At 33.8% G+C, this 72,089-nt stretch overlaps 1 long non-coding RNA gene across 1 annotated transcript; it reads right to left on the bottom strand.

Moving 5' to 3' along the window:
- Positions 1-34,143: 34,143 nt before the first annotated feature.
- LOC140608325 (uncharacterized) lies at positions 34,144-69,001 on the bottom strand. The gene is made up of 2 exons (XR_012010341.1): positions 68,823-69,001; positions 34,144-36,487 (listed from the first exon to the last, which is right to left on the bottom strand). It is a non-coding gene; the product is annotated as an uncharacterized lncRNA (long non-coding RNA).
- Between the last annotated feature and the right edge of the window lie 3,088 nt (positions 69,002-72,089).

Raw genomic sequence — 72,089 nt, 5'->3', positions numbered from 1 at the left:
AAATAAAAGATGTTCACTTAGATCTATACAAAGTGATGTTTAAGGCAGCTTTATTCATAAAAGCAAAAAAAAAATTACTTGAATATCCATTAGGAACAGCTAAAAATACATATGGTAAAAACTTGTAAAAACATCGTGCTTAAAGTACATATTTTAGGAGACTTTACTGAAATGGCAAATGAAGAAAAGATTGAAAATTACACTTCAAAATATGCATTAAAAAAAAAAATATGCATTAAATTTCAAGTTTGGGTGCTTTTGAATCAATGTACTATAAGAAAAAAATGCAATATCACTGACTTTCAGATGCATATCCAATTTCAGAAAATTTTAAATGTGAACAATTTACTTTTAGAGTAGAGGACCAACAATTTATATATAGATATAAAGAGAAAAATATGCAAAACCCAGGGTGAAAAATATGGGCAAAATTTCTCCCGTGACTTATATTTTTTGCCAAAAATAATAGAATTATGATAACTTTTGCTCTAACTATGCTAATTCTCTACTACCTATATCACTTGTACAACTTCCACTATTGTTGCTACTTTGTTCACTATTAATATGAATACAGTTTTTTCAATTTTATCTTCTCTCCATTAAATCCTATTCATTTTATTCCTACAATAACCCTATGGTGTTGATACTGACTCTTTAATAGATGATGAATTTAAGGATTTTTCTAGAAGCTTTAAGTAAATTACCAATCTTGCCCAGTCATTAAATAGCAAACCAGGATTAAAAATCAGATTTGGAGACACCTGGGTTTCTCAGTAGTTGAGCATCTGCCTTCCGCTCAAGGCGTTGTCCCAGAGTCCTGAGATCGAGTCCCACATCCATCTCCCTGTATGGAGCCTGCTTCTCCCTCAGCCCATGTCTCTGCCTTTCTCTGTGTGTGTCTCTCATGAATAAAAGAACAAAATATTTTTTAAAAATTATAAAAAATTATAATCAGATTTGTCTTTTTGTAAAGAATACAGTATGATAAAAAGTATACAATAAATATGCATAGAATATTCAAAACATAATATTATGGTTGTTATTTTTAAAATACTTTGGATGAGTTTCTTTTTTCATTAATAAAATAGTTTTGATTTAACATTATTATCTAAAAATTAATTATTCAAATTTTATTGTTCCACTTCAGTCAAATGGTGGAAAACATATGTGATTTTATTTCTTAAAAAGTTTCAAATTTGATTACATGTAAATATTATCATCTAGTCGAAGTGAATAAATGAATGTGTATTTTCATATAGGTATTTTTTTGGTCTTAACTCTAAGCACATGGCTGACTTTTCTAGTACTGTTGTCCACATGTTTGATGCAAAGTCATCCAAATATTGTAAGAAAGGAACATAGAGGGTTGGCAAATATAGGAATGATTCTGTACCTCTCATTTTGGGGAATTCTTAATTTAGTGGGGGTAGGTGATTCTTATTCCAATAGAGTTTTAAAGATGTACAAAAATAAATTTACTTATTTTCTTTTTCTTCCATGTATAGTGAATCTCTAATTGATTTTACAAAGATTCCAAACATATGCTTAAATTTCATAGAGGATGACCATAGATTGTATAATTCAAAATTCTCAGAAATTCTTTTGTATTGATTGGTGTAGCAGTTATTATTTTTCAAGTGTAATCGTTGAAACATATAAATAAGGAGATGCTTAATACCTATAGAACATACTGTTGAGTGTCAACTTTTTTTTTCCACTAATGAACTCCATTGAGAGATGAAGGAATAATCATGAAGCAAGGAGCTCCTTCCGTCTCTACACTTACGAGTTCTGTGTTCTTCGGTATGATGCTCATTTTCTTCTCTCAAAGAAAAATGCTCATTTCATTTCTCTCAAAGAAATGAATGGTTGAGCAAAACAATAGCTTATAACTATGAGTGACAAGTAGTGGGTGGGCAATAAATGCTAGTTGTTATTAGTCATGTTATAGTAATAGTAGTGGTAGTAGTAGTATTAGCAGCTGCAGTAGTATTTGTCCTTGCATATGATACAAATATTTCTGGAGCCTTACAGAATCCATAAACTCCTATTTGTAAGGCTATTTCCAAATGATGAGAATGGTAATAGAAAGATGGTTTACACAGAATATTTTTCTAGTTCCAATATTACCTATTCAATAAATATTCCAGATATTCTTAAAATCTTCCCAAATCATTCTAATTAATCATAATGGATGTTCTGTTAACACATTTTTCAAAGTATTTCACTGTATCATAAAACCTCTGATTTTCAAAATTTATCTTTTCTGCTCTTATCAACTCCTGATATCCCATAATTGCCTAATGGTTGTTAAAAAAAAAAAAAAAAAAGATTTTCACCAAAATAGTGGTGACGTCTGTTCCAAGGAAAGCCCGGCTTTCCATATTTGACTAAAGGGATAGTGACCCCATGTTCTTAAGTACGACAGAGATGGTTGCAGCAATGTGAATATGTAAATTCAATAAATAAAACCTACATAGATAAAAGCTTCTGGGTCCTCAAAAATTTTTAAAAATTGTAAAGAGGTCCTGAAAGAAGTGAATTTTAGTGAACATGTTCCTATATAGAGCAGAAGTTATGGAATATCCACTGAAAGAGTAAACCCTAGCCATAGGCCATGATCACTTATGTGACTGCTACTGTGGGGATTGACTAGTTGATGAGCTTCACCTTTAAAATAATGAATTTTCATATCCAGCATCAGTTAAGTCAATATCCAAGGGATAGCCTTCTGTTTCCCGCCACCAGTCACTTTTATCATGTAGGACAAAGCCTTATGTGAAACTTTTACCAATAAGGAGGAATTGGGAGGAAGATTTGTTTGATGCCACTGCATCCATTTTTCTAAAACCCTCACTTTAAAACATTGTATTTGAACTCTTTGTGGGATGATGACCATCCTCATACTTCAGTCCTGTTGTGCCTGCTTTACATATCTAATTAGTTCATGTTATAAACATATGAGACTAGAAGAATGTTTAGTTTCCAATTGCTTTAATTCACAGTTTCCTTCCTGTATAAAAACTCAAATTCTGGGACTTTTTGAGTCGAATTGTTAGAAGGGAATATGGTGCCTTGTATTGATGATTGTTCTTAGCTCTGTCTAACCTTTTTATATACTCTGTGCTTACCATGGAATCTAGGATTCGCTCTGCATACAGTAAATAGACACTGAGAGCATAAACTATCACCTTTAAAAAAATCCTGACTATGTACATTCCTTAAACTATAAGGCACAACCAAATTATACCAGTCAGGAATCCATTTTACCTTTCTTCATTTCCTCAGTTAAAAAAAAAATATCCCAAACATCTTTAATATTGCTCTTGAACAACAAATTTTGAATTTGCTTAGCTACAAAAGAGTTAAGTATTAATAGTTAAGGGAACTTTTGTTTTGGCATTGTGATATTGAGCTGTATATCTTTGTCTATCCACCTGTCTTTGTAATAGCATCACTATTTTTCTACCCACCAGAATAACCCTTGTTTTATGCAAACTTAGTTTTATCTTTAAAGGCCATAGGGACTTCCATCAATCATTCTTGCTCCCTAATTTCCCAAACAGTAAAACCTGGTGATTTCTCCTCCTCTAGTTTGTTATCACAATACACTCCTGAAATCTTTAATGAGTTTTTTTTTTCAAAATCTGAACTTGCTTCATGAAACAAAATATTTTATGTTGCAACTGAGTAGCAACTCTCCTTATTAAATAAAATTAGTAATATTTTGCAATAAATAATAATTTCAGCAAATTTTCATATAAATAGATGTAATAGTATAGGGGCAGGCTATTCATTCAGAAAGTTGTTCTTAGAAAAGTAGTCAATATTTTTATACTACACATCTACCCTAAAAGCAGTTTTAATAATCTTATTGGTAGAAACAAAGCTTTTACTCTTTCTACAAAATATATGGCTTTCATTTTTAAAAGGATAATATCTAGATTTAGAAAAAAAATTTAAAAAGTACTTTGAGGTCCATGGTTCTGTTGCATAACAAGCAAGACCCTCCTATATATTTCCATTTATTTATTTATTTATTTATTTATTTATTTATTTATTTATTTATTATTTATACTTTTCCAATGGCAATAGAGTCCACACTTCAGGGAGGGTGTTTTCTATTTCCACAGACAGATCAATTTGAGTTTAAGCTGGCCCAAGATACGGGTTATATTCTCTTGTCTGCAAAATATTTTTAGTCTCCCAAAGCTCTTGAAGCTCACCTAAATATACTTCCTTGGAAGCAATAGCACTAAGCAAAAGACTTCCCATGTGATATTTGTTTTTATATTTCAGCAACCAATTTAATGTAAAATTTAAGCATTCCTCTTACTATTTTTATTTATACTCAGGATAATAAGAGCTTGCATAACCATCTTATTGATATGCATTGAAAAATATATATACCAATTATGATTAAAACCCATAATTCCTCCCTTAAGTAGACTACTCATTCCCATTATTAGACATTGCAATGCTTATACAAAGGTCTTCTCCTTTTATTTGTATTTTCATCAACAGATGGCTCAGATCAGCAACTACCGCATGATCCTCTCTACTGTTACTTCCTTACATCTTTACAAAAGTTATTGACTGACACTCCAGCCTTTCTCCCTAGCATTTAGAAAAAATCCTCACATTCTGTTATATCTCCCTCCCAGAATCACAAATTTCCTTTTGATGACTTCCATCCTCACCCACAACCTCTAAATAAATTCTCTATCAGTAACATTACCACAAACAAACAAAAGAAAAAAGAGGATAGCCTTGGGAAGCTTTTCAAAAATCTCCAAACTTTTTCTGAGACATTGCTCTTCCAATATAGTCTTTTGAACAAAGAGCTGGTCATTTAAGTTGATCACCTAGAATTGTTTATTATAAGAAAAATTGGGGATCCTTGGGAGGCGCAGAGGGGTAGCGCCTGCCTTTGGCCCAGGGCGCGATCCTAGAGACCCAGGATCGAATCCCACATCGGGCTCCCGGTGCATGGAGCCTGCTTCTCCCTCTGCCTGTGTCTCTGCCTCTCTCTCTCTCTCTCTCTCTCTCTCTCTCTCTCTGTGACTATCATAAATAAATAAAAATTTTAAAAAAAGAAAAAAAAAGAAAAATCGTAAAGCAGTGGAATAAGAATTGCCAGATAATCTCCAGAGCTGAATTTGCAGGAATAAATGAGGCTTATTTATTGCAAGTACTGTGTGGAATTGGTTTTAAAGGGCTGGAATCGGCAAAAATGGAAATTTTGAGTTAAAATAGGCTTGTTTCAGATGATAATAGATGATAAAACACATGTATACGGAAACATTTATATATGGGTAAATTCTATTATTTTAATAACATTTTTCAAAAGAAACGGTTTAAGACAAATACCAAAATCAAGTCTAAAATAGTTGAATATAAAGCTCTGCAAGCCATCTCATCTTCTAGGTATAAGCTATAATGGTGAAGGCACATGGATAGATAATGACTCAGCTTAGACTCAGCTTAGACCTACCAGCTGTTCCATGGAGTTCTACTTCCTGAGATTCAAGAGAAGGAAACAAGAGGGTGTAAAGGATCATGATAGCTCACAGAATTTTTTTATTCTCTCTCCTTCCCAACCTTATCAGTCTTTCAGAATATATTTATGGTGTCCAGTAAAGACAACTTCAACCTATAGCCACCCTAACCCCTCAGGATATGAATGTTTATTCCTCTCTAGGGTCCTTTTATGTCTCTATCACTTATACCATCTACCTTCCATTTATACATGCCAAAAGAATGTCTTTCCTTTCTTCTCCCTTCATTGTGGCATACTAGATAAAATTTTTCTGTTCCTAAATTATCTGCAAAACTTTATTTTATTTTTTATATCACCTATCTGTCCCCTAAATCTCCGTAAATTGCAGCTTTTGAAGGCATAAACACAAGTCTTATCCTTTTCTTGTAAAAATTCTTCAATTAGACCCTACAAAAACAAAAAGGCATGAAAACAAATTTTAAAAAAAATGAAAGAGACAAAGCTAAATATTCAAGGGACTCAGTGATCAATTCTTCAAAATGGGGCTTAGAAGACTAAAAAGAAACATAATTTGGAAAGGCTCCTACCATGAAAATTGTCAGTTTTTAAGCTTAATCATGACCACATTTCAGATATACTAAAAAGTTTCCCACTGCTTATATGGAATCATTCAGTTTGTTCAGAGTCCAGAACACTGAAAAAGCATTTAAGGCAGTATTGACCATTTGAGATCTAGCTCTCATTCAGCCAACACACCAAGTAACATCCTCCTTCCAACCTAATACTTGCAGTACTTAGAAGGTCTTGATACTCATCCAAAAAGTCTTTGGAGGCAATAGCACTGAGCAAGCAGTCTTTTACCTCCTGTCAGATACTTACTTTGGCTCAGCTGTTAGTGGAAAATTGTTTTTACAAACAAAAGAGATGCAAACTAAAAAGTTGGAGAAGATTGTTATAAATGAGCTTTCTGAAGATTTTTAAAGATCTTTTCAATAAGACCTTATTTTTCAACCAAGTCATTTTAGGGTACATGCCAGTCCTTGTGTTTAACTATATTCTAACTCTCAGTATCAAGTCTATATCACCCATAGTGTGTTAAATTTTTTTGAGGTCTTTTTTAATGTACTGGTGGTTGCCAAGAACAAAAGCATGAGATAAGAACTAACATATGGAAAAGTCAGCCACACAGCCTGATATATCATTTAGCAATACCTATTTCTCTGGTTTAATATCTACTTTACTCACACTCTTTCTTGATATTTCCAGAATAGCAAGGATGTAATTTTCAGCTAGTTCCCTTAAGCAGTGGTCAATTACAGAGTCCCCTGACTTATTCACTGATCCCATTCTCTGCTCAGTTTCCAGAAATTGAATGCACAGACCTGTGATTTTTACTTTTGGACACAATTCTAGAAAGATAAGCAAGAAGAAAAGAAAGAAGAGATGGAAGGAAGGAAGATGGGAATGACGGAAGGAAGCAAGGAAGGAAGGAAAGAAGAAATAAAGAACATTAAAATTAAAATGCAAGATAAATACATACATTTTTAAGTGTGCTAACACCTTTATACAAATAATTTTGAAGGCTAATAGAAGGGATGTCTGGGTGGCTCAGTGGTTGAGCATCTGCCTTTGGCTCAGGTCCTGATCCCAGAGTCCTGGGATCGAGACCTGCATCAGGCTCACCACAGGGAGCCCACTTCTCCCACTGCCTATGTCTCTGCCTCTCTCTGTGTTTCTCATGAATGAATAAATAAAATCTTAAAAAAGAAGAAAGCTAACAGGAACATGAAATATAGGACAATTTATTTGAATAATAACTCAAGAAAACATAAAATTAAGGTATTGTTGATACTTCCTTCCACTGCTGATATGAAACACACACATACACACACACAATATAAAATCTGGGGAAATTTTACCAAAATGTTTATAGCTTATACAAATTGTTTCTGTAAATAGAAAAAGAGGAAAGAAGATCCAAACTATTTTATAGTTTTTCAACAGAATACTGAAATAATAAAATAAAATCCAAAAGTATATACTAAGTTAAAAATATACCACCTTGAGATAGTTGAAAAGTTATAAATAATATATTAGCCAGTAAATTAGTAATATTTATGGAATATATTTTATCTACATATGGAATCTATAAAAAGAGGAATAAAGAAAGAAGACAAAAGAAAGGAAAGAAAAAGAAGAAAGAAAAGAAGAAAGAAAGAAAAGAAAGAAAAAGAAGAAAGAAAAGAAGAAAGAAAGAAAGAGAAAGAGAGAAGAAAGAAAGAAGAAAGAGAAAGAAAGAAAGAAAGAAAGAAAGAAAGAAAGAAAGAAAGAAAGAAAAAAGAAAGAAGAAAGAAAGAAAGAAAGAAAGAAAGAAAGAAAGAAGAAAGAAAGAAAGAAAGAAAGAAAGAAAGAAAGAAAGAAAGAAAGAAAGAAAGAAAAGAAAGAAAGAAAGAAAGAAGAAGAAAGAAAGAAAGAAAGAAAGAAAGAAGAAAGAAAGAAAGAAAGAAAGAAAGAAAGAAAGAAAGGAAACATCAATCATTCTGGATAACAGAACCAACACAGACAAATCAAAAGCATCCATCAAACCAAAAATAATAATTTAGAAAACATGATGTAGGGATTCCTGGGTGGCGCAGCGGTTTAGCGCCTGCCTTTGGCCCAGGGCGCGATCCTGGAGACCCGGGATCGAATCCCACGTCGGGCTCCCGGTGCATGGAGCCTGCTTCTCCCTCTGCCTGTGTCTCTGCCTCTCTCTCTCTCTGTGACTATCATAAATAAATAAATAAAATTAATTAATTAATTAATTAAAAAAAAAAAGAAAACATGATGTAGGGGCAGCTGGCTCAGTGGTTTAGCACCACTTTAAGCCGAGGGCATGATCCTGGAGACCGGGGATCAAGTCCCACGTCAGGCTCCCTGCATCGAACCTGCTTCTCCCTCTACCTATGTCTCTGCCTCTCTCTCTCTCCCTCTCTCTCTCTCCCTTTTTCTCTCTCTCTCCCTCTGTGTGTCTCATGAATAAACAAATAAAATCTTAAAAATAAAAAAAAGAAAACATTATGTATAATTTGAAAAGAAACCCCCTTACATTATCAAGAAAAATAAAGCACAGGTTACTTTGGAAGAATATTTTTTTTGAAAAATATATTTTTAAATTATAATTAGTGAGAAAAATTTATAAGTCTGCAGGCATAGATTACCAAGATAATTTGAAAGTAAAATTGATATAAATATTTTTAATGAAAGCTAAAGAAACCCTCCAAATAAATAATGACCAAAAAATATTCACAAAGTTAACCACAAACGAAAACCTGGAAAAAGATATCAACCATATGTGTCCATTCAATTCCCGAATGTTGGCTTTGAGCCACTCACAAACTATGGGCAGTCATTCTCTACTGTATAACCCTAAGTGTCAGTCATTCCTCTCTGGAAAATAAGAGGTACAGTTCGAGCAGACATGGAATCCAGAGCTATTTTAATCCCATATCCATCTGTTGTTTTCTGACATCTTTAACTGAGATTTACTTTCTGAAAAAATTGACTAGGGGGTCTCTCATGATCGATACACATTATTCAAATATTTTACTTCTTCATAATGATTTTAATTACAGTTCAAGTCTTTTAAATTAAGTATAGGAATCACTTACATCTTGTGTACTTTACTGTGATTTACATATTTTTATGATAGGGGCACCTGGGTGGCTCAGTTGGCTAAGCGTCCAACTCTTGAGTTTGGCTCAGGTCACAATCTCAGGATTATGAGATCATGAGATCAGGCTCCACACTAGGTGGAATCTGCTAAAGATTTTCTCCCTTCCTCCTTCCTCATCTGCCATTCTCCCCCTGACAAAAAAATAAATAATTTATGATAATACCACTCTTTTTCTTCAAAATATCCAAATAAATTGACCTTTTTATTATGATGAAGTATATTTTTATTTCCCCTGTATCACTCCTTTAGACATATACTTTGTCTGATTTCTTTGCACCAGATTTCTTAATTGGTATCTGGACAGTATGTGTACTATCATTCAAGTTGTAAAAGACCAAAAACAAAAACAAAAACAAAAACAAAAACCCTCCTTTCTTCTTTTCTCATATTAGAAAGCAATTGGTAGATAGACTAGGCTGATAGAGAAACCAAAGAGTTTGAATACTATTAAAGATCAAAGATTTAGGCTGCTGGCAAGTCATGCCTTGATAGAAAAGCTTATTGCTTGTATGACTAGATGGGAATGAATGCTATATGAAGGAGGTCCAAAAAAAAAATGAGAGAGGGGATCCCTGGGTGGCGCAATGGTTTGGCGCCTGCCTTTGGCCCAGGATGCGATCCTGGAGACCTGGGATCGAGTCCCACGTCGGGCTCCCGGTGCATGGAGCCTGCTTCTCCCTCTGCCTATGTCTCTGCCTCTCTTTCTCTCTCTCTTTGTGTGACTATCATAAATAAATAAAAATTTAAAAAAAATGAGAGAAAAACAAAAAGTACAAGAAAGGGGAAAGAGAAAGTCTATCAATATCATGCCTATTCTTTCCCATCCTAGGGAAAGAAGTCATTTCCTTCCATCTAGGTAAACATGGAAAGTGAGAATGTGTTCTGACCCTACAAATGCCACCATGTAAGATGATATCCTACCCATGGTACAGATAGGAAATCAGAACCTTACAGAGTCATATTAATTGCTTCAGTTATAGAACTTTTAATGAAAGAAGCTAGAGTTAGAAACCAAGATCACCTGGACAAATGATATGCTTCATTCAGAAAGGCCACACTTCATGTATATATTAACATACATATTCAAGAAATATTTTATGGGAGGTTACTAATTAAATAACTCAGAATTAACAGAAGAAAATATGATAAAAATAATAGAAACCATGTGTTTCTTTATAAAACATATGATGTAGTAGAAAATTCTATTAAAATGCTGTGTGATAAAGTGTTTTGGTAATCGAGTTTGGCATGTTATACATGGGAGTGTGCATAATCTTCACCTGGGTACATCATATAAAGTTGGTGAACGGCTGTGAAACCCGCACAATGAGTAAAAATTGGCAAGATGAATGAATCGTGGATGGAAGTAGGAGTACCAGTAAAAAAGAACATTCTGTGCAAAACATGGGATAAAGAGAAATAGAGTCATTCAGGAAATAAAATACATTATTTGTGTGAATAATAGATGACTTGTGGCAACAAATGCAAAACATGAAGTTGGAGAGATAAGGAGGAAACACATTACTCGGGTCATAGAAGCTCTCTGAAGGAGTTAAGACTTCATTAAAAAAGCAAAGAAGAGCCCTTGAAGATTTTTTTTTAGTAAAGTAAAACTTGATTTAATTTACATTTTAAATGATTCATTTAATGTGTCATTTTGTAAAATGGATTAGATAGATTTAGGACCCAAATGTATCTAAATAATTAGGAGGAGTTAGTAGCATTGCAGATAAGAAAGGATCATGCTGGCCTAAACTAGGAGAGTGACATTATAAACAGAAAAATGTGCATTGACTCAGGAAAATTGTACAAGAGGACAGGAAGACTAACATCATTTGGATAGAAAAGAAAAGGAATTGGAAGGGAAATGCTAAGTCTTCTTTTAGGAGCGATTAATTGAACTGTATTTCTATTCACTAAGACAAAAGTGACTTGGAAGGCACAGGATAAGTGAATTCTCTATATTGGACACATTGAACTTCAGGTCTCTTCAATCCAACCAAATGAAAAGGTACAGTAGAATGGTGAATAGTCAGATCAAAAGTGAACAGCATTTGAAATAGTGATACTGATTTGGTTGATGGAAGTTCAGTTTTTAATTAGAGGATGAATGCAAAAAAAAGGGATAATGAAAAGGTAAATGAAAAAGAGAACACAACAAATAAAATTCAAGAGAAAATTACTATACAGAAAACTGAAAGTGATGGGTTGGAAAAATCAGCCAAGATTTTTAAAAAGAATACAAGTGTTTAAAGATGACATAAGTTATGGAAAAATTAAGTACGGCAGAGTGGAAAAAGTAATGGTAAGTTTAAGAGCAGTATGGTAGATTACAGAAAGCCATAAATACCTCACTGCCCTCCCCCCCCCCCCCCCCCGTTATAGATGGAGTCGAATTTTCTTTCCTTTGATTTGGGGTTGGCTTAAAGAGTATACTTGACAAATACATGATTATGGAGTGACTTTCTAGGACTTCCAAGGCAAGGCCACGAAAAGCCTTGTAGCCTCTAGCACAGCTATCAAGAGTCCTACATCACCAGGGAAGAAGTTCAACTATCTTGCAGGAGATATCGTGTGGAGAAGCGCTAACATTACAAAGAGAGAGAGAGAGGCTCAGGCTTCCGGCTTTCTTCCAAGGAACCTGGCATATGAGTAAAGACATCTTGGAAACCACCCCAGGCCCAGCCCAGTTGCCAGCTAAATTCCACTGAGTTACCCACGTCAATGCCATGTGTGACAGAAGAAATGTGCCAGCAAAGCCCTGACTAACTGTATGACTCAGAAAATCATAATATATGATAAAATGGTGGTTGTTTTAATTCAGTAAATTTGGGTGTACTTTTTAAATGCAATATGAATAATATGAACATATATTGGAAGTAGAGTCATGCCTTAATGAAAACCCATAATATTTAGCTTTGGCTTTGGTACCTGGAGTCAGATGGAAAGTATAAGGGTCTAAAGAAGACTGTTAGTGATCCTCGAGAAAATGGGTCCCTGATTATGCCATGGTAAAAATGTTAGTGAAACTGTAGCCTAGGATAACATGCTAAATAGAAAATATGGCTAATTAAAACAGGTAGATTTAGCTAGATGGAATTCCAAGTTGGATGCTAAATGTGACAATGAATTCCTTTTTCATGCTTGTGATTAGGTACAGGTAAGAAACAATGAGCTAAGAAAGAACTTTCAGCATCCAAGCAGAATTTAGAGAGAAACTAAAGAAGCCAGAATTTGCTGAGTTCAAATATAAAATAGTTTCCCATATCTAGTTCCTCCAACAAAAAAGAAAAATAAAGTTATCACTTAAGGAATGGATTCAGGGCAAATGTTTGATATCCAGGACACTACCAGTTAAAGCGGGTAAGAGTAAAGATATCAAGAAATGTGACTGTAAGATTTTTTCTTTTGTTTAAATTTTAGAACAACTTAAGGGTAGCAGGGGCATTAAGTATATTAAGACACATATATCTTTTGACCTAGACAAAGATATCTAAGGATATTAAAGATATAGTCCACAGCCCTGTGATGCTCAAGTAAGGTACATGAGGATCTTTTCTTTCAAAGAAGAGACAATGGGGATTTGTCTAATAAAGCAGATTATAATTTGATACATAAGAAAGTATTGAAAGACAAAAAAAGTCGAAAAAAAAAAAGGCAATTTGGAATCCCAAATATCTATGGGCAGAAAGCAGGCAGAGAAGTCTACTCAGGTGCAGACAACAAGAAGTCATTTATTATTTAAAGGAAAATGGGATCAAATATATAGAGCCAAGAGTGGCAGAGAATTATTTTCAGGAAGCAGAACTGGGCCTTAAAGAAGAAACTGGTGACAAAGGTAACTTTTATAGATGCTTTCATCAATTCAGAGTACTATTTCCTCTGTAACTCATTTTTTAGTTGATTTCCAGAACAACATATTTTCTGGATTTTTTTCTTAATTCATTTTTGATTGCTCTCAGCTTTCTTTGATCTAGCAAAACTTGTATTTCTCCCAAACTTCATGATATTTAATTATACCAGGTTTGATAATCTGTTCTATTCTCCTGGCTTGACATATTGCCAGAATCCTGATGAATACCAAGTTGAAAACACAAATTCTCTCCTAAATTCTCAATTCTTTTATATTTTTGTGACACCAACTATTGGATGGCTAATAGATTTCTCAAACACACTATCCCCAAAATTTAACTCCTATTTCCTTTCAAACCTTTTCCTACAAAATTTTCCAACTTACTTGATGGCAGCACCAGTCTTCCAATTGCTCAATATACCTTTTTGAAATTATTCTCTACTATTCTCTTCCTCTCTCATCCACATTCAGACTATCAAAAAATTCTATTTTCTTTATCTTTAAAATATATCCAACAATAAAATAAAATATACCTATCTCTTCCTCCAGTGGATTCTTTAAAAAAAAAAAAGATTTATTTATTTATTCATGAGAGAGTGGCAGAGACATAGGCAGAGAAAGAAGCAGGTTCCACGCAGGGGGCCTGATGTGGGACTCAATCCCCGGAACTAGGATCATGCCCTGAGCCAAAGGAAGACGTTCACCGCTGAGCCACTCGAGCATCCCATCTAGTGGATTCTTCTATTGTGGATTAAGTTGTACTCCAAATATATTTTCCAGAACCTTCTTCCTTTAAGATTCAGGGTTGCATTAGCCTCTTCTCATGTAAGATTTGGATGCAAAAGCTAAGCAATGGCCATTGCTCTCTGAAGACATGACAATAATAGTGGTGACAGACAAAAGCATAAAAGCTGGCCAGTCCAGCTTTTCTTAGCACTCAATGTTGTATCCAGTTCTTACAGTTATTTATTTATTTATTTATTTATTTATTTATTTATTTAGGACAGAGAGAGAGAGAGAGAGAGAGAATGGCAGAGACACAGGCAGAGGGAGAAGCTGGTTCCATGCCGGGAGCCCGAGGCGGGACTCAATCCCGGGCCTCCAGGATCCTGCCCCAGGACAAAGGCAGGCGCCAAACCGTTGAGCCACCCAGGGATCCCCCAGTTCTTGCAGTTTTTGAGACTGTGCATCCCAAGTCCATCATCAGACACTTTCGTTGTGAACACTCCATATCTGTCGTGGACTGCTCTACCACTTCTGCGTCCCACTAGAGCCTGTTTTTTGCTTCTCAAATTGACTTATTTGTGACTCCCACCTGATCCCCTAAATTTCCTTTAGAATTTTAACCTCTTGATTTTCTACAATAATTGTGTAAGGCCTAATATAATTAGTATGAACATAGCTATTACATATAGCATTAAATATCATATATTATATGTATATTATATATGACGCTCTGTATTATATATTTGTTCTGTTTTCCTGGAGAACGCTCACTGAATTTTGATACTAAGAGAAATTCTAGAGGAATAGATTTTTAAAGTGCTTTATTGAGAGAACAACTGATATACAAATGTTGCATATATTTAATGTAGACAATTTTATGACTTTTGACATATGCATACATGTGTAGTAGACAGCCACCAGTTGTAAAGATTTCCTTGTGTAAAGAAACTGAATTTTAAGGATGAATTTTCAAAATGGAATATAAGGTTTCTGGAATTACTATTACTATTACATTTTGAAAAATAATGATTCTGTTTCTAGCAGTAAAGAGAACAGTGATAATCCATGGCAAGATCTGACAAAATAGATATGCAAAATATCACTATATATTATATATATTTTCATATATACTCATATATTATATATAGGATATATTCCTATAGGTAATATAATACATATATATTATGAGGAATTCATTTATATGTTTATGGAGCCTGACATGTCCAAAGATACCAGCAAGCTGGAGACCCAAGAGAGCTGATGTGTAGTTTCAGTCTGAGTCCAAAGATCTACTACCAGCAGAACTGATGGTGTTAATTCCATTCCAAGAGCTGGCAGCCTGGAGACCCAAGAACTGTTGCTTCAGTGTGGTCTGGGGCTGGAAAAGACAATGTCCCAGCTCTTAAAGTAAGGCAGGAAAAGTTCTTTCTTACTCAGCTTTTTTTTTTTTTTTTTTCTATTCAATTTTTCAATTGTTTGAAGAGGCACATCCACATTATGAGGACAATTTATTTTACTCAGTCTACTGATTCAAATGTTAATCTTATCCAGAAACGCCCTCGCAGACACACCCAGAATAGTGTATGAACAAATGTCTGGGCACTGTGTATTCCAGTCAAAATAACACAGAAAATTAACCATCACATATGGAAAAGCAGACGACTGAGAATAGTCGTATGATAATAAAGATAAAGAACAAAGCCAGAGGACTGACACTACCTGACTTCAAAACTTGTATAGAAATAGAAATATTATAATTGAGACATTGTGCTATCAGTGAAAGAATGCATGAATAGATCATGAGATAGTATAGAGAACTCAGAAATACAGCCACACAGATATAGTCAACTTATCTTTCACAAAGGAACAAAGGCAATTCAAGTGAGAAAGAGTAATCTTTTCAACAAAATAGTACTAGAACAACTGTGGATCTCCATGAGAAAAAAATTGAAGCTACATACTGATGTACACCTATCACAAAAAGTAACTCTAAAGGATCATAATTTCAAATACAAAAGCGAAAGTAGTATAAAACTTCTAGAAGACAATATTGGAGAAAATCTAGGTGAACGTAGGTTTGGCAGAGTTTTAGATATATCACCAAAAGCAAGATCCAGCAAAGAAAAAATAATAATAAGTTGGACTGCATTAAAATTAAAGGTTTCTGCTTTGTGAAAGACATTGTACAAAGAATGAAAGGCAAGCCACGGCTGGAAGAAAATATTTGTCAAACATATATCTGATACAGGACTTTTGTCTTTTTCTCCCCTTGTGGTAAGAACTCATAGGATTTACTCTTTTAACAACTTTCCTACATATCATACAACAGTGTTAGCTGTAGTCATCGTCGTACATTACATCCCTAGTGCTAATCTTATAACTGAAAGTTTGCACTTTTTGACCCCCTTCCTACAATTTTCCCTCTCCCACCCTCCACCTCTGGTAAATCACAAGTCTGACCTTTTTTTCCTATGAGTTCAGTTTTTTTTTTTTAATTTTTATTTATTTATGATAGTCACACACAGAGAGAGAGAGGCAGAGACACAGGCAGAGGGAGAAGCATGCTCCATGCACCGGGACCCCGACGTGGGATTCGATCCCAGGTCTCCAGGATCGCGCCCTGGGCCAAACCGCTGTGCCACCCAGGGATCCCAGTTTTGTTTTGTTTTATTTTTCGATTTCACGTATGATGGGATGACACAGTATTTGTCCTTCTCTGACTTATTTTGCTTAACATAATGATATGGTCTATCCATGTTGTTGTGAATTTAAGATTTCCTTGTTTTTTAATAGCTGAATAATATTCTATTGTGTGTGTATGTATATATAACAACTTTAAAAAAATATTTTATTTATTTATTTGAAAGAGAGAGAGAGATCATGAGTAGTAGGGAGAGGGAAAGGTAGAAATAGACTCCCCTCTGAGCAAGGAGCCCTACATGGGGCCCAATCCTAGGACTATGAGATCATGACCTGAGCCAAAGGCAGATAGATTCTTAACCGAATGAGCCACCAAGGCTCCTCAGCATCACAACGTCTTTATTTACTCAACAAAACATAGGCATTTAGATTGTTTACATATCTTGGTTATTGTAAATAATGCTACTATACAAATGAGAGTGCAGATATCTTTTCAAGTTAGTGTTGGATTTTGTTTTTGTTTTTGTTTTTGTTTTTTTACCTTTGGGTATATTCCCAGAAATAGAATTCTGGATCATATGATAGTTTTATTTTTAGTTTTTTTAGGTTCCTCTATACTGTTTTCTCTAGTGGCTATACCAATTTACTATCTCACCAACAGTACACAACTGTTCCCTTTTCCCCAAACTATGCCAACATTTGTTTCTCTTGTCTTTTTATGATGGCTATTCTAACAGAAATTAGGTGATATCCCACTGTAGTATTAATTTGCATTTCCCTAATGACTAGTGACATTAAACATCTTTTTATGTACTTTTTTGACCTTTGTTGGTATACCTTCTTTGAGAAAATGTCTATTCAAGCAGGACATGTATCAATATACATGTATTCACAAAATTCAACAATAAGAAAATTAAGCAATTTAAAAAAGATCTGAATAGATACTTCAACAAAGAGGATATACAGATGGCAAATAAGCACAAAAGAAGACATTCAGTATCGTTAGGGAATTGCAAATTAAAACAGCAATGAGATATGACTACATACCCGGTAGAATGGCTAAAATCCAAAACATTGTAAGTACCAAATATTGATCAGGGTATAGAGCAACAAAACTCTGCATGCATTACTTATGAGAAAACAAAATGGTGCAGGAACTTCAGAAGACTTTGACAGTGCATTACAAATCTTAACAGTCTTAGCATTCAATGCAGCAATCACACTCCTAGGTGTTTACCCAAATGAACTAAAGACACATCCACACAAAAGCCTGGTACAGCTTTGTACATAATTTCTTTAAAAAGTGAAAGCAACCAAGGTGTTTTTTTTTTTCCAATTGATTAATGTACAAACAAAATAGAGCACATATATACTATAAAACATTATTTAGAGATAAAAATAAATGAGATATCAAACCATGAAAAACCATGGAATGCATATTTCTAAGTGAAAGGTGCCAGTCTGACATGACTACGTATTCTTTGATTCCAATTATACAACATTTTGGAAACGACAAATCCATAGCTAGAGAAAGATCAGTGGTTCCCAACTGTTGGGGTGAGAAAGGTAAATAGGTGGAGAGTGATTAAGAGCGAGCATAGAGGACTTCTAGAGCTGTAAAACTATTCTGTATAATATTATTATGGTGAATACATGGCATACATTGGTTAAAGCCTATAGAACTCTACAACACAGAGTGAATCTTAAAGTATGGACTTTAGCTAATAATTATCTCTATTAGTTTATCAATGCAAAGAATGGACTAAGTAATGCAAAATAATAAGAGAAACTGAATGGAGGAAATAGGAGGCACATGAGTATTCTATTATCTACTCAATTTCTCTAAATTTAAAACTGCTTCAAATTTGTTAGTCTTAAGGGTGCCTGGGTGGCTCAGCTGGCTAAGCATCTGCGTTCGTTTGGCTCACATCATGATCCCAGAGTCCTGGGATTGAGCCCCACGTGGGGCTCCTTGCTTAGTAGAGAGCCTACTTCTCTCTCTGCTGCTCCTCCTGCTTGTGCTCTCTCTCTCAAATAAATAATTAAAATCTTTAAAAAAATAGTTTTAGGGCTCTTAGTGTTGGACTCTTGGTTTCAGCTTAGGTCCTGATCTTATGGGTCATGAGATGGAGTCCTGTGTAGGGTTCCACACACAGCTTGGATATTCTCTCCTTCTGTCCCTTCCCCTGCTCATGCTCTCTCTCAAATAAATAAATATATCTTTAAAAAATAAACAAAATAAAATAAAATTAGCCTTATTTCAAATGAAATCTTAATCTTTAAAAAGGAATTCATAAATTATATTTCTGTTAAATGGAAATATTTATCTAAAGTCCAAGAGACAGATAGGGCTGAGGTATAAGAAAATTGTGGCCAAAAAATGGACATACATACACACACACACCCATATAGATATTTACAAAGAAATATATCTTTTTTAATGATAATATTTTATATGTAGCAATATTTTTTTAAGACTTTATTTATGAGAGACATACAGAGAGAGAGAGGGAGAGAGAGGCAGAGACACAGGCAGTGGGAAAAACAGGCTCTCTGCAGGGAGCCTGATGCTGGACTCGATCCCAGGACTCCAGGATTAGGCCCTGTACCGAAGGCAGGCGCTAAACTGCTGAGCCACCCAGGGATCCCCTATGTGGTAGTATTTTTAAAGCACATTTAGGAGTAATTGGCAAAATAATGAATTTATAAAACATACATTTTGAAAATTCAATATTTAGTCACATTATAATTTTAATAAAATTTTGGTGTCATTAGACAACCATTAATCTGAGGAAATAAACAAGGAAGAGTTTATGGGTTAAAATTTGAAATAAAAAGATAATAAAAGAATGGGAGGCTTTCCTTACATATAATAAATATATGTTGTAAGGCAATTTTAGTGTTTCTTATGAATTTAGATTGGAAAAGAAGTAAGAAATTATTTTACATATCTTTAGTTGAAAAATCTTTAATTATAAACCAAAAAGTGGTAAATAAATATATATATGTGTATATATATATATATATATATATATATATAGTGCCTACACACTTTGATTACTTCTGAATCAAGATTACCTCTCATTAAAACTGATCTTAAATAACCATTTAATTGAGAAATTTATTTTATTCATATTTAGATTGGAACATTGTGAAAGCAACATATTAATTCTGCCTCTAAATTTCAAGTTTAAATGCATGAAAAGGAATTTTCAAAACTTTGAATGCTAATTATGAAGAATTTGGTGATATTTGAGAAAAAACATCATTTAGTAATGAAGCTTTTGAAGAAATCATGTTTCCTTCAACATCTTCTATTTCTTAGAGATGAATTCCCTGGGGAAACCTCACTGATATAATTAGCAGATAGTTGATGATAAAGCAATTACATAAAAGGTCATTTGCCTTACCTCTGAACAAAAAATTACCATCCCTGTTAGTCTATTAGTCGGTGGAATAATTTGTTTTATAAATGTTTCTGTTCATGCTGAAAATCAGTCTAACTCTCATAGTAGAATGCCCTGGTTGAACCTGGTATACACAAATTGCAACACCTAATGCTATGGTTGCACTTTAAACTGATATGTTGTCACTTCAAATTATTTTGCATTGGCATCTGTGGTTATTTAGAATTACAAGTTAATTTGGATGACTTCCAGAACAAATAAATAAGTGCAAAACTGTCTCAATGCATTTATTGTGCTTGAATGATTGAAGGACTTTTTTTTTGTGGCTTTAATGTTCCAGAATAATTTTATCTAACAGCAGGAGGTGGCTAGACTTCCAAACAAACTGTTCTTTTATTGTAAATTATATGACATCTATACAAAAAAGGATATTTAATTTTAATTACAGTAATAATAAATAGAACACAACTAAAGCATCTTGCAAGAAGTTCTATGCATAACATCATGGCAATAATAATTATAATAGCAAAATATAAGTGGCAGTATTGATAGAAAAACTTAATAAATAGAAAAATTAAAGATGTTGAATTACTCATAATAAAAAAATCATGGTTGAATGAACAGGATATGGGATGTTCAAAAATACTGCACAAAAGTTATGTGATCCTAAAACAGTAATTTTATTTTAGAAACTAAACAATGTTTCTTATGAGAATTTACCAACTCAATGCCGTCCAAGGAACCGTGGACAAAATGAATAACATCTATTATGTCTATGGCCATATCAATGTTCTTCACAATCTGTTATTATAAGAGTGACCACTACTTCTACATCCATATCTTACTGCTGTTTCTGTAGTTATGTAGTGTGGATCCTGCATTGTGATGCTGGGTTAATTCCGAGGCATGTCTTTTCTCCATCTACATATTCATTCAGGGAAATCTCATCAAGTTCCATGCTTTAATCTACCTGCATGAATTTACATCTCCTGCTCTGGTCTCCCAGTTAACATATCATACCTCCTAGATTCACACACTGTGATCGTTAATTTTGTATGTCAACTTCGCTCAAGCATGATTCCAAGTTGTTTGGTCAAACATCAGTCTAGATATTGCTGTGAAGATCTTTTTTAGATATGATTAACATTTAAATCAGGAGACTTTGAGTAAAAATTGCCCTTCACAATGGAAATATGAGCCTCATCTAAAGAGTTAAGGAGTTAAAAGCAAAAGCTGCGGTTTTCAAAATAAAACACTTTTGCCTCAACATAACAACATAGAAACCATAACTGTTTCCAGCCTGCAAGTTTCAGACTCAAGACTGAAACATCAACTTTTCTCTGAATTTCCTGCTGCCAAACTGGTTAACATAACACTTTCAGCCCCCGTCCAATTCCTTAAATTCATATTTTATCTTGCTGTAGTCTCTCTGCCTTTCTGCCTCTCTCTCCAAATATATATTTGCATGAGTAATATACATGAAAATTAATAATACTTTTACCTTAGCTTATTATAAATGACTGTTTTTGAATAAACGAATGAAACAAACATCTTTAGAAAATAATAGAAGTGGAAAGAAAAGTGATGGTTGAAATATTTAATGACCAGTATTGCGAGGGTATCAATAAATTAGAAAGAACTTCAAGTCTTTAGAAAGATAAATGAAGGTATTCTTGTAATAAAGTACACTAGTCGTTATAAGTCTTGCTTTAAGCCTTTAATTAATTGATTTTTAATATAAATTATTTCAGAATGAAATTATTTGACTAAAAATTTTCTGTTTTTAACAGTCATGGAAAAATTAACTCAAATATGAACCAAGCTTCTGCAGAGTATAGAAAAGGCACTTTTACCCCCTCAACAATAAAAGAAAGAAAATTATAGACCAGCCTGATTACTAAATTTATGTATAATTATTTTTTAAAGTTCACAAAAATCCCAGTAATATTTTTAAAACTATAATACATGTTGGCAAAGTGATTTCATCCCAGGAATTTAAAAAATCTTTAATATTAGAAAACCACTTAATTAAGTTAACTAAATTAGCAGAATTAAGTAGAAAAATCCAGAAGGTATGTTCTATAATCCCTTCTACACAAGAAGAGCATAGATTTCTTTATTTTGTTTAAGTAATTGTCCTTATTTTGTTTAAATAATGTGTCATTATTTATAAATGTGCCTGGAACATAGTAGGTATTTGGTAACATTTTAAAAATGAATAGTTGCAGGAAAGAAAATAGTACATGAAAATGGAACATTCATTCATTACTAAAAAGAAAAAAATACATAAACTTTTACCAAACTCATAATAAGAGGAAACTTCCTTAATATGTTAGAGTAACTATAAAAAAAAGAACAATAATAGGGAACACTATGCTAGTTGCTGAAATAATGAAAAAAAATGTAAAATTGGTGATTATAAAATCAACATGAAATAATTTTATTAATAAATGAGCAAAGAGAAATATGACTTTATATAATATCTTCTAAATTCCATAAAACTATAGTGTCCAAAGATAAATGGCAATTTGAAATTATTTGATATTTTACACATAAAATTATAAAAGTTTATTAAAAGACTAAAAAAGTCTAAGTAAATGAAGATTATAATATGTTCTTTGATTATAATACTTAATAACATAAAGATATCTGTTTTCCAGTATGTCACCTTATAATTTAATGAAATTCCACTCGTAAGCAATACATCATTTTTGAGAATTTTCACAACCTGATTTAGAAATGAATATGTAATGCAAAGAGTCCCAGAATTACAAGGTAGTTCTCAAGAAAAATAACCTGGGAAATATGCTTTTCTACATTAAAAATATATATTATAAAGTTATATAATAATTAAGGTAATGCAGTATATGATCAGGATTAGACACATTTATGTATAAAATAGACCTATGTCCATATGAAACTTCAGTATGGCAGGGATGCTCTGTCACATTAGGGGTAAAATGAAGGACTACTAGCAATGTAACTAGAAAAATGGACTATACCTTTGCCAAAAAAAAAAAAGAAAGAAAGAAAAAAAAAGAAAAGAAAAAAGAAAAAAAGGAATTTGAATCCCCAACTTCTAATAAACAAAATTTGGCTCTAGGTAAATTAAGAAATAAAATATCTAAAATCCCCAGCAAATAGATGAAAGGTCATATACCTGATTGAAATAGTGGACAAAAAACTTCATCAGACAATCACAAAGAGGGGAATCATGTAATGTCCAGAAAACATAGAGAGAAATGTTGACAACTATTAATGATTAATGGAATGCAAGTCACAGTGCAATTAAATGAATCTTATGTACATTCATTTGGCAAAAATTGTTAAGGCCTACCAATGCCCAGTGTTGGGAAAGATGTAAATCTACAAGCAGTGCTGGTGAAAGTTTGATTTCATACAACTCATTAGAAAACACATTTACATTGGAAAAGATTTTCCCACAACACCCATGCTCTTCCAAGGTTTTCAGACCAAAATATTTGGAATATCTGCCACTTTTCTTGTTCTCAGGACTATGGTGACCAACCATCCATTTTCTCAGGACTGAGAGGAGTCTCAAATCTCAAAGTGATACTTTCCATGCTATCATTGGAAAAAAAATCTAACGTAAATCAAGAGGTTAGTCACCCCAGGTCAAACCTAACACCCAATTTATCCAAAAATCCCATTTGTTTCAAATTCAAAATATGTTCAGATGGTACTCTTGATACATTTTTTACTGTAACCAACCAGCTCAAACTCCTGGTGTCCATCATCTTTTTGAGGTAAGAAAGTTAGTCTCCAAAGACAAACACTGATTTTAAGCCCACTTTTATCCATTACTATTATTACTGCCAGAGCTAGCTAATTGCCAAATGCAGACACAGGGTTTATATACAACAAAAAACCCTGAAATGTAGGCCTCAGAGATTTAATTAGCCCCAGCTAGTAACTACTGGAGTCCAACTCCATCTCAGATTCTACCATAATTCCTGTAGTTACTGTACACATTAGAGTGAGAATAAAGAATTAGTGAATAAAGAAATTAGAATCTCAGAGGTATCCGATAGTAGAAACAGAAAAGTCCTGCCTTTGCTACTTGACTTAGGTCATATCTTTTATCTTGCCCAAATCCCAGACTAACAATAAGGCGTGTATTGTGGCAACCAGGGGCCGAATTAAGATGTTTACAGCCTAGTTCCTTCATTCAATGAATTTCAGTATTTTGATTACAGATGAGTACACAGAACCCAGAAATTGTTGGCAAAATTTTTTCCCTTTAAATACTTAAGTTGGTAAATTTAAAAAAAAGGAAATTGCTGAAAACAGGTTATGATTTTCAAATATCCAACTGTATTTTATTGTTTAGTTTGCTAAATCTGATGTTTGCACGGTTTAACGTCAATGTGATGCAATGATTTCATTTTAAGAAAATTGATGCTATTTCTACTATCTTTTACCTATGGAAAAAAAGCAAGGATTTTTAAAAATGAATTCAAACACATATTAATATAAATGTTGTAACTAACTTAATCTATTTGATTTATAATGATCCATAAACTTTAGGCATTAAATACATTTAAAACAAAAATAGTAACATGCTTTATTTGTGTCATTTTAAACATGAAAATTTTACCAGATGCAAAGGCACAAATGGAGCATTTTTCCCTCCGTGATTATTAAAAATAGGAGAGATACTGTTTTCTAGAATACTGTGTGTTATTTTACATAAGTCATGGCTTGAATTTATCAATTGGTCAGGTGTTAGCACAAGGAAAATCTCTTGACCTGCAAAGGATTTTTACTCTTCCTTCAGAAGAAAATGATTCCTGGCCTTTTTAATTAATACTTTAATGTTTTGTGCAAGATAATAGTTCCTTAAAATCAGAGAACAATTCGTAAGCTCCTCCTACTGGGATTCACTTGCATTAAAAAAAAAAAACAAAAACAAAAACAAAAAACTGGCTAATTTTATTTTGTCCAGAGCTCTCTGGAAAGACACAACTGTCTTTGGTTGCGCTGATGTGTCACCTTGACAAAACATTCAAAACTACAAAAAACCCCAAATGACTTTGTGGAAAATACTATATAAAAACATTGGTATTCAGTGATTACCTTCGTAAGACAAACACATTAATCATACCTTCCATGGGAATATACTAGCTTAAATACTGGTCAAAAAACCTATTTATTTGGCATGCTTTCTTTTGATTAAAAGGTATTTCTTTCTTGAGTGTAAAGGGAATATAAGGTCCATAGTTAACATTCATATCTGTATATTCCTTGGGAAATGACAAACAAAAGACAAGGGCAAAAATGAATTAGTGCTAAAAAGAAGGAAGGATGCCATCCTTGAGAAACAGCCAGCTAAGGATACTAGGTATAATGTATACCGAACTGGATATGTGAGAAAAGACAAATGGGGCATCTTAAAATTCTGACTCTCATTAAATAGCAGAGTGGGTGTGTGGAAAAGATCTTATCAAGGTCTCATTAATATTGCCAAACTTTGACAGAGGGTAGACAGAGTGCAAGCAAATAGCACAAGAATATATTCTGTCTAATAAGATGGGTCCTTCCTTCCTGAGAGAGTGGTGACAATAAGCAATGCTATCAGGATTCCTCATGAGTAAGTTAGCAACAGCAACAACTAGCAAGACTTACAGAAACATATTACAAATTATAAAAGGGAATAATACTGAATTGGCAGAGGAAATAAATTTATTTTAGATTAAATTACTAAGAGAAACTGTAATCAATTTCCCAAAATATTCCCAGAGGAAGAAACCAGGACAAGTAATAATGAAGAAAGAAAAATTTAGTGACAGTAAAGATAATGTGAAGATGGTCTCTGAAATAAAAGAATTAAAAGTAGATTGCTCATTGAAAGCTGATTTGCTAAAGATGATTTGACCTAACGTGGTTTTTAAGTAAACATTTAACATAATGTGTAACTGTGAAATAACAGAGATAGTCCCATAGGAGTCAGCAATAAGATGTTATATTTACCCTGATCTCAATTTTTAATATGTATATATATATGTAAAAAAAAAACCTGGCCAATGAAATGGCATGAGAATAGACACGAGGATACTTTTTAAATAAAACAGAAATCATTATTATTGTCTGCCTGTGAAATTATTGTCTTCCTTGAAAACACAAGAGGTTGTGATGCCTGGGTGGCTCAGCTGTTGAGCGTCTGTCTGCCTTTGGCTCAGGGTGTGATCCTGGAGTTCCAGGATTGAGTCCCACCTTAGGCTCTGCGTGGAGCCTCCTTCTGCCTCTGCCTGTGTCTCTGCTTCTCTCTCTGTGAGTCTCTCAGAAATAAATAAAACCTTTACAAAAAAAAAAGAAGAAGAAGAAGAAAAGAAAAAAGAAAGAAAACAAGAGGTTAACAACTCTCACAGAAGTTCTATAAGATGTATGATAATGAATGCATATATGAATAGAGACATATGCATGCATACAAATATATGGCTAGTATTTACATAGTTGAAATATATGTTCTCAAAAAACCAAATATGAATAAATATATTTGAAAAACTTAATAATGGGTTTATTTTCTAAATGCACAGGATCTGTACAGAAAAACAAAAAATAATGTGACATGGAAGAAGAGGTTTATATATGCTATGGCATAGTAAACACTGATATACTGAAATACTAAAACTAGTTTGCAGATAATTTTTTTTAAGATTTTATTTATTCATTCATGAGACACAAAGAGAGAGGCAGAGACACGGGCAGAGGGAGAAGCAGGCTCCATGCAGGGAGCCCCATGTAAGACTCGATTCCAGACCCTGGGATCACGACCTGAACCAAAGGCAGACACTCAACTGCTGAGCCACCCAGGCGTCCCTAAAATTTTTTTTCAAAACTAATTCATAAAGGAAATGGATTAATTATGAAAAAGTTAGCATTTTAATTAATTGTGAAAGCCAATATATATGATTGCCTATTTAGAAAGATATTTTTTTTGTATTTCTTTAAACACAATATTTTTCCATATTATTTTATGTGTATTGAGTACAATGAAAACGTAAAATTGACAAAAGGCTAAAAAAAGCTATTAGTGATCATCTCTTTAACTGGGAAGCCTTTTGAAAAAACAAGTGTGGAAATAATTTATTATGCTAAATTTACATACTTTGCATATTAATGAGTTTGAACATTTCAACTAATTATTACTTTTTTCTTCTTTCATGAATTATCTTTCCATGCACTTTGCTTATTTTTCTATTTAGAACATCCTCTTTTCTAATTGATTCATAAGATCTTTTTAGTGCAAACATTGAGTTTAATTTTTAATACTTTTTAAAAAATGATATTTGTATTATATTATGTCTCCATTTTCCCTTTTTTGTTTCCCACATTACTTTTATGGTTAGAATCTCCCCTAATTCTTAGTGCTAGAAATTATTGTGTGGTTGAGAAAATCCCTTTCAGTGGGCCAGGTGTAGCATCATTGATCAGGAAACACATGGCAATAGAAATAGTAGCAGGGGTGAGGTGCTCTTTTCTTTTTTTTTTCTTTTTCCTTTTTTTCCCCCCTACTGGGCAGTGCACAGTATTCATGTTCTAGCAGAGCTGAATGTCACTTTTGACTAGAAAGAAGGCTGTAAGGGATTGGAAATGCATGGATAGGAAGAAGGGGGTCTCTGATGGCTCAGAGACTGGGATACAGCAGCAATAGGTGGCAAAGCTTTACTGAACCCCAAACCTTCCAGCTCAGTCTTTGTGATGGTAGACATGGGTAGAAGATATCTGATATGATATGATTCTTGGTACGACTGTTGCCATCGCAGTTGAATAATATGATAAGTAGCAGTAGGATCTGCCATCAGTATTCATGATTAGGGAAACACCAACCTCTTTTTTGCATGTTTGCTAGGTGGGATTCCAAACTTCAGAGAAGTCTGTGTTTCAATGATATATGCATTGGGTGATAGCCAGTTTCCTCTGAGCTTTGCAGAGTCCCAACTCCAATTTTCTAGGATGTAAGTCTGCATGGGGTCTGTTTAACACAAGTAAAACTTGATATCATAATCCACTTCCAAGAACAGGAGTGGGAGCCTCTAAGTATTGCAGTTCATTGACAATTCTTACCATTTTAAATTATATATTTTGTGAGACTTTGCACTGACAACATGATAGAGGAAGTTTAATGTACTTGCTTCATAAGCTGTAAACTTGGTTAATCTGAACTGTGTTGCAAAAAAGTACTTTCCCTTTATGTTTCAGTTTGGATGGGCCACAATAAAGAATCTCATATAAGATTAAGATGGCAGAAGTGAGGTAACATCCATATTGATTTTGATACTCACTGGTCATGACATGATCATCAGGAGTTGGCTTATGTACATACCAACTGTTCATCAATCATAGACTAAGAGCTATACCTAAGGATCAATTTTCCTTGTATCTCCGGCCTATACTTTGTTTGAGCTAAGTGTATTGCACCACTAGACTAAGCCCTCAACATCCATTGGAATAATGTGCCATTCAAATACTACCACCACCATCACAACCCCCAACTCCTGGGTTACTTGTAGATACCCTTCTGAGAACAAAGAGAACATTGCGTGGGATGGCTGTACTCAACTGGCTGGCAAGTCAGTTTGCCAGGGAGTGGTGAATGTTAGGCTGATACAATTTGACTATGATTCAGCTACTTTGGAGCTATATTGATCCTTCACTCTGGGGAAATGAAGCTATGGCATAGTAAACACATTTTTGTCTTATTTGAAAACTGAAAAAAATTATTTCAAGAGTGAATGCTATCTAGATATCTCAATACTAAATAGGTGTTCTGATATTTACACTGTACAATGGCATCTGCCGTTGGACAGCCAATGCTTCAGATTCATTATGTGTATATTTAGATTCTGAGATTCAAAGGGATAGTTAGCCAGCAATAATTCAAAGACTGGCTATCTGACTGGCTACTTTACTCTCTCAATTTCATAGGAGAGGGATATAATTGTTAGGGTCTTCCTCACATACTGACTCAATATTCTGTATCCTTCCCCATTATCCTCACTAGCACATGTGTGCAAGCCTGCAATGATTGTGAAGTGAGCTCCACATGCATATGTGTGTAATTCTGATTCAACATAATATGTTGCCCCTTCCTAAGCAATTTACTCCAAGGTTATTAATAACAATGACCAAACTCTATTCAAAGTGAACTTAATCCTTCCATCTCCTATTCCTAGAAGTTTTGCTGGGATAGTACTCAACAGTCAGTGACTGGCAATCTATATGGCTGGCCATGTTGCCCCAAGTATACTTTCAATACTTCCAAAATGAATTATTGGTGGGGGAATTGGGTAGGGTGTACTAGCCCCTACCCTGGCTCTGGTATGAATCTGTTTTGTGACCAAATGATTCATCATTTAATTTTTCCTTAAAAATAATGACAAATGTCACAAAATGTCTATTAAAGGACTTGAAACAAATGATTCCCTGTGTTCTCCCCATTGCTGTGTAAATATTTAAATGTATGAAACTTATTTTTTAAATCTTATTTTTAGGAAAATGCGTTAATTATTTTTCCTTAAATTGAGTTTAAAATTAATATTTTGGTTGATATACAGTCCTTTCTGGTTTCATTGAAGGGATAAAAGTCATTTCAAAATGCTCAAGTTATAGTGTGATTCTCATCATCCACAGTAAAAAAATATGAGAAAAAAGGTGTGCACACTTTGTAAATAAAAGTAGAGTATATAAGTGTTTCCCAGCTAATCTTTTAGAGTTTTACTCAAACATTTACTGAAAAGCTTAGCCATTAGAATGCAATAATGAGAGAGTCTCACTGATACAAAGGATGTAATTTTTACTCCGTTACTCTTCCTTTTCCACCATCTCTTCCATGCTTGAAAATCATACTGAAGGGGTTTGGGATATTGGGACAGCCTGCCACCAGAATGTGCCATTTTGGCATGTGGAGCTGAAGGCTCAAGAGAAACTTTTATCCTCCTTTAACCACAGAGAAGAATCTAAATTGGGGGTATTTCTCAGAATAAGGATTATTAATAGAAATTGATTTTATCTGAGTGGCACATCTGTGTGGTAGTACAAACATCTATTTACCAAATATCTGCTTTTCTTATTGCCCTATGAAGTGTATTCCTTTTCTCTGAGGTCCCAGATCTCCACCTCCTACTTCTTAGTTCAGAATGGCATATATACTTCATTGTAGAATCCATGTCTATGTGGATTCCCCATATGTACACCTTAAATTTTATTTTCTCCTGTTTATCTGTCTCATGTCTATTTGATTCTTAATCCAGCCAGAAGAATCTTTGAGAGGACAGAAATTCTTGCTCTTGACAATTCTCATTGTATTTGGTTTGATTCATCACTAATACCACTTTATACCAATTTCTTCTCAAAACCCCGTTATTAAATTAACAGTAATTTTTGTCCATTAGAGGAAGGCATTTCTAAAAGGAAAAGAAAACAATTTCCTTCGATAAAGAATCTTATGAGAGACAACATTTGAGATCTTGTGTCAACCCAACTCTGTAAACTTGTCAAACAGTTAAAATTATTTTTAGGTGCTGTAGGGGAGGAAAAATAATTTTCCCTCTACTGTTCTAGATACTTGGCTGAGACCTCCTATAATAAAAGACAGATTAATAAGATAAAAAGCAAAGAGAAGTTTCTCAACATGCATGCCTCCTGTATATATAGGAAGCACCCAGGAAAACTAAGCAACTCCCCAAATTGGCCTAACCCACCACCTTAAACACCATATCCAGATAAATACAAAAGATATTGGTTAGAGGGGAGAGCCAAGTTTTTGGCAAAGTGCAATAAGCAAGGGTAAGGTTGTTATGCACACCTAAGTCATTGCCTTATCCATTGGTAAGAGTTTCTAGAGATATAGGCATCCTCCTTTTACTAGTTCAGAGAGAATAATGCCCTTAAAAATGGAGAATTCTGGGATCCCTGGGTGGCGCAGTGGTTTGGCGCCTGCCTTTGGCCCAGGGTGCGATCCTGGAGACCCGGGATCAAGTCCCACGTTGGGCTCCCGGTGCATGGAGCCTGCTTCTCCCTCTGCCTGTGTCTCTGCCTCTCTCTCTCTGTGACTATCATTAATAAAATTTTTAAAAAAATGGAGAATTCCCCTACAAATGTCAGTATCTCTTACAAGGGGGGACTTCTATTTGGTGTTCAGTTGTGTTTGCTATTTCTCAAAAATAACTAGCACAAGATAATCCTGATGCCAAATAAATATATTTTGAAGTAGCAAATTCTGCTCATGTTCAGTACAATATGCTAAAATTCATGTAAACAGATATGCAATTTTATGTTGTATATAGAAAATCAAGTAGGAAATGATTTAAATTGATCAGTGACATAATTAAATGGATATTTCACAGAGTTTTGGATCCATTCTATGTTTTAAAACATAAGAAAATTATTTCTATTTTGAATCAATAACAATTAATATGTATGATCCTAGATTGGAGAAAAATCACTGAAAGGTTATTTTTTGGTTTCCCAGTTAAAATAAGGACTATCAATAATGTTAACTGAATTCATACACAATAAATCAAAGAAAAAGTGTCAAAAAACCCCACAAAAGACCAATCCACATATTTACACTGACTTTGACAAAGATTATTTGTAATAAAAAATCTATTACTTTTGATAAAAGAGTTAATTATAAAGACAACAGAAGCTAAATGTTTTGGGATACAAATAGCTAAGTTCCCAGGAAAGTAAAATGAGAAAAGCTTTTTTTTTTTTTAATGGAAGAAATTCGGGTTTGCTATTAAGAGACCATTATTACAAGTTAGACATCTAAGCAGAGAATTGTTTTTAAACCTTAACATGTACAATTTGTATGTAAATACATTTGAAGTTTTAATAGCACATAGATCTTAAAAGTATTCACGAGTGAAATATAGTTTCCTTTGTGGCTATATTTCTCCCTCAATATATCTAACTTTATGAGTTTTATGAGACAGAGCTTTGCATACTGTGTGTGTTACCAAATGAGAATAGAGTAGGCCAAAAAAAAAAGGAGGGGGGAGAATAGACATATATGGCAATAGTTTCAGAAAGAACACTTTAAAAAAATCTATTTTCCTACTTTCAAAAGAAACAAGTTAACATTAATATCAACTTATGAAGGAGCAGGAATATTTTGTTTCACAAGTTTTTGAATTCCTTTTTCTAGAGCCTAGCACCTGGGTTTATGGTTCATGGACCAGAAGTATGGGCCTGCCCTGAGGACATGTGAGAATTGCAGAAACTAAAGGCACACTCCAGACTTATGGAATCAGCATCTACAAGTGATATACGTATATATTAAGATTCAGAAGCATTTTTCTAGAGAATTTCTAGCATACTTAAATCTCTATTTCTTGTTCCATCATTTTAGTCAGGATCTCATCTCTACTGTATTCAAGGATGAGGAGATATTTCATAAAAATCTCTCCTCTAACTGGCCAACTTTTCTACTGTTTGTTTCTTGGCCAAGGTCAAAAATAATTTGATGGGTAGTCTTCTATAATTAATCCATGGGTTAATTGAACAGCCTAAAAGGGAAAAAAAAATCACATCATTATGCTCCTAAAGGATACAGAATAGATCCTGACTATAAACCAGAGCAGAGTGGAGTACTTCTGGAAATTTTACTTGCATAAGCCATTAAAATTCCTTTTTAGGTTTAAGCCAGTTTGATTCTTGCTTTCTGTGAATTAAAACTAAGGAGATCATAGAATTTATCATTCAAACTGTAGATTTTTTGAGAGTGAAAAGTTTAGAGCATTGACTTTCTTAGGCACTTGGGACAAGAAATATAAACCTGGACAGTCTGAAACATATGATCATCTTTCATTTAATTGAAAGTCTTAACTAATAAATACTCATTCATACTAAATAATTCCAATCATAAATAAGCTGAATGGGTTTCTAATTCTTCTTTTAGAGGTAAGTAAAAACTATGGTCCTTCTGAGATCTATTTACTATAAGCATCCATGTAACTATAGTATATAGGACTGAAGTATTTATTTCAAGAATTGAAAATAATGAATTACAGAAGTGAAAATATTCCTATATAATGTCATATTACATATGTGTACATATGTGCTATTCCAAATGGAGAAAAAAAATAAACTATTTCTATTTATTCCTCCAAAATGTATAACGTGATTTTTTAAGTGAATTAAATTTGAGTTGAAACTATAATTTGAATTAAGACTATACAGGCTTATATTTAAAAGAAAGAAAAATCATTTTAATTTATACAGTGATAGATTCAAAGATTACTAACTTGAAAAATATTTCTTTTTTTAAATTCAGAATCTTAGAGAATGGGATCTTTTGACTTAAGTTGAAGATTTTTCATCAGGTAATTCTAAAGGGAGTCCCTTTTCTGCTAATTTCAATGTACTCTTTGCCTATAATATTTCTATTAAATAAGACTATATAAAGACTATATCTTTAATATGCTTTCTGAAAGTAGTAATTTTTAATTTTGGCTCTACATTAACATTACTTATGGATATTTATATACAAAGCCAGGGCCTTACTCCCATGACTGCGCTCATTGGCTTTGATGAACTCCTGTCATGTGAACATTCCATATGTGAATCTAATGCTCAGCCAGAGTTTAGAACCAATCTGTTAAAATATGAAATGCAAGTTTTTCCATTCAAATGGATGTAACAAAAGCCATAACCCTTATCTCTTCTAATCTCTCTCAAAATGCCCATGAAAAACAGAAATAAATATAAAGTTATGGTAACATCAACAATGAACAAATGTATAAAAATAAGTAATTTACAGATTCTGGAAGTAATTTTCTCCAATTAAAAAATCAGTGGAGCCAGAAATGAAAATGCTTATACTTGATCTAAGAAACAAAACTCAAGTTCATAGACACGGAGAACAGATTGGTGGTTTCCGGAGGTGGAGTGGGGGTGGGCAAAATGGGTGAAGGTGGTTAAAAGGTACAAACTTCCAGTTGCAAAATAAAGTCATGGGGATGTAATGTAATTGTAATGTATATTGTGGTATTAATAATACCGTATTGCATATTTGGAAGTTGCTAAGAGAATAGATAGTCTTCATCAGAAGAAAAAAGATTTTTTTTGTATAATTATTTATATTGACAAATATTAGCTAGACTTATTGTGATATCATTTTGCATATACACACAAATCATTATTTCATACACTTGAAACTAATATATTGTTATATGTCAATTATAAAATAAAGTAAGCTTATTAAAAAGTAATTCATATATATACCACCAGGCCACAGTTTTTTCATTGGTAAATAAATTGGAGTTGGATTTCCTCCTTTTATTTTTATTTTTTTATTTATTATTTATTATTTTTTATTTTTTTATTGAAGTTCAATTTGCCAACATATAGCATAACACCCAGTGCTCATCCCATCAAGTGCCCCCCTCAGTGCCTTCACCCAGTCGCCGCCACTCCCCGCCCAACTCCCTTTCCACCACCCCTTGTTCGTTTCCCAAATATAGGAGTATCTCATGTTTTGTCACCCTCACTGATATTTCCCACTCATTTTCTCTCCTTTCCCCTTTATTCCCTTTCACTATTTTTTATATTCCCCAAATGAATGAGACCATATACTGTTTGTCCTTCTCCGATTGGCTTATTTCACTCAGCATAATACCCTCCAGTTCCATCCACGTCGAAGCAAATGGTGGGTATATGTCGTTTACAATGTCTGAGTAATATTCCATTGCATACATGAACCACATCTTCGTTATCCATTCATCTTTCAATGGACACCGAGGCTCCTTCCACAGTTCGGCTATTGTGGACATTGCTGCTAGAAACATCGGGGTGCAGGTGTCCCGGCATTTCACTGCATCTGTATCTTTGGGGTAAATCCCCAGCAGTGCAATTGCTGGGTCGTAGTGCAGATCTAATTTAACTCTTTGAGGAACCTCTACACAGTTTTCCAGAGTGGCTGCACCAGTTCACATTCCCACCAACAGTGCAAGAGGGTTCCCCTTTCTCCACATCCTCTGCAACATTTGTTTCCTGTCTTGTTAATGTTCCCCATTCTCACTGGTGTGAGGTGGTATCTCATTGAGGTTTTGATTTGTATTTCCCTGATGGCAAGTGATGCGGAGCATTTTCTCATGTGCTTATTGGCCATGTCTATGTCTTCTTTGGTGAAATTTCTGTTCATGTCTTTTGCCCATTTCATGATTGGATTGTTTGTTTCTTTGCTGTTGAGTTTCATAAGTTCTTTATAGATCTTGGATACTAGGCCTTTTTCTGATAGGTCATTTGCAAATATCGTCTCTCATTCTGTAGGTTTCGTTCTGTTTCTTTTGCTGTGCAAAAGCTTCTTATCTTGATGAAGTCCCATTAATTCATTTTTACTTTTGTTTCTCTTGCCTTCATGGATGTATCTTGCAAGAAGTTGCTGTGGCCAAGTTCAAAAAGGGTGTTGCCTGTGTTCTCCTCTAGGACTTTGATGGAATCTTGTCTCACATTTAGATCTTTCATCCATTTTGAGTTTATCTTTGTGTATGGTGTAAGAAAATGATCCAGTTTCATTCTTCTGCAGGTGGCTGTCCAATATTCCCAGCACCATTTATTGAAGAGACTGTCTTTCTTCCAATGGATAGTCTTTCCTGCTTTATCGAATATTAGTTGACCATAAAGTTGAGGGTCCACTCTGGATTCTCTATTCTGTTCCATTGATCTATGTGTCTGTTTTTTTGTGCCAGTACCACACTGTCTTGATGACCACAGCTTTGTAGTACAACCTGAAATCTGGCATTGTGATGCCCCCAGCTATGTTTTTTTCCAATATTCCCCTGTCTATTCGGGGTCTTTTCTGATTCCACACATATCTTAAGATGATTTGTTCCAACTCTCTGAAGATAGTCTATGGTATTTTGATAGGGATTGCATTAAATGTGTAAATTGCGCTGGGTAGCATTGATATTTTCACAATATTAATTCTTCCAATCCATGAGCATAAAATATTTTTCTGTCTCTTTGTGTCTTCCTCAATTTCTTTCAGAAGTGTTCTGTAGTTTTTAGGGTATAGATCCTTTACCTCTTTGGTTAGGTTTATTCCTAGGTATCTTATGCTTTTGGGTGCAATTGTAAGTAGGATTGGCTACTTAATTTATCTTTCTTCAATTTCATTGTTAGTACATAGAAATGCCACTGACTTCTGGGCATTGATTTTGTATCCTGCCACACTGCCAAATTGCTGTATGAGTTCTAGGAATTTTGGGGTGGAGTCTTTTGGGTTTTCTGCGTACAGTACCATGTCATCTGCGAAGAGGGAGAGTTTGACTTCTCTTATGCCAATTTGAATGCCTTTTATTTTTTTGTTGTTGTCGGATTGCTGAGCCTAGAACTTCCAGTAATATGTTGAATAGCAGTGGTGAGAGGGGACATCCCTGTCTTGTTCCTGATATTCGGGGAAAGGCTCCCAGTACTTCCCCATTGAGAATGATATTTGCTGTGGGCTTTTCGTAGGTGGCTTTTAAGATGCTGAGGAATGTCCCCTCTATCCCTACACTCTGAAGAGTTTTGAACAGGAACGGATGCTATATTTTGTCAAATGCTTTCTCTGCATCTATTGAGAGGATCATATGATTCTTGTTTTTCTCTTGCTGATATGATCAATCACATTGATCAGCCTTATTAAAAAGAAGAGAGAAAAGACTCAAATTAATAAAATCATGAATGAGAAAGGAGAGATTACTACCAATACCAAGGAAATGCAAACGGTCTTAAAAACTTATTATGAGCAGCTATACGCCAATAAATTAGGCAATCTAGAAGAAAGGGACACATTTCTGGAAAACCACAAATTACCAAACAGGAACAGGAAGAAATAGAAAACCTGAACAGGCCAGTAAACAGGGAAGAAATTGAAACAGTCATCAAAAACCTACCAAGACACATAAGTCCAGGGTCAGATGGCTACCCAGGGGAATTTATCAAACGTTTAAAGAAGAAACCATACCTATTCTACTAAAGCTGTTCAGAGAGGTAGAAAGAGATGGAGTACTTCCAAACTCATTCTCTGAGGCCAGCATCACCTTAATTCCAAAACCAGACAAAGACTCCACCAAATAGGAGAATTATAGACCAATATCCCTGATGAACATGTTTGCAAAAATTCTCAACAAGATACTAGCCAATAGGATCCAACAATACATTAAGAAGATTATTCACCATGACCAAGTGGGATTTATCCCCGGGATGCAAGGCTGGTTCAATACTCGTATTTATTTATTTTTTTTAAGGATTTTATTTATTTATTCATGAGAGACAGAGAGAGAGAGAGAGAGAGAGAGAGGCAGAGACACAGGCAGAGGGAGAAGCAGGTTCCAGGCAGCAATCCCGATGTGGGTCTCGATTCCAGGTCTCCAGGATCTCGCCCTGGACAGATGTCAGTGCCAAACCACTGAGCCACCTGGGCTGCCCTGGATTTCCTCATTTTAGATTTACTTCTTCTTCTTTCCCTACTTTTGTATATTCTTTATTTTCAAACTCATTAATAACATACTGTCAAAAGCAAAAGAAATATACAGCATGAATTTTTCAATATTTAACACTTTTTATGTCTTTCTGAAAAATCTTACCCATTACTATATTTGAACGAAAGCCGTATATGCTGACATCTCCAAATTATTGACCTGAATTCTAGCCTAAAATCCAGACACGCCATGTCTTTTTAACTATTTAATTTATAGGTATTTATATGTTTCATAAGTACTTCAAATTAAGATGTCATAAATTAAAGTCAATATTTTTTTAACACAACCCTTCTTTCTTCTAAATTGCCTTTCTGGTCAATTAATTGGGTTTTATTCATTTATTAAGCTGGCCAATCATTAATTTAAAATATATAAAATATTAAGCATTTCTGAGTATCAAGTGCTGTTAGAATCCAAAAAATATGGCATAATAAAATAGATACTTTCACCACCTTCATGAAATATATATTGTACTGAGTAGAAAGACATTAAACTATTCACACAAGTAAATGTAAAATTGCAATGCTGTTTACTGCCATGAAGTACAGGTACTTGAATTTATGTTCATATATAATAAAGGAGACTTGACCTAGTCCGGAGCAGTTAAAGAGAAGCTTCTCTGATAAATTATTTTCACAAGGCAGAGTGTATCTTGGTGGGAAGAAGAATAGTGCAGACAAAGGAAACCACAGGCAAATATACTGTAGTAGATAAAAGATGATAATAATTTAAAAATATTCCATGGTAGGCAGAGTTTAAATATGGTCCTGTATTAAGTTGCTAGGACTGCTATAAGAAAGTTCCACAGCCTAGGTTGCCTAAACAGCAGAAATTAATCTTCTCACAGTTACAGACATTAGAAGTCTGAAATCAAGGTGTTGGCAGGGTGAATTCCTTCTGAGGGCTATCAGAGGCAGCCTTGTTCCAGGCTTCTTTCCTTGACTTCTAGGAGGCCATCTTCCTGTACACATGACGTTCTCCTTGTACTCATGTCTTTGTCCAAATGTTCCCTTTTCAAAAGGACACCGGTCATACTGGATTTGGGGACTACCCTGCTTTAGTATGACCTCATGTTAACCAATTTAATTTTCAATGACTCTGTTTTCACATAAAGTCACATTCTGAAGTACAGAGGATTAGAATTTCAGTATATGAATTTGGGGGTACACAATTCAGCTCAATCCATAAGGGTCCCCAAGATCCCCACTCCTAAAGTATACCTGCCTTCTCTCAATTATTCAGTGAAGCACTAACATAATTCCTGCTGTGAGGGGTTTTTCAGATGCAAATAAGATCTAAATCAGTTGAATTTAAAGAAAAAGAAAAAAAAAAAAAAAAGAAAGAATATTGCCTTGGATGAGCCTAACCCAATCAGGTGAGCCATGAATAGGGCTGAATTGTTGGCCAGAGATATTCCTATGATATAGATTTCTCTATGATGTTGTCTTTGTAGTGCTACAAATTATTCTTACAAACTTTCTTGTATTTTTCACATTCCTCTGCAGCCTACCACTTACTACAGGCTAACATTTATTTGGTCATCTACAAGCCCACCATGATCCTTACAGAAATAATTAACACAACCCTTTCATTTTTTTTTTTCTTGCCACAAGTTCATTGAACCAGAAGAGATTCTCAAGTGTACCTTGAAATGTTATGGCTATAAATCTCTAAACATACCTTTGTCTCTTCCTAGAATGTACTTTCTTACTTTAGCCACTAAGAAGATTGCCAATCAATCTTTTAGAATTTAATTGGTAACATTTTCTGGGACATCTCTATTGCTTTCTCTCACAGCCAAAAATAACTCTCTTCTTGTATATGTTCTAATTACACAAAGGGGCCCCACTCTTCTAATCCTCAACTCATGATATTACTAAGTGTTGCCAGTAATTAATTCTTTATTACATATCTGTGTTCCCAACCTGACTATTGTCTCTTTCAAATCAGGATATTTGTATTATTTAAACGTGTATGTTACCCTGGTCTTGTATTAGTAAATAAGCAATATGGATAAACTGAAAGTAAGCATTTCAAAAACAAATCTCCGGCAGCCCAGGTGGGTCAACGGTTTGGCACAGCTTTCCACCCAGGGTGTGATCCTGGAGACCTGGGATCAAGTCCCACATCGGCTCATCAGGCTCATGGAACCTGCTTCTCCCTCTGCCTGTGTCTCTGCCTCTCTCTCTCTCTCCCTGTCTCTCATGAAAAAATAAATAAAATCTTAAAAAAAAAATCTCATTATTATTGCAATTTCAGAATTAAAAGTGCAACCTGGGCATTTTTCTTAAGATAAATGAGACATGTTTGATGATTGATTTCACACAAACCCCACCAATCTGTTCTATTGTGAAAGGAGACAGAAAAATTCTCTCACTCATCAGAAAATAAAACAAAGCAAAATTTGGCCTAGAAAACAACATGTTCATTAGTTTGTTGTAATTCCTTCCAAATCTTTTCTGTATTTTTTGCATAACCACTCTCCATATGCCTCTGATCTTCTTTGGCACAGCTCCAGCTTTCATATTCTTTTTTTACATAAAAAATATATATGAAATACACTCTTCCTCAAAACTTGTCTATTGCTTACTCTTTTAAAAATACTTTTGGAAAAAATACTTGTGGACTACCATATTCAGTATATTGCACAAACTGAATTAACCATGACTATCATAATAATCATAATTGACTTATGATCATTATTTCCACATTGGCCCCAGTATTCCCCATCTTTGTGACATACCAGGTACTCCACTTAGTACAAAAAAGTCTAAAACTTTAAGATATTTTCTAATTTTCATTAAATTGTTAAAAAGCATTTAAGCAAAAGATTGTGCAGTTTATTTTATAACCTAACATGTGGAGATTTTTTATATTAGCTTTGTTTAAGATAATTGTACATAGTTTTGCATTCTGGTTTTCAGTCTATTATATTTAGGTTTAAAATATCTGGTTTCAATGATACCTATGATTCAATGATTAAAATGTATTTTTACATTTATAAATTTATATATTATGTCTCTAGTTATTCTGGTGATGGCGCACTTAACAAATTGGAATAAGTAAGCAAAATTGTTTAATCTTCATTTTGTATTCTTTTACCACTAGCTCCATGTAAAAATTAGAATTATTTCTGTTGTTTTCTTTTCATCTTGAGATTTTCTGATGTCTTTGTCTTGTTCAAGCTCAGCTGCCTGCAATCTGACTGTCATTTACCAGCCTGGTCACTTGGCTAATGATGTTTCACAGGAATTTCCACTGGTGGCACATAGTCTAAGGTTGTACACTACAGCTTCTGCCAGCCATTCCTGCAGGTGCTGTCCTGCTGTTATCCAACCTTTGCAAATACTCAGCCTTGTAGAGTTGCACTGGAGCAAACATTGCTGACAGACTGGCAGTGTCCCAAGTCCTTGTTGGTACAAAGCCCATCTTGCCATTTGGTCTCTCTCTTAGGGCTGACAGGAGTTCCAAATCATCCTGCATTTCTTGGCCTCCAAATCGCTATCCTACTTCACAGAAACCTTTCTTGAAAAGTGTGTGCGTAAATAATAGTGGTAGACAACTGTATGTCAGATGAACATGTAAACATAAGTTTATGAGGAATTATTTTTAACTTTTTATTTGAATAATCTCAAATTTTGTAAAAAAATATAAGCATAGTATAAAGATTTCATACCTACTCCTCAAAGAGATTGACTAAATGTTATTATCTTGACACAATTGCATCACATTCTAGGTGTGTGTGTGCGCATGTATGTAGATGAATAGATATCCTATATGAAAATAGGTATTCAGCTACTCAGCTTCCCAAAATCAGAGGCTATTTATATGTATATAAAAACAATATTTATACAAATACATATTCTCTCAAATATATATATATGTTTATATATTATGTATATATAAATATAGACATACAAGTATTTTTTGTGTGTGAATCATTTGAGGATAACATGCTTTTTAGTCCAAATGCTTCAGTGAGTATTTTTTAGAACAAAAGTACTTAGGTAAGCACACTGCAATTATTAAATTTAGCAAAGTTAAAATATATTCAGTGCTATTTATATAATAACCAATGTTATTCAATGCTGTCAATTGTCCAGTGATGCTTTTTAAAGCATTTGCTTCCCTAATCCCCACATTGGTTTAGGAGTATATGATGTATTTAGTTATTTTTGTTGTTGTTTGAATCTTCTCTTTTTTTAAAATATTTTATTTATGCATTCATAAGACACACAGAAAGAGAGGCAGAGACACAGGCAGAGGGAGAAGCAGGCTCGATGCAGGGAGCCTGACGTGGGACTCGATCCCAGGACCCCAGGATCATGACCTGAGCTGAAGGCGGATGCTCAATCGCTGAACCACCCTGGTGCTCCCCCCCTTTTTTAAAACTTTTTTTTTTATTTAAATTCAATTTGCCAACATATAGTATAACATCCCATTAAGTGCATTGAGGAGGGCACTTGATGTGTTTAGTTTTTATGTCCCTTTAGTCTCCTTCAATTTGGAATGATTCTTTTACATTTTTTTATGGTATTGACAATCTTTTAATAGTAGAGAGGACAACTCAACTGCTTTTTATTTGGTAGAATATTGCTAAACTTTTTTTTTCCCAGATGCCTTTGCAAGATTAGGTTCATAGTCAATATTTTCTGGCAAAAGTGATAATTGTGTTTAACTGACATAATCCTAAAAATCAAGGATTTTTAAAATATTCCCTCTAGAAATTTAACTACATAATCTCATTATTTACTAAAATAATCTGAAAAGACTATGAATAGGATTTGTTGTATGAAAAGACATTAAGTGAAAATGGAGATAGCTTGGAAAGCATGGAAAACCTATAAAAATGATAATTTTATGGTGAAGTTAGAATGTTGAAAAAAATCTAACCCATCAAAAATGAAGATACATTACATGTACATCTTCTACATGCATATCTGGAGAGCCAAATATGCAGAAGGCATTACACTAGGTAATGATAAAAGCAGGCAGAGCTTCTGAATTCTGGAAGCTTCATTTTTGGTGTGGTAGCATGTATGAATCAAAGAGTTGTACAAATAGTTTTAAAATAAAGAGTCTAGGGCAGCCCGGGTGGCTCAGTGGTTTAGTGCTGCTTGATCCAGGGCCTGATCCTGGGGACCTGGGATCCAGTCCCATGTCGGGCTCCCTGCATGGAGCCTGCTTCTGCCTCTGCCTGTGTCTCTGCCTCTCTCTCTCTCTCTCTCTGTGTCTCTCATGAATAAATAAATAAACTCTTTAAAAAATAATAAGACTTGTTTTTAAAAGATATATTTTATATACCAAAAATATGTGCATATGTAATTAATGGATTTTAGTAAGCGATCCACAAAACGATTGCCACAATCAAGTTAATAAACACATCCGTCACCTCCCAAAGTTTCCTCTTGCTCTTTGCTTTTGGTATGTGCATTTGCTTTTGTGATAAGAATAATTAACATGAGATCTACCATCTTAGCAAAATTTTTAAGTGTACGGTAATGAATTGTTAACTATAGGCACTAAAGGTATAGCAGACCTCTAAAACTTATTCACCTTGTGGATTAAAAACTCATACATGTTGGACATTTACCTTTTCTTCCAGTCCTTGGCAACCACCATGCTACTCTGTTTCTGTGAGTTTACCTATTTTACATACCTCATATAAGTCAAATCATACAGTATTTGTCCTTTTGTCATTGGCTTATTTCACTTAGCATGATGGGTTATCCATGCTGTTGCATTTGGCAGAATTTCTTTCTTTCTTAAAGCTAAATACTATTCCACTCTACAGCACATTTTCTTTATTCATTCATCCATCAATAGACACTAAGTTGTTTCCATATTTTGGGTATTATGAATAATGCTGCAATGAACATGACAGTGAAGATATCACTTCAAGATACCGATTGATACTCTTTTGGGTTTATACCCAGAAGTAAGATTGTTGGGTCATATTGTAGTTCTAGTGTGAATTTTGTGAGGAATCACCATTCTGTTTTCCAAAGTGGCTGCATTATTTTATAACCCCACCAAGATCCCACTAGGGTTCTAATTTCTCTGTACGTTTGTTTCTCAGTAACATTTGTTACTTTTTAAAAAAGTAGACATCTGACAGGTATGAAGTGATATCTTATTATGGTTTTGATTTGTATTTCCTTGACATTGAGTAACTTTTTATATACTTGTTAGACACTTGTATGTTTTTATAGAAATGTCTATTCAAGCCCTTTGCCCATTTTGTAATCAAGTGTTTTTTTTTTTTTTTTTTTTTTGGTATTGAGTTGTAGAAGTTCCTTATATATTTTGGGTATTAATCCCTAATCAGATATTCAGTTTGCAAATACTTTCTCTTATTCTATAGGTTGCTTTTTTATTCTGCTTATTCATTCTTTTCTCTGCTATGGAAAAGGTTTGTTACCATTGGAGAATTGAGTATTGGCACCAAGTAGCAATTTAGATTATCACCTGTGGTCACACATATTGAAATGCCTACTGAAAAACTAGTTTTGGCAGACTGAGTAGCTACCATGTCAGATGCTCTTGGAGGTCATAGGGGATAGAAGGATGTCAGAGATGGGTCTGAATATTTTAACTGTACTAGAGAGATTTTGAAAATAAATGACAAACAAGAGACTTTAATTCTTGCCTGAAGGCAGGAAGACAGGGAATTTCTATGAATACTTTAAAAAACTATAATCTCCTATATTACTAAAATTCAGACATTAAGTCTATCCTATACTTACTGGGTTGTGTTTGCAGCCCACCAAATTCACTAATTGAAATATAGGGCATTTTTTTTTTTTTGGAAAGTGTGGGATTCTGAAAAGTAGGATTGTAATATTTGAAATTATTCTGTTGACTCTACCTATATTTAGACTCCAAAAACTCATTAAGCCTTCTAGACTATTGGATTAGTTCGATCTTCACCTGTCTGATGAAATCTATCCTGTCTTGCCTGAAGAGCCTATAATGATATTGTCAGAAGTAGTTTCCCTGCAAGGGGACAGCAATTCTTTTTATATTCCATGCCTGTCACCTGCATTGCCACCAGACATATAATTAGTTTCAGATCTTTACATGTTTCTTGAGATATTAGCAAAGCAAAAAGGCTTATAAATAAATAATAATAAACAATAAATAATTACAAAATGTACTAATATGTTTTGGTTAAGCTTTAGAGATTACAGTGGAGACTATTTTTTAGAGTATTAAAATCAGTGAGGAAAGAATATAATTTTATTTCAGTTTGAATTTATTAGTATGGTTTAACTTGTCAGATACTGTGAATTCAATTAAAACTTGAGACCTTGGGTCACTTGTTTTTTTTTAATAATTTATTTATTTATATATTTATGTATTTGAGATGGAGGAGCAGAGGAAGGGAGACAAGCAGCGTAGAACCTGATGCTGGGCTCAACCCATGGCCCTGAGATCATGACCTGAATCATAACCGAGAGTCGGATGCTTGACTGACTTTTCTACCCATGTGCCCCAGCTTGGTTTTGTTTTTGTAGCTCAATAAAACTTTTATTTAAAGACTGTATATTTTAAGTGATGTTGCAATATCCAAAATCTATAGTGTCAAGAAGAATGAAAGAATCCAAAAACCTATGAAGTCACCATCACCATCAACCTACAACCATGATATCTGATGGGGCATTAGAAAGCTTCCTTCACCATAACACTGAGAAACACACCCTAGTGGCTCTCTCATTTGAAATGGGGGGGGTACAAATAGTAGATATAATTTTTGTCTATATTGCATTTTTATCTCAATAGGGTGGCAGTTTTGCTGATATTCTTACTAAGTGTAATCTAATAATGTATAAAGGGAAGTATTTACATGAGATGGTGATGAAAGTGTGTGAAGAACTGATGTTTATGATTCATTAAGAGAGAAAATTCTGGTCACCACTGTCCAAATGGACATTCTGGTCCATGTTCAGTACAGGGATTTAAGGAAATCAGAAGTAAATGGATTTGGGTGAAAAACTATCCCTATGCATTCAATGATTTCATTTAGTGTTTATTTTATTAGATGCAAAATGTTAACTTGAATAAATATACATAGAACTTGGTTGACAAAAATACAAGGTACTCTAGTTTTCTTGGGTTACATAGTGCTTTCAATTCCCACTGTTGAACAGCAACTTCATCTCCTTTTGATATTCAGATCAATTATGTCAGCTGTGCAATAATATATTTATTTCTCTGATAATTTGATGCTAAAAGGAATCTCAAAAGGCACATTGTAGGTCCCCATGTCCGTTTCAATGTCTAATTCAAACGAGTATCCCTTTATTTGAGCATACCACAGTGTCCTAAATATGGGAAGGAACAAAAATGCCAGGTATTATATTAGGTGTTAAATTTAGGATGATCATGTATCCCAGTTTGCCTGGGACCATTGGTCCCTTTTTATATAGCATTCATGCTTTATTTTTTAGCATTTGTAATTTTTCATTTTTAAAGGGAGTATCATTGATATCAAAATAATTACAAATGAGCTTTGTGGGCCTGTACTTAGTATAGTCATCTCCAACTTATAATAATGTTCCTATTCTACCCTTTTCTAGATATTTCCACAGATACCACAGAAAAACCTGTGACCATTAAAAGTTAAGTTTATTCAAATTTTTACAAACGGGATAAACATTACCTTGACAGAGCCTCTGTAGTGACTCAAGAGGTAGAAACAAGCAAAGGATACATAGAATAAATTGAGAACTATGGTTAGTCATAGTGATTTCAGAGCAGAAGTTGGTAAATGAAGTCTGAGTGGGGATTACCATGGTTTGAAAACTATCAGATTACTGGAATTGCCATTGGACTTACTTTTGGAATACAGTAGTCTAGAGGTAATCACCATTGCTGTGTTTTATCTTGAAACATTTAGATCTGAATCAACTGGTATTAAAACAAGCTGAACTTGTATACTTCAAACTGAACATGAAGAGTTTGATATAATTTATTTTGTGAGTCATCGATATATTGAAAATTGTGGTTTCATTTTATTCCTTTTTAATTTTTTTTTATTTTATTCCTTTACACTGTGTAATGAACACCTCTTTTTACAGAAAAAAAGTATAGTGATGCTAATTTGTAAATTAATATAAATATCAAGTGGTATTAATTTAGTTATTTTAATGTGCCTTTTACTCTCAAAATTTTCCATTTTAATGAGATGAATTATATATAATCCTATTTATACTAAGAATTACTACTCCTATATTCATTCTTGTTTTCAAAGCCATGTATTCAAACAATAGGAGATAGGGATGGTGTTGTACCACATCATGAACCTCTTTCTGTGAACCAGCACCCTAAGCTTGCATGATGTTGTTTTCCAACTGGTATCATAACCATGCCTCCAAGGGGTTCTACAATTCTATAAAGCAAACCTTACGCTGATACTGTGGAACATAGGTGAGAATAGTGAATGTTGTAAACACTAGTATACAATCATAATGCTTGTTTTGAACAAAATTTCCTTGTTCAGAAATCATATTGCAAGGCATACCATATTAAGGATGTAATCTCAAAGAAAATAAAAACAAGAGAACTTGCACAAAATTAAAAAGGTACTGACAGTTTAACACTCAAAACAAATCTAAAATCACCAACGTAAGGAGAATGGAGTCAGACTGTGTGTTATGACGACTCCATTTATTGCAGATTCCTGATTAACCGTCCAGACTTTATGATCTAGTATTGTCTCTGTTGCACAAAACAGAAAATCTGGCCACTTTAGAGATGTGGTAATCTAAAGGTGGGAACCTTATTGGGGGAAATAAACATTTATGTTTTGTCTAAATTCAAAGAAACTTTGTCACTGTGAGCCGGTGATTTCCCATTCCAAAGTTGCCTCTTTGGAAACCATCCCACTCCTGAATCTTGATCTTTGCTGTTGGTGGAATGTGAGACTGAATGTACCCCATAGCAGTACAAATCTGAATCAACACCAGCTAAGCATCATCTCATAGTTCCTGGGCTCCACTGACTGGTTCACGAAAGGCAGTAGTATATCGAACTATTCTATATATTGATAACAGTGGACTGAACAAAATTTAAAGTTGAAATTTGATGATTTTTCTACCAATCTTTCTTATATCTTCTGATTCCACTTTCTTCTATCCCATCCAGTCTAATTTTATAGGCATTTGGGAAAGGTATTATAGATAGTGTTTACTCACATTCAAGGCAAATGTACATGCTGTATTGGATGTATTTCTCTCAGTCTGGACCATTGGTACTGTACCTGAAAGTGCTATTTCTAATCCAGACAGGAGGCATTTTGCCGACTTTGATATGAATTCACCAATATTTCTGTTCCCCAAAGAAAATGTTTTTCATATTCTTAATATATGAATTATGAAGATACATTTTCTAAGCTCTCATGAGTTGTTTTTTTATTTTTCTTATTTCATGAAAACTTTCCAGGAAAGTTTTAAAGGGATGAATCAAAACCAACTTGTCTAGACTATCACAAAATCTTTTTACTTTTTCAGTTTAGTAGAAATCTGATATTTTATCTATTTATTTTAAAAAGTGTTAGCATGGTGATTTTTATAGCTTTATCATATTTTTCTGTTTCTATATTTAGAGTTTAGCTTCCATCTTCGATCCTTATACATCTATTTATCCTTTCTCGTTTATTTATCGCTTATATTGTAGAATTATAAATCTACTTATGCAGGTTTTACAATGTTTCTTTTAATTGTTCTACTCAACATCTTTCTACTGTTATCAATTATATTTTTCTTTTGTCTTACTATTATTTTCTATTATCTTCTCCTTTGAAGGGTATGAGTGTAATGAATGAAATTTATGCATTTGTGCTAAATAAGAAAATTACCCATATCATTTTATGCATTGGTTTATTAATTGGTAACAGTCCAGTGCCCATTACTCCATTCTTTATCTCCTTGGATGCTGGACACTTTCTCTACAGGATATAAAGTCAGATGTCAAGTTGGTTGATGCATTTTGCTCCTGTATTGGTTCTTAATGTCTAACAAAATATAACATGTTGGCCCAAGATGGGATTTGCGCATTCTCCGACTACCTAAACTGTGTAAACTCTAAATATATCATGTAAATTAAAAGCTATAACATAAAATCTTCCCTGGAAATAGAATTCTTTCTGCCTCTATAAATGCTTTATGTAGCACCTATATATTTTAAACTAGAAATCTGTGCTTCTGCCACATGGCAATTTGGAATATGTAGAAAATAAAGAGATGAAGGAAACATTTTTGATATGACAAAATGTAGAAATTGTGCAGAGAATGAACAGCATAACAGCTGTCAGTTCAGTACTGCCTTTACATCTCTTAAGTATTGATGTAATGAGGATTAAAAATTCATACTTGTATTTCTTAACCATGCCATTTCTTGTAGGACTGCAACCCAACAGTATCTACCAATCCAGGTTATTCATTCTGGCAAATAAAAACCTCTTCTAGGCTTGCTAATAAGTTGATTACCAGACTGAATTTTCAGTGTTGCTGTACAAGTTCACCAGTTTTCATCTCCATATGTATTTCAGTTACCATTTGGGAGGAACTTGCATCAGAGCCTAAAAGCCAGGTGACATTTTAAAATTGAAATCTCAGTGATTAAAACAGAAAATAGAACAAACAAAGCAAAACAAAACTTTCTAGTTCAATGTAATTCAGTTGAATTCAATTCAGGTTAACATAAATTATAATCAGTAAATATTTGCTGTTCTACAATTATAACACAACTCAGATAGTGATTTAATACCAATTTTCACAGCAGATATACCCTTATATTCATATATCCTAATTGGATACAAAATAGTATTGTATAATCAGATTCATATTGTTTACTTTTTCATTCCTACTTTTCCTTTCTGGAAATTTCTTTTCTTTTCACCTTCCTTCCTTCCTTCCTTCCTTCCTTCCTTCCTTCCTTCCTTCCTTCCTTCCTTCCTTTCCTCTTTTTCTTTCTTTCTTTCTTTCTTTCTTTCTTTCTTTCTTTCTTTCTTTTCTTTCTTTCTTTTCTTTCTTTCTTTCTTTTCTTTTTTTCTTGGCAAAGTCCATTATCTCCCTCCTCCCCCCCCACATGCAATACTTCTCAAGACTCTTTTGTCATAATGTTGCAGAGTAAGCCATGGGCTACATGACAGAACTGCCTAACACAAGTTGTTTAACATATGGATGAATAGCTAACTCAAAACCAAGACAACTTGTTCCCAGGGGTTAGGAATGAGAATACAAAAGCTACCACTAATAATATACACCTTCAGAGACAATGCAGGGATGTGACTACTATAGAGCTGGTAATGAAGCAAATCAAGGAAAGAAGCTATGGTAACAGAAAAGTGAATTCAGAGAGGCAGAAATAAGAGAACAATAATTTTGGTTCCTGAAGTATTACCAGTTTCTTTACATCATAAAGCCAGGCTGATCTGGAGTTCCTTGTGACATTTCTGTAACAGTCCAACACACTTTCTACTTGTCTTAAGCTCATTTGAGTGAGATTTGGTTCCTGGTAAACAAAGAACCTCATAGAAAGATAATAATCATAGTTCTTTACATTTCCTTTATCTAAGTATTATATGCTAAAAAATTATTCTGATTCCTCTGAATTTCTTACTGGCTTCTGTAGCAAATAAATGTTGTTCTCACTCATCTCTCATAATCCTCCATAATTGTCAAATATGCACTCCTATTATGCAGCATTCCCAACTTCAAGATGTCACTCTCATATGCAAAGGTTTTGTTATAAAAAATTCACTGTTTAATTTTTAAATAATAGTGGAAGCATGGAATGTATACAAAAATAATTTCTGAGATGAATAAATGCAGCTTTAAAAACTAGAAATCCTTTTAACTTGTTTCACCATAATATCTCTACTTATATTGATATGCAAATTTTCAGTGAGTTTTTACAACTTAAACTATCATAGGAAAAAACTCACCAAAATTCTACTCAATTGATATTTTTAAGATGAAAAAAATGAGATCATACTGCTCTTATCTGGAGGTTATGAAAAAGTTTTCATTAATACATAGTAGATAATCATAGAAGAGACAACAGGCATATATGATGGGAAAATGAGGAAATGAAGTAGAATGAAGGTTAAAGGTGATTGTGGTTGAATTATCTATACTTCATAAAATTATTACATATTACATTTTATCTCTAAAAATGGCATGCCTGTTCATTTCTTTTAACCTTAAGCTATCATTTTACAGTTGAATAAACTGAACTTTAGGAAATATGATTTACTTTACAAAGATCACAGAACTGGTTATTAACAGAACATGGTCTCTTTATCCTTTGTCCAGGGTTTTTTGACTTCCTATTCCTATTGTAACCTAAAAAAAAAAAAAAATCATAATTCTACTTTCCATATTTTCCTGCTAGACTCTTTCAATCCATCACTTATTTTAGGCACTCATGACTTACAGTTTTCAGTAATAGGAAAAGAAAAACAGCAACAACAATGTTGGCTTGTGATTCATCATGTAGTGTATGCAAAATATTCTATCATATTTGTATTGGTAGCTGTTTTGTTATTAACATAAAATCAGGAAAATATATTTATAGCATTTAACACTATTGAAATGCCAAAAACCATCACAAAGAAGAGATAATTGTGTATTCTTGCAATATGATACTAGCTGAATATGTTTAGAATTACAAGGCACAGAGAATATATAAGCATAAATATCAAATTGCCCAGTTCCTATAAATCTATTGCATTTTTGCAAGCATCAAATCAATGTATTTCTTCTTTCAAATCTACTAATTTATGGTAATCTGTACTGCTAGCAGGCTTTTTGAATATCTTTGCATATTAAAACTATTTGGATAATGTGAATTTCTCAGACATTAAAGTAAGGGTACTCTTTTTTCTTTAATAACAAAAATAAGATATTTTTTCTAGTAAATACAGTTTAAAATATTGCTCTAGAGATTATCCTTCAAGAGAGAAATGACTTCTAATGTTCAAATTGAAAAAAAAAAATCAGTGAACGCCAGCTCTCTTATTCTCATCATTGAGGATAGTCCATGGTTCATATGGAAGGAAGTATATCATCTTCTCATTTCAAGTTCACTATTCTTTTTTTAGTACAGAAGCTATGTAAATTTCCAAAGTCTGTGACTCTGGCAGAAAAAGCCAAGGAATAGACCCATAGTATTTCCTTGTTGAAATACATGTAATACTCTTTACAGTTGCTCAGAATGTCTTCTTTATTCCCAAGATCTCAGCTTAGTTCCTGTTCAGCCAAATGCAAAAATCACAGTTTGGCATTCTCTGGTAGGAATCCTGATTGTGACAAACAAGAAAAACTGTACTGAAAGTTTGTTGTTGTTGTTGTTGTTGTTTGTTTGTTTGTTTTCCTGGAATTAAAGAATAATACCACTAGGAAAAGATCTGCGTGGGCTATGTAGATGAAAGGTAGACAGATATATAATAGATAGGTAGGTAGGCAGACATAAATTGCTATGGTATAGAGATAACTAAAGCCCACAAGATTTTTATAAGATATTTGAATTATAAAATAAACATGTTGTCAGCAACTCAAGATATCTTTACATAGACCTCCTGATGTAAATAATTATGTTCCTAAGAAACAAATTACCTCATTTCAGTTATCTCCAGTATCAGTTTTCTGTAAGTATATAAGTTCTCCCAATGATTACAAAATAGTGTAAAATCACAGAGGATTTCTATTGCTAGATAATCATTATCAAATAAACAACTAATAGAAACCCACAATGGCCTCGCACTATGGCACATATTATGCAAACAAATACATGATTCAGTTTCTAATACTTAGAAGTAATAATGCAGTTACAAAACCAAAACAATAAAGAAAAAGAAATATATTCCATGTAGTCAGGAAGACTCTCACTTTCTCCACCCTTAAGGTAAGTGAAGACAAAAGAGCTGCACTAAGACTATATTTTACACAAAGGTTCAGCTTCATTTTTTTTTTTTTTGCATGAAATCATTCAACAAATATGAGGGATAATTGATCACTAAGGACACATAAATGGGACACCTAGGTGGCTCAGTGGGTGAGCGTCTGCCTTCAGCTCAGGGCGTGATCCTGGAGTTTCCTGGGTGAATCCCACATTAGGCTCCCTCCATGGAGCCTGCTTCTTCCTCTGCCTATGTCTCTACGTCTCTCTTTCTGTCTCTCTCATTAAAAAAATACTTAAAAAATAAAATAAAAATAAGGACACAGGGGATCCCTGGGTGGCGCAGCGGTTTGGCGCCTGCCTTTGGCCCAGGGCGCGATCCTGGAGACCCGGGATCGAGTCCCACGTCGGGCTTCCGGTGCATGGAGCCTGCTTCTCCCTCTGCCTGTGTCTCTGCCTCTCTCTCTCTCTCACTGTGTGCCTATCATAAATAAATAAATAAATAAATAAATAAATAAATAAATAAATAAATAAATAAATAAATAAATAAAGACACATAAATTATGATGATCATGATAATTTTTAATGAGCAAACATGAGTTTTATTTATTTATTTTTTAAAGATTTTATTTGGGATGCCTGGGTGGCTCAGTGATCAAGCATCTGCCTGTGACTCAGGGTGCGATCCTGCAGTCCCAGGACGGAGTCCCACATCAGGCTCCCTGCATGGAGCCGGTGTCTCCCTCTGCCTTAGTCTCTGCCTCTCTGTGTCTCTCATGAATAAATAAATCAAATGTAATTATCGAATTACACTTTCAACAATCAGTTTATTACTTCTAAAAGACCAAGTTTTTCTTTCTCAGGTTTGCCTAATCACCTTGATTTCTACCACTTGTTCACAATGTCAATCCCCATATTCCTTAAAGTCTTTTAAGTATACCTTTTTTAAAAAAATCTTGCTTGTATTACAGTTCTAATATTTAAAGACCTTGATGTCTAATTCTGTTGTTTTTACCCCTAATCTTTTTTTTTAAGATTTATTTATTTATTCATGAGACACAGAGAGCGGCAGAGACATTGGTAGAGGGAGAAGCAGGCTCCTCTCAGGAAGCCCGATGTGGGACTCAATCCCAAGACCCAGGATCATACTCTGAGCTAAAGGCTCTGCTGTTGAGCCACCCAGGCATCCCAAATAGGAGTTTTAAAGGGATCATTTTATTTTGAATTAGATTTTAGTTGAAAAGGCTAAAGGAATACACACCTCATGGACTTTTTTTTTTTTCATTTTCAAGAAATTGCATCTTTAGATCACTGCAACATTTTGTTTAGTTTTGACTAGTACTTAAAATGCTCATTTTTAATTTTGAAGTAAATAAATTTATAGCAACTGTCCTTTGTAGGCTGGATGCTCTTGCTCAATTGCATTACTAAATCCTCAGAATTTTCTTAAGGTTGTACCCATTTTTCATTTTGCTATTGTGAACCATTCAAGAGGATAGTAAGAGATTTAGTGGAAGGTGAAGTGGAAGTTGAGGTTGAGGGAGAACTGAAATCAGTCAGAATGAGCATATCAAGAAAATGTGAAGTTGAACATTTCACCAGGAAATTCCAAAATCATTCACCTACTCCTCTCAAAAGAATTAGTATTTCTTATCTTCTGCACAAAGGGAATAGAGCCTAAACTTTATTACAATTAACAAAAAACATAAAAAGTTTTGGGTAACCAAGAAGCACCTACCCTTTTTTCTTCCCTTCTTTGTATAACCCAAATGACCCCAAAGATGAAAAAGAAAGATATGTATGCATGCACCAAATACAGACAATGCACCCTTCTCTCCTAGCTAAGAAAAGGAGAGAAAGAATAAAATAAGAGACTAAATTCCCTACTCATACCAATTCCTTGTGCTGGGGAGAGGGATCATATTTAAAATTGCATATTAGATTAGAGTTTGTAAGCCAAATCAATGGAGTTTTTCTACAATAACCAAAACATCTGAAAAATCATGATATTTTCCTAAAATATTGATAATATTCTCTATAAGGAAGCAAAAGTACTTATAGCAGAGTGAGAGTGAGGGGAAAAAATGAAAATACTTTCATTTTTGTCTTTGTATGTAGCCCAATGTTCAGACTGTTTAATAAATTGTTATATAATTATTTCAAAAGAAATTCAGTAAATGATTTTCTGTTCTAAATCTAAAATATTTGAAGTGATATGACTTATGTACTATCTGTGAACTAGGTTTAAAAATATTCTATTTCTTCATAAATCACTTATGAAGTTCCCACGCAGATGTTTCGTACAAAGAGCTTTCAATTAGAAGTTAGAAAACCAGTGTTCTAACCACAGCTCTGATTATAAGTAGCTGTGTGGTCTTTGACCAGATTAAACCTCTTTTAGTCTCAATTTCTATATCTTAAAAAATAAGGACATAAGGAACGTTCATTGCTAATTTTATAATTTAAAAAATTCTCTATCTAATGGATATTTACTGATGCTTGAGAAATAAAAACACTAGATATTTATAAAACTAATGGTCAAGGATTTTAAATATGTAGTTTTATCAATTTTCATAAAAATGGATAAGAAAATACAGTTGTTTAAGAATTTATAAAAATTCAAATTGATCACTAAATATTTTAGTGGGTTAATATATTAATAATGCCTCTGTAGTTATTGAAAAAAAGATAAATATAGAACATAATCCTCTCCTTTAACAAGATGTTGTAACCACCTAAGCATAACTGAGGAATCCAAAAATCTATTTTAGTTTAGAAAATAGTACAAGTCATATCAATAAGCAGTATGAGATTACTTCAAAATAGGTTGTATAGCAAAGAATAGATATAAGAATTCACATATTAAATAAGATAGAGTAATCATAGAAAGCATTAAAGAAGACAAGGGATATGAGGATTTTGCTAGAGACAGGTGATAATTTGGTATGGACAAAGAGGAGTGAATTAAAGCATTGAAAGAACAAAAGCATGAAGCCTGAAAGCCAGAAAAGATATGCTAAGTGACTATTTTTAACAGTTTAATAACTTGCATGGTTATGATTCCAGCTATGATAGAAAAGTGGGTACCAGGACTTCCTCTATGACATAAACAAAGATAACACTAAACACATTATATGAAACTACTGTTTTCAGACCTGGGACAATGAACATTGCAGACCGTGAAGCATTTGATATGGACACCATAAAAGCTAAGGGACATACACCCTGGCTTTCTTCCTCGGATACTATTTCATACAACAGGACAGGGAAGTGGAACCCTAGAGAGATTAGCAGTCTCAATGACAGAACAAACATAGATCAGAGTTTGGGAATGTGAGGAGCATTAAAATTTGGATGTTAGGGTTCTGAAGAAAAGAGAGCAAACAGGGAAAGAATATTAAAGATATGCATTGACATCTCCATAAGTGTTTGGTCAAACACATGACTGTGTATATATGGAGTGAAATACTGAGATGCTTGGAAGGAAACAGCTGCGGAGGGGCGGGGAGGTGCTGAGCCAAAAGTAGCAGTTCCCCTTGCTCTAGAAGACACAGGAGGCTTGACCATCCTGTGTTTAGGGATCTCACTAAAAGCTCATGGAAACAAATTAGACTACAAAAAGGCTTGCCTTCCAAGTGAACTAACCGTGCCCCAGAATAAGAACTACATGTGTACCTGATATTTCATTGGTCAATAAATCATTTTAACAAAACTGTGATTTTTAAAAATGTCATTCCCTCGAACTTTAGCAATAACTTAGACATTGATCAATCTTCATCTCTTCTGAAATACTAAAGGTTAGTATATATACATTTGAAAATCCTCACTATGTTTTATATTCCAATATTTTAGCCAAAGATGAAATGTTGCTCAGAAGAAAAAAAAATATTTTATCTTTTGCCTTAAAACTTTTGTTATAAATGTGCTTTACTAAATCTATTGTATTATAGTCATCAGTATTCCTTATTTTTCTGTTATCTCTATTTACACTACTTTACAGAGTTATTAATACTCTGATTGGCTTTTACTATGGTCTATATTCAGTTTACTTTTCCTGGTTGAGAAATGTTCTTTCCTGGAAGTCCAGAATTCAGAAGCTTTCTAGCCAATGAGGCATTCTAAGATTTTTCCTGAAATCAGTGCTATTGTCAAGAGTTTTCCTTTCTCTCAACTTACACCAATATGGTATCTTCTTAACGAAATAACTTAATGCAGACATTCATAGATTACTTCAGACTGAATGTGACACATTTTTAAAGGAGAGTTTCTATAAGCTTTGAGCACCGGAACCATATCTGGTTTGTTCATTGTTATTTCCTCAGTGATATACAGAATACTTTTAATCTGGGAAAAATCAATAAATATTAATTACAAAAGGGATTTGCATAATTGTCAGTTGTATGACCACTTGTTTCTGATATTTTTTATCTTTTCCTCTTTCATAGTTGAAACATGAATCTACTTAAAGGTTTGTAAATTAAGAGACACTGTAAAAACCTCAATAGACTTTTATAAAAATATTTTATTTATTTATTTGAGAGAGAAAGAGAGCATGAGCAGGGCGAGAGGCAGAAGGAAAGTGAGAAACAAACTCCCTGCTAAACAGGTAGCCCAATGAGGGGCTCCATCCCAGGACCCTGAGATCATGACCTGGGCTGAGGGCAGATGCTTACCAGACTAAGCCACCTAGGTGCCCCTCAACAGCTTTGACAAGTCCACTTCTTCTATTGGGTGGGGGAATCAAGTTCATTAGTGTTGAAATCTATTGCTGAATTTATATTTTAAATGTTTTCCTCTGCTGATATATAGGTAATATGTTTCTTAAGCCTAGCATACGTTTGCCTTGTTATATAGAAACATTAGAATGGACATAACATTGTCTAAAAGAAAGGCGTGGGCCATGTTTGGTAAAATGTCATGGTGACATTTTGGTATCTAATGATTCAGATCTTGCCACTATTGGGTAGCCTGGATGGCTGAGTGGTTTAACGCCACCTTCAGCCCAGGGCCTGATCCTAGAGACCTGGAATCAAGTCCCATGCCAGGCTCCCTGCATGGAGCCTGCTTCTCCCTCTGCCTGTGTCTCTGCTTCTCTCTCTGTGTGTCTCTCATGAATGAATAAATTAAGTCTTAAAAAGAATGAATAAATAAAATCTTAAAAAAAATCTTGCCTCTACCAAATTATACTATGGCTTACCTTTTTGCACTTTAAACCCATTAACAACTTCCAAAATGGATGCACATGCGCACAGAAACACACACACACACACACACACACACACACACACACAATTAAAATAAGATGAATAGTTTCTTGCTTACTTCATTTAAAAATTTGTCCATATATTTTTATATTCTCATCACAGGTAAACTATGTTCAATAGCTTACTCAGTATTTCGTTTTTTGTGAAAATCCTAATAGGCATACTGCATGGTTAAGTATTTCTTTACAACTTATTCATCACATTGTTTACTTCTACTTTGTAGCATTTCAAGAGAGAAGTATATTTAATTAAGATATTTAAAATTCTTCTTTCAACAGTAAAAAATAGGTACTTTTGTTGTACCTATAACATACCTGCTTACTTTGCACTTGCTTTAACATACTGCATTTAATATTTTGAAGGTGCCATGCGCTTAGAATTATTTCTAATTCCCCTATTTTTGGCATAACCAAACATTTGATTTACCAGCTTATAAATAAATATATCTGACTAATTTTCTTTATTGCGAATGGTACAAATTTGTAAAATTTCTACATACCGATATACCAGATTATAGATGAGTCAACACTATGGTTTTACCTTTATTAGCCTCTGGATTTGCTCTTAAGATATAATTATTAATAGCATTTATCTTTAATCTTGTGTTTGAAAAATCAATGTATGTCCTTATTAACATAACTGATCTTATACTAACCGGTCAATATAACTTGAACCTTTAGAAGAATTTCCTTTACCCTCCATCTATTACCAACCCTCGCACCTAATTTCAGTAAGTAAATTCAGGGAATTATAAATGCTAACTCATTAATTCTTCCACACTTCAATACTCCTCTAAAAAGTTTTCTAAAAGTAAGAAATAGCATGCAAGTTAAGGAGTTTAGGCAATTTTACAGTGTTATGAAGCTATGTGAGCCTGCATCTGAAAATTCTCTCAACAGCTATTCCCTTTTCTTATCTTCTCAAGTTGTGACCCATTTTACTCTGTCTATGTGGACATATTTCAAACTAAGTAAAATCTTGCTTCCTTCTGATAAGGATATGCATCTATTTTGATGGAAAATAAACACAATACTTCATGCTAGTAATTTTACTTGAAATTGGAATATATAATTATCTAGAATTGCATATGAACAAATTTAGGATATAATGTGCCTTCAGGGAATAGTATGTTTTCTGCCAATACCCAATTTAAGTACCAAGAATGGATGCAAAAATGATGTAAAATTTGGGTCCTTTCTGTATCTTCTTTTTCTCTCCTAGAATATCAGCATTTTTTTCTTACTGATCTTTGTATCATCAGCATATAGCATAGAACTAAACCTAAGCAAAAAGCAAAAGAAGAAATATTTAGTAAGCATTATATAGGATAATGATCAAGGGGCTCTGGAAGAGACTTACTAGATGTAAGGTTTTTAAAAATTACTGAATATTTCTTTTTGTTAAATTTATCATCTGTAAAGTGGCAATAATAATAGAACCTCCATCAAACATTTGAGAGGGAATTTAGAGAAATAACCTAAGTGAATTACTGAGTAGAGGATTGGCACATAGAAATTTCTTAAACTATACCTGATGTAATTATTCTGCAGATGATATAATACTAGGAGTTTTATTTGTATTATTTACTCCTTAGAACAAATCTCTGCAAGGTAAATAAACAAAGTAAATTTATATCTAATATTATATAAGACCAGAAATTAGCCAGAGAAACCTATCCCTGAATCCTGTAATAACTATATGTCATCCCTATATATAATGTAACTGACAGATGAAATGATTATATAGATACAGAGTTATGAGATTCTTTATGATGAAAGACTAGAATCCATTTGTACCAACAGTGCATATTTATTTAATGCTCATTTAATATTAAGCATAAGGCTAAGGGAGGCAAATGTAACTACAATTTATTTTGGAAGATGCAAATCCATAAACATAAAGCTGCCAACCACGGTTTTTCCCTCCTCTAGGGCCCAGGTGACAAAGGACATGTACAAAGCCAAAGCAATCAATATATAAGCTTTATCAATGGCCATCTAACAAGAACAGAATTAGAAAACGAAACTGGGACTATTACTTTGCACTTCAAAATCAAACCACATGCTTAATTGTAGATGAGTAAGGAAGATAAATGGTGGATCTCCCCCAAGTATTTCCAGAAAGCTCTCCTTGGTGGATGAAGCAGCAGGGCCAAAGTATATACTGCATAAAGGCTTAAAGGAAAAATACTTCATAGGAAATATCACTCTAAAGATGGTAGATACTTATCAATTAAGTTTACATCACTTTTACCTTGGGGAAGTGAAAGTGGAGGATGCATAGGGAAAACAGATATGCTTTCCTTAATAATACTCAATGAGAAGAGTGGTCACATCTGAAGCCTCCTCTATGGAAATGTGAAAAGAAGAAATAATATTCATTGTTAAGTGTAAGTTAAAACGTACATATTTTTTCCATTTGTTTATTTGCCAAAAAAAATCATATATGGTATACTTGATGTTATACCAACCAGGAGGTATAAAACATGTGGTTGTCCCATGGTTCAGGAAGTTCATTTTGTTGCTGGGTTCAGTTGCTAAAACCCGATTCCTGGATGGCAAAGTTGTTTTTTCCCTATGACTAGCAAACAATCTGTGAATTAGCGTTAGCATGCTGTGAAGAGTGATCTCCTCACTAATATTCGACCTACATTTTTTAACATTTATTCTAGTTATTTTCCTAAATCACTTATTTTATTAGTTTTTGCAAAATGGTGATTTTGCTAATTTTATTTTGCTCCTGCATTCATTAGTGGATAATATTATTAAAAAAAAGACTGTCTAATAAGAACACTCCTTTAAAAATCGTAAGAATAAAAAACCAGTAAACAACTGCAAACATATTTAAATATATTTGATGGTAAAAATTGTTTGGACATTTCATACTAAATAAAATACCAATTTACTATTGATAGCCATTTCCTCAAATTCATTATTCTAAACTATCTAAATTTAGAGCATGTTCTTTGTATCATAGATCCTATAGATTTATATTTATATTATATATATATATAATCACAATAAAAACCACAGAAGACTTAATATTCCTCACATAAATAGCCATATATTGTATATATTTATAAGTCAGGCAGTATAAGTCTTGAGACAAGATGTATTTTGAAACAATACAAATAATATTATTTTAAAGGATCAATCTTAAAATGCTATAGATCTTCAAATAATTATGTCTTAAAATCCCGCTGTGGTTAATTATCTCCAGGGAGTATATTTATTATTTTAGAAGCATCTGGAGAAAAGAATTAGAAAGGAAAAAATAACTTTCTGAAACCTACTTTTTATCAAAATCATTTTGACAGATTCAGGCTACCTACAGACTCAATTCACCTGAAAGGCAATGATACAACATTTATGTCAACTGTAATAGAAGCAAATAATCAGCAGTGAAGTTTGGAAGTGTTATAAGAAAGTATAATTTTTGTTGTTCAATTTTATTACATCAAGTAATTTGAAATTTTCTTAATACATAAGAAAAATTGAAGTAATATTGAAAGTTGGCAATATTAAAGATACTTGCATAGTTAATGAGATACACAATTCTGTTTAAATCTTACTTCTTAACCTTCAGCAAGTTATGACTATTAAAAATCACTACTTATCTTTTTGAAGCATGTAACATTATACTATTAGCACTATATAAATTTAGCCCATTTGTGGAGAATTTACACATATTACCTGATAGTTCAACTTTATTTTAATCATATTTAAAAATTTATTTTGACCATACATTTTATTAAAATGAGCTGCTGTCTGACTTAGTAATGACAATCTAATAAATATTAATTAGGCATCCACTGTCCAAGAATAAAAAATAAAGGTATCACGGAGGTTACAAAAGTAAATCAAACTTTGGCAATGAAAGTGGTCAATCTGTAAAGGACAAGTGGCATCTCCACACATCCGCAATAAAAGAAGTATGTGAATAACACATATTCTTATAACCAAAACATATGAAAAATAAACAAATAGTAGTAGTTATAGCCAGGTCTCTCAATGTCGAAGTGAGAGATTACAGATAAGCTTCTATGACCAAGTGGTAATAGATTAGCCCTGAAGGCATCAGTATAAACTCAGGTTAATATGCATACAGGTTGATACATACAAGACATTTTTGGGTATGTGTATTTTCACAGGTTAGCATACATACATATACTTCTTTGTGTAGGAGGCCTAGAAGCAATGACACCCCATCAACAACAAGCACACCTGGTCCATTAGAATTTTGTTTCTCATATCATCCTCTGGTGAAAGAAACAGAGCTTTTAGAAAATGGCTTATTCTAGGACTGGGGTAAGGAATACCATATAAGCTCAGAGTATCATTTAGTGACAGAAATTAAGGAAATGTTTACAACAAAAACATATATGTGTGTGTGTGTAATATATATCAAACAAATATATATAAATCAAATATATATATATATGGAACAAATATATATAAATCAAATATATATATATATATATGGAACAAAGAAGCCAAGAAAGAATTGCAAGTGACCAAAGCTGGACAATTGAGCAACAAATTAGAGTGGTATTGGATTATAACCAAAGTACAAAGTCAATATCTATGAATCTATACTGATATATTGATATAAGTAAATAATTGATAAATAAGTAATGTAAGTGAATGCACAAATCTCTTGTGCAGAATGATTTCAAATAATTTATGGCAGATGGCTCTTAACTTCCCTCTCCTTAAGAGTGCATATGGTTGGCTGCATATGGTGACTTCTTTCCATAGTGCATGGAAAGGGAGAAAAAAAATAATAACCTTAGAAAGGGAAAAACCTAATTAATTCAGTCAGCTGAGATTGAGATTAACTCCACAGCAATAAATCACATTCATTGTGTATACTTTTGATATGATGTAATAAGAAAGACATTTTACTTCTGTGGTCTTCTTCCCAGTAACCCACAAACTCAGTTTAATGGTGAGAAAAAGCAAAGGACTGACTCCGTTTCAGCTACAATCTACAAAATATCTATCTAGTACTCATGAATTGCTGCTAGTCATTGAAAACAAAGGAAGTCTTAGAGACTATCACATCTAAGAGGGGGTCTAGAGACACATGATGCTTAAATGTAATTTGGCACTTTTTGGAATCCAGGCACAGGATCATAAAATAATGAAGAAACTGAAAAAGTGTGGACTTCAGCTAATAATTGTCAATCAAGGTGCCATGCACCAGTTATTGATTCCAAGGGAGGACTCTAACTACATGGAAAAATATCAAAAATCATCACTAAGCCAAGCACCAGAAGTAAAAGTCTAAACACTCCTATCCATTGCATTTTGGTATCAGAGTCATAAAGGAAAATACAATATAATTGAGCATTGGATAGAACAGTGCTTTATTTATGAGAGGAGACAGAGCATGATCAGGTTCACTAGGGGACATAGGTTCCCCAGGACCAGTGGGTCTATCTTATGCCTGATGCAGGGCAATGGGTCTATGTTCACTCCTTTATTGCTGCCATGGAAGTATCTTGATCCCTGTCTGTGACTTCTAAAATCCTGCAAGCTGGGGGCTTGTTTGAGGGCCACTGATATTTTTGTTTTAGAGAACAAAGGAAAATACCTTGAACCTGAAACAGAAGATATATTCCCATATAAATTGGTAAGCCCAGCACTGCACTGTATAGACTTTTTATCTCTTGGTCAGGAAATGTTCCAGCCCAAGGCATGTTTTTATGCTGCCAAATTAAGAGTGAAAAACTTTATGCACAAGACATTTTTCCAACAATAATTTATCAATATTTGTTCATTAATTGTAACATGTATGTCATAATAATATTATCTATCAATATAAAGGAAATTAGGTGTGGCTTATACAGGAGCTCTCTGTATATTCAGACTGCCCAACACCCTAAATTGCTTGAACCAATTCCTTAAAATGACTCTTTCTCTTTCTCTGTGTGTGTGTGTATATAATTTCCATCCTAATATAAATCTTAGTATCTATCTATCTATCTATCTATCTATCTATCTATCTATCTATCATCTATCTATCCTATTGTCTTATTTGTTCTGTTTCCCTGGAGAATCCTTTCTGATATAGAATTAGAGTACTAAGATTGTTATTCTTCAGTTTGCTGTGATGTATGCATTCTATGGGATATTCTAATTCTGCAACCCCAGTATCCTTGAAAACCAGCATTCACAGTGTAGGGAAAAAAAAAAAAAAAAAAGAGGCACAGATTTAATATAGAAAGTGTTTCAGTAAAAATCCTGTAGTTCAGTATCTCAATTGAAGCAGTATGAACACACAAATGTCCATATGGAGGGGATGGTGGGTGTGGGTGTATATTATATATTTACCTATATGTAACCACTGAAAATGCCTAGAAACGTTGACCAACCTAGTAGCAAATGAGTGTTCCTCATGATCTAATTTTGGTCATAACATGACACCTCATACTTTAAAAAAGTAGTGCTTTTTAGAGAAATGACTAATTCCAGATCTGGGACAAAAAATAAATATATAAGATAAACCGGAGTTTCTTGTTAAATCAGATACCAAAAGAGCTATTAATGTTTACTGAGATACTGTCAAAGGATGGAGCCAGCTTGAAAAGGTTTCTGTTGTCAAAGAACACAATTTGAGCCCATTAAGGATAAAATTTGCAATGCATTAAAATCTATCAAATGTGTTTAAATTTATCAGTTTATAATGATATTAAAAATATTTTAAAATCTCTATAAGATTATAGACTTTACAGTATCTCTAAATATAGAGACTAAAACATATAAGCAAAATATTTATACTGTCTTTTCTCTGACACCACTGCATAACCAAAGAATAGATAAGGATACATGATTATTTATAAAATTATTCTATACATAAAAAATATTTGATAGGAATAGACTATTACAAGTTGTGAACTTCTAACAAATTAATGGATCTAGCAATGAACATTAATAGCTACTAATACTGTGTTCACTTCATTAAAATTAAAGTATATTTTATTTTGTGTATTTTTCTTGAAGCTATGTTTTAATAATAAAAAGTTTAATATTAAAGAATATATCACCATGTTAGTGATTATATCAATTATCTCATCAATTTATTCAAAGTTGACTTATCCAAAGGAGATACATAACTTTATGTAACTTCAAAGATAGAGATATTTTATGCCAATCTAATCATTTGAGTTTCATTTGGGAATGTTCCATTAAACATTTTTAAAATCTTCATTCACATTTATAAAATTTTAAAGCATACTTTTTATTCTTAACTATTTAACTCTTTTCTGTAATTTAGTGTAATTTCTAGGTTCACTTTTATGCATTGACCGAGTGTTAAATTATTCACCATATATACCATTTCTATGACAGAATATCTTGTTTCGGGCCTACCTATCATCCTTAATTCCTTTTTTGGAAATGTTTCCCATATGCCCAATCTTGAAAGCTATGTGAACAAAAAGGGTTTCTCTGTGGCACCAGGCTTAGGATGTGTGATCCACATTTAACCAAGCCAAGAACCAAATCCTCTTATCCACCGTGTTTTGTTAGTGGACACCAGATAACATAGTATTAGTAAATTTGTATAGAACTAGCTCCTGGCCACAGTGGTTATTTCAGAAATAGACATATTACCTACTTTGTAAGAAAAGGAAACACGAGGACTATATGATAATATACTAAAATAGAAGCTCTTTTATTTTGCTAGTTTGATACCTAGGAGGATTTAGGATTGGATCTGAGGGCAGAATTCTGTTGTCACTTGATGCTGGAGAAAAGCCAGTGTGAACAGAAGGAAAAGAAGAAAAAGTACTCTTTCTGATGACAGTATCTGACACTCAGATTAAGACAGAACTGATGACAATTCTTTGCTTTCTTTATTTAAATAATATGGTAATTGCCTTCTTTGCGTAAGTCATTTGAGTTGGATTTTGTGACAATTGCACTATTATATTTGCCATTCTCCAATCAAGTAATGGTATGTCCAAATAACACAATTGTTTGTTATGACAAGTGTCCTTGAATGTGTTCGAACATATCAGAGAAAATTGATAAGAAAAATATTTATGTAAAATGTTTGTTAGGTAAAATATTTTGTCAAACACTGTAGTAGATAAATAAAATTGGACAAGATCATTGTTACATTTAGAATCCCCCATCTTTGTTCATTTATTTTAAAAGGCTTATAATCTCTACTTTCTGAAGTATATCGCTCCAGGTATGAGACATGTGATCCATGTGGGACTAGTTTAAGACTGAAAGGATATAATAGGAAAAGATAGACAATTGAAGAAAATAAGATTTGCTTCAAGAAATTTATGATCACACTCACACATACATCACTTGGAAGTTTTGCAGCACAATTTGTACCAGAGGCTTACTCCTCCTTGAAGTCAGGGGGTAAGAAATGCATACTCTATGTGTCATTCAGTTACTCCTTGAGGAGCTCTGCCTCCAGCAGCAGGGATGCATGTAGCCTCTGGGGTGGAGAAGGAATATTTGGCAACAAGCGCCAACTCCCTGGAGAAAAGGCAGCTGTGAGTTGCTACTAGCCAACACTTGTAACAATTAGGAATGGATATCATCACAGATGATCCAGCAAGGCATCATCAGGGTCCAGTTCTCCATGTCCACTCAGGTTAATCTAGTTGTAGGCACACTGTTTCTCCCACCCAAGCAGTCCCCAAAGCCTGCTGTGCCAGAGAAAGTTGGGCATTGCTCATTTGTTGCTTACACAGCACTTTGACTATGCCTCTATGATCACTTATCGCAGTATAACATAATGACTGGCTTACAAGTGTGTCTTCCCTAGTCTGAGAATTAATTAAAGACAGTAATTAAGTCTGATTAATCTCTATTTCCCTAATGCCCAACACCGTGATGTAATCATGTGTTATTATAGATTGCACATATGTTAATTTTTAATTGTTCGAAGTTTCTGACAAAACAACAAAGACAAAGCTGAAATTTAGAATCCATAGACCAATAGACATAGAATGCTTTAGAGCTGAGTCTCTCTGAGTAAGTAAACCATTGACCAGACAGGTGTCCTAAAAATTCCTTTAATTCTCAGTTTCTTGAAACTGAGAAAATGTGAAAAACAAAAGTGATAAATGTTGCTACAGTCCTATTTCCAGGACTGATTGAGATAATGCATATAATTGAGATAAATCTATGTAATGCACAAGGAGTAGTAAAAAGTAAGTAATGAATGTATACCAGGTATTATTTAGTTCATATTACTGATTATTTCACTGAAAATCATAATGACTGCAAGAAAATTTTAAATGTCACAGTCTTATGCTGAAATGTAGTGCTTTAAGTATTTTTAAGGAATCAACAAAAGAAGGGTAAAGAATGAATTTGGTATTTTTTGTATCTGTGTTTTATTAGATATTTGACTTTGTGGTTCATGACAGAATATATCATAGATGTTGCTGTTTTTCCTGTAGCTACTGGTATCATACATGTATATATATATATATATATATATATATATATATATATATATATATATATGTATATATATAAACTCATTGCTGAGGCTAGAATTTATCTTAGTTGAGGTCAATCTAATACATTAATGCCATCATGTTATTAGTCCCAAAAGGAAAATTGCATGCTTTAATCTCAAATAGCCCTCTCAGTTTATTTATTTTATTATTTTATTTTATTTTATTTTATTTTATTTTATTTTATTTTATTTTATTTTATTTTATTTTATTTTATTTTATTATTCATGAGAGACACACAGAGAGAGAGGCAGAGACACAGGCAGAGGGAGAAGCAGGCTCCATGCAGGGAGCCCGATGTGGGATTCAATCCCGGGACTCCAGGAATCACGCCCTGGGTGGAAGGCAGCGCTAAACTGCTGAGCCACCCAGGCTGCCCTCACCCTCTCAGTTTATAGAAGATATTTAAGGAGTGACAGAAAGCAGGAAAAATAATAAAGACCTAACTCCTGCAGCGCTCTTAATTAATTTGATTTTTAAATCAATTATCCCACAAGACTGTGCTCACTATGCAGTGATTCACCTGCTAGAGGATTGGCAAAGACCATCATATGGCTGCTGAGGTGGTTTTTGATTGTTGTTATAATCTAAAAATGAATTTTCAAGAAATAAAGTTCCCAATCTTGAATTATATCAAGAATGCTTTATATTGATTACTGGAATACATTCTCTTTCTCCTGAAATCTTTACTAAGGAACATCATTAGAAATTGAAACATCTAATCACAGAAAAAATTATTATATTGCAATTGTTTAGACCTGTTGTCATCTTCTTTAATCTTTTTTTTTTGCTTAATTCTTTCTTTATAACTTATTGTTAATCAAAATTTGGAAATATGTGGATTATAGATTTGATTGATATGTGTAATTCAGAGAATGTAAGGACTGCTTTGGTCTTCTGCTTTTACTAAAATTTCTGAATAAGTTAAAAATAGAATAAAAATGTGTTGCATTAAAGCACAGTTGTAACGTGTGCATGCATGTGCATGCTATCAAAGAATAAATATCTAGAAAGGCCACCATCAGTGGAGCTTGGACAAAAATGGAGGGCTCATTAGGGGATCTATATCATACTGTCCCTTGATTACAATTATATACCCAGTACATAGAGGAGAACTTGGCTCTTAGAAGTTGCTTATTGAATGCTTGTTAACTACTCACTGATTGATCTAATACAGTACGTTTTTATGTAAATAAAAACTAGAAATGTAGACAAACCATTCACAGGTTCATTAATCCAATCATTAGTCCATTCAGATTTCCACAATCCATCATCTAATGCCCTTGTGCATCATGTCAGTCTTTGTTTTGGCCTTTTGCAAACTCTAAGCTTAATTTTTCAGGGCAAAAAAATGTTTTTGTTTATTCATTAATTTATTCATTCAATCTGGTGACAAATATCTAGTGAATATTTATTACCTGTCTGACATAATGATAAATACTGAGGGAAAGATTACATATCTAAATATTTACAGCAAAAACAGAGGAACATCAAGCCTTTAACAGGTAACTTTCAAATTAAAAATTAACACAGATAATTCAGGTCTACCAACTGATGACTCCCATTACATGATCATGTATGCTGGAGTATTAATATCATAAATTGGCTAGAGAAAGCAGAGCCAATGGTGTCACAAACTTTCTAATCCTACCTTGGAATGCAATAAAGAGCAACGTGAATACCGAAAAGTAGCTTCTGAAGGCTCATTTCCATTCTCTTATCTCACATACATTATTCAATCATATTAAACACTGTAATACAACAGATATTAAAAGATGCTTTTAAAGCTCAGTTTTATATGTAGATACAATTAAAATACTGAACTCACCAATTTTGGCCAATCCTCCAAGTAAGTTCTACCCCTTAATTCTCAGGATACATATTGTATACTCTCCTATCTTGTTTTTCAGTAGTTTTTATTGCCCAGCCTCCGTTCTGGGCATATTTCCCAGACATGGTATGAACAAGATATACAAAGTTTCTGCTTTCAGGCAATTTGTATTTTAACTGTGAAGACAAAATAAATCTAAAATTAAAACAATGGAGGCTATAATGAGTGCTGTAGAGAAAAATGCTGGGAGGCAATCACTATGTTATGGGATGGTGGAAAGGCTGCTTAATTTCTTTTCAAAGGTTTATTTATTTATTTTAGAGAAGTGGAGGGAGAGGCAGAAGGAAAGAATCTCAAGCAGACTCACTCCTGAGTGGGGAGCCCAATTTGGAGCTTGATTTCACCACTGTGAGATTATGATCCTAATAGCTGAGTAATATTCCATTGTATACATAAACCACATCTTCTTTATCCATTCATCTTTCGTTGGACACCGAGGCTCAAATACCCACCATTTGCTTCAACGTGGATGGAACTGGAGGGTATTATGCTGAGTGAAGTAAGTCAGTCGGAGAAGGACAAACATTATATGTTCTCATTCATTTGGGGAATATAAATAATAGTGAAAGGGAATATAAGAGAAGGGAGAAGAAATGTGTGGGAAATATCAGAAAGGGAGACAGAACGTAAAGACTGCTAACTCTGGGAAACGAACTAGGGGTGGTAGAAGGGGAGGAGGGCGGGGGGTGGGAGTGAATGGGTGACGGGCACTGGGGGTTATTCTGTATGTTAGTAAATTGAACACCAATAAAAAATAAATTAAAAAAAAAAGATTATGATCCAACCTTAAATCAAGTGTCAGGTACTGAATTGGCTGAGCCATCCAGTTGCCTCAGAAAGGCCACTTTAGATAGTTAGCAGGGATGGCTTGGTAAGGAAACAATTTAAGGAAAGACCTAAATGACATGAGTGGGAGCATTACTTACTAGGAACATAATGTGTATAGGCCCTAAAGTGGAAATGAATTTGGAATAAATTAGGCATAGGAAAAATGCCCCATTGCACAAAAGAAGGGAACCTTAGGGAGAGCAACAGATAGGAACGACAAAGTTATCTTGGCGGTTGTTAAACTTCCATTTACTTTTTACAAATGAGGTAATCACTAAGAACATTATACACTATTCTTCCACTTTCTTTATCAACCCCTGCCTTTTTGTTTCCCCTTAACATCAAGCCTGTTCCTTAATAACCCTACATTATGGGCTTCTTTCTTCATGGGTCCAATGAGCCCTAAGGGCTAGGCAGAGAAATGGGAAGTGGAAAGCTACTCTTGGAGCAAGAAATCTCTCTTCAGGGTTTAAAATTTAGTAATATATAAATCGATGTTTCTCTGGACAGATCATTCCAATCAATATAAAATTATATATAAACAATTCACTTTAAAATAAAAGCCCTACCCATATGAGCCCTACAGGAAGGTAATCTAGTTTTCACCTTTTGCAAGAGGGGGAGCATTATTAAATGTTCTTTAGGGAGATTTTCTAAGATATGCTGCCCTTAATTTCATCCTCTAAATAAGATGGTCACAATGGAACTTCAAACAATATTCTGTAAGATGCAGAAGAGCATTTCCCTCCCTCTGACCACTTTCCCATTAGAATTATTAGTTACTTATTGAAAATAGAGGAAAATAGAGTCCTCATTCTGAATACCTACAAACCAAAAAATCTTTGAAGTTCCTATTATTCAGCCTTAGTTCTTATAAGACATCCACTAGACACTCATGGCCATGATACTGATACTGTAAGAATAAATACAAATAGAAAAAAATATCTTCCAGTTGGACATAAAGGAAAAGGACTCTCCCCCTCCCACCTTGACACTTTCCTCACTTTTGTTTTCTTAATTACCTTAGACATTTGTAAAGGTAAGGTTTTTCACTTTGTGAAATGTATGTAAATTTTTTTAAAAGCAAAATCAGCCTCTCAGTTTTAAGACCCAGAAATGCTTTCTGGAGGACCTGGGACCATCTCTTTGAAATCAAAGCAGGTAGCATCCCCATATCCCACTTTCCATGGGAAGGTAAGTGCCTAACGTTAGTGGCACCTACAGTTGCCTCCAACTGTAAAACTATCTCTGTCATAAGGGTAAGAGAAGCATATTCCTACTCTGGTTAAAGCCACTTATCTAACAGAGATTCACTCTTTTTTCCCTGGTAGAGTGCAGATGCACTAGATGTGACCAATGGTGCTGTCAAATCAACTTACTTCAAGACTGGCTGTTATTTATATTGAGTACATGGCATATGTAAAGAGTTGTGTCTGCTGGGCTATATTAGGGTGTGATTTCTTTCAGTCTTTGAAATTTCTTAATGAGTTGCTTGTGATCTACATCACATTCTGGTTGAATACTCTCCAACAACCAAACTGCTTTGTTACTCTTCTAACTTGGTGGAGAGTCTTTCTGGGTTGGGAAAATACTTTGTTTTTAATTATATCTCCCCAACAGTTCTTAGATCAGAGATCCGGAGCCAGAGCTGAGACTGAAGAATGTCGTGGTGTTTGATTGGGACTGATAAAATGGGAGCTGATAGACATTCAAATAAAAAAAAAAAAAATCATCATGTTGAGGAAAGGTATTGTAAGAATGTGAATTGAAAGGTGCAGATGCCAGGTTCAGGAAATGAGAAATGAATCAGAGACAGATGATGAATTCCAAACTGTGATTTGAAGATTGAACATGGATTTTCCTAAGGTGCTGTAGAGGGGGACAATGACTTCAGCTATGAGGAAGAGTGTCAATATTGCTCAGAATGGGAGCACCTGGGTGGCTCAGTCAGTTAAATGCCTGACTCTCGATTTCGGCTCAGGTCATAATTCCAGAGTCCTAAGATCTAGCCCCTCATTAGGCTCCTGGGTCAGTGTGGAGTCTGCTTCTCCCTCTCTCTCTGCCCCTCCCCGTGCTTGTGAATGCACACACTCTCTCAAATAAATAAAATTTAAAATAAAATATTGCTCAAAATGTGGGGAGGCTTTGCTGGGATCTTGTGCCAAATAACATAAAAAAAGTTCTTATTTATTTATTTATTTATTTATTTCCAGGAATAAAGGTCTTTCTGCACGTTCACTTTTCATACTATGCCAGGGAGGGAGAGAATTCATCATAATTCCAAGATAGAGTTCCACAGAACTCACGGCATACCCAACAGGTCATTAAATAAGCAAATATTTGAATCTATCATTTTATTTTTTCAAATAGAAAAAA

Source organism: Canis lupus, chromosome 17, assembly GCF_048164855.1.
Source record: "Canis lupus baileyi chromosome 17, mCanLup2.hap1, whole genome shotgun sequence".
Lineage (NCBI taxonomy): Eukaryota > Metazoa > Chordata > Mammalia > Carnivora > Canidae > Canis > Canis lupus.
This window is presented reverse-complemented; position numbering and strand designations above follow the sequence as displayed.